This window comes from Toxorhynchites rutilus, chromosome 3 (assembly GCF_029784135.1).
Source record: "Toxorhynchites rutilus septentrionalis strain SRP chromosome 3, ASM2978413v1, whole genome shotgun sequence".
Classification (NCBI taxonomy): domain Eukaryota; kingdom Metazoa; phylum Arthropoda; class Insecta; order Diptera; family Culicidae; genus Toxorhynchites; species Toxorhynchites rutilus.
In genome coordinates, this window is record NC_073746.1 from 274,294,276 (window position 1) to 274,366,364 (window position 72,089).

The window sequence follows — 72,089 nt, forward strand, 5'->3', positions numbered from 1 at the left end:
AAAAACTGTTGGATTTAATTGCTCCACAAATACAACGCCAATATACACTCATGAGTGAAACTAGAAATGATGTGCCTTTCTTCTGGAATATGGAATATATATCAGATTATTGTCGCTATTTTTTAGAACCTCGAAAGCATCCATAGCTTAATTAATTCCGAAAGTATGTGGTGCTACAAATGGCAGTCTAAAAGATTTTTCAAAATTTGATTTACTTCGCGTTGACAGCAGCTTCGTGTACCAATTTGTGAAATGAAAATGATAGTAGATTCGCCGGAGGAATAAATACGTCTCAAAAACTAAAATAATGAATGAAAATATACTTTTTTTCAAATCGAATATGTATTCTGTTTCTTAGAACAATACTTTTTTTTGCAAGTTGTGAGTGAATTTTGAATGAAAATTGTGCCCGATGATGATTTTATATTTAGATTCCCAATAAAACTGTCTCAATAAGAAAACGTGCCCCGCCAGTGTGCCAAACAAAATAACAACGATTCCGTTTAGAAACTATTAGGGTTTTATTTGTTTTTCCAATATTTTTCAAGTCTATAAATATCTTCGCATATTTTCAAATATCTTAAAAATAGAGACATTTGTTTACATTTGGCATCCCTGATTCGAACGCTAAATTCTGTTTTTTGACGTTTTGAGGGATGCGAGTGCGAGTAAATTCAAAAAACTTTGAAGTAGCTCGCACGCCGAATCACACATGACACTAACTGGCATGATGTGTTCACACGGTGTGAGTAGCTGCACTGCAGTAACTGACTAGATCGACTCGTATGCTTACTCGCACCGTCTGAACCCGGCTTATGGGTGGCAAACCCGGCATTTGCCGGGGGCGCTGACTCTTTGGGGTGCCAAAATCGAAAAATTTTCAAAGGCAATTTTTTCCGAATTATATTTTATCTTTCAATTGAGTAAAAAGACATCCATAATGAGGTAGTTGCTTCTTTCCGTACCTAAGTGTAATTATACTGATAAATTTGAAAAAAAGTGGTATTTTAGGGGCGCCATTTTCATAGTTTGCCAGGGGCACTGTCGACCCTCACTTCGCTGCTGCACATCCCTACCAACGATTGGTACATTTTACTACGCGGTATCGGTAACTTTGACGATTGCCATTACTGGCAATCGCGAAAACAATGTAAACATAACATTATTAACCTGATTGCTGAGCTGATAATTGAGTTGAGCGGAACGACTTTTCGAAATTGATTTCTTCACAGGAAAAGGCTCCAAAGATTCAGAATAGGTGAGTGATCTTCTTCAAAATCAATTTAATTTATGTTCTTTAATCAACATTGATACATATGGACAACCAAACAATGATCGGTGCTCGTCTGCTGCGTCAATAATGAGGAATCTGGGCACTTCGAGACACAAAAAGGAGCCCCACTGATTCCTAATTCCACCGCTATGGTGTCGGATTTGGACATGGGCAACTTCATAAACGATTTGCCGTCGATAGTAATCGGCGGTTCGATCAATTGGATGTTTTCGGAAAACATTCACATACACCGGCAACGTCAGCATACGTTCAACGAAAACGACCGGAAGGATTTGTAGAAATGAATAATTGACGGAGAGGGACGGTTCGTTGGGTTTTTGTCTGGGCTTTGTGTCACGGCTTTTGTTTTGATTTTTGTTGTATTTATGCCAACATATGTCTTAGTTCCAAATTTCGGAATCAAAATCATTCGCGACTAGCTGAGAAAAATAGTCTATATATTATTATTGTTGAATATGGTTTGGGACTACGGAGTTTAAGCATTCTAATAATATAATTCAATGATTTTCATTGAATTTTTCTAGGCATGCTGATTCTAAAGAGTGCATTGCAATTTAAAATTGTTGTAGGTGGCGACACCATGAACAACATTGAATAGATCATTCGTTTGACATTTGACGTGACGGTGCTGGTGCAAGCATTGACTGCATATGTGAATTGGTGGAGACGTTGAGGGAACGTTCTTTTCAGTAATGTTCTATGTGAATCGCGCACTATACTGGTTTATGCTGGTCGGTTTGACATTTGTTTACCAATGTTATCGCGTAATATGTACGAATAATTCGTATGGCGAGAAATTACTGATAATGGGTAATATTTGCCGAAAAATTCGTCATATATATAAATTTTTCCCAAGAGTGTGGCAAATGTCCAGTCTTAGCTTTACTGGCACAATCATTCTGAAACAGCTGGATACTACTTAAAATAATTAGAGAATACATAATTTCGTTTGTGGTCAACCATTCCTCCTCCCGTTCACGTAAGCAAACCCTCGTCTGTTTTCTACCATACCAAGGTAATTAATTTTACTAAACTTGTACCATACTGTACAAGTATACCGTCACCTACACCAACTCAGTAACTGAACGGCTACACCTCCTCCATTTATATCTTGGAAAGAAGGAAACCGGCTGACAGCGTCAACATATTTATGAAGGTAAAACAGATAAAAGAGCGCGTTGGTATTTGGCTTTCCTAGTCGGCATTTGTACGACGGAAAACAATAAATGGATTTTATTTGGATTTCTTCTATTTTTCTGGTTAGCTATGTACTGTATTAAGGGAATATTAACCACTAAATAACTCATAGGACATTGGGCGTAACACCGTTGTCCTGAATGCATAATATTGCACATATAAAATAAATAAACTCTACACCTTACGATGATACTTTGAACAAACATTCCAGTTTTCTTCTTCCCAGGCTGTATCTTTCACCGACGTCATGGATTGAGTTTTTTGACTGCTGAACTTCAATACCATACAGCGAAGGAAGAAGATCGTAGAAAAGTGTGTAACCATCAGCGTCAAAAGCAAACGCGATCTGCTGCACTATCGGTTTCGTTTCACGTTTCCTGATTGTCGCAATTTAGTGTGCTAGAGCAGAACTCTATCGGACCCGCGAAGACCCGCCGTGAAATGTTATAAACACCGATAGAGTGTTTTCGTTCGGGAAGATCCAAGACGGTTCGGAAAGAGACGGCCAACGTAGGAAAATGTTCCGTTGAAAAGAGTGTATACAAGAAATCCCACAAAGCTGTGGGTGAAGATGGTACCACCATTGATTGCTGTTCCGTTGCAAGGTAATTATCACGGCGCCTGTGTCTTGTACAGAGTGATGCAAAGGAATTCGAAGTGTCAAAATAGAATTTCGTCACTGCTGGTTTCCCGGTGGATTGTCGAATATATTCAATGGAAAAGTGCATCACCAACCGAGCCAGGGAAAGGAAAAATAGAGCAATAGAAAATTCCAATACGCTTGAAACTATGCTTCGACGCCAGTGCGGTGAGTTTCGATATTTTCAGTGTATTTGTTATTTCTTTCCAATTCCCATTCACGGCTGCGGAGGTGCCTTGTGAGCACGCACCAGAGGAAAGCAAGGCGGAGAAGAAAAAAAAGTAAAATACGGCCAGACAAACTGCTACGCGGCAAGGTTGCCAGTTTGACTAGGCGGGAAGGACTATAATGTAAATATTATTTGAAAAGATGTGATGCATTTTGAAAGGGATTTGTCGGTGCATCCATTCAACGTTCGGAAAATTTGTAAAAGTGATTGTACATTATTTTGGATCACAGGCAAATATATAGGCACGAAGTTTCCAACTAGAATAGCTTTGCTTGCAGTGTTGTAAATACTTGCAATAAGTTTGGGACATTAAGTTTAACATCAGTCCATAGTATTCATAGTAATTTTAATTTATTTTGGAAAAGAAAACACCTTCATTGACGCGTTATTTTTATGTCCATCAGTCCTATTCACATTCTTTATTTCCCATCGTTCTATTTTTTAGAGGTCTGTATCAGAATTCCACCCCTACTGCCGATAGTTGTTTATATTACATCTAAAAATATTCAAATTTTTCGCTTCTCTGCCTTCCTCCATCTCAACACCTTTTTCCATCTTCGCATTACTATACAAATACATAGTTTATTAAAGCAACGCAATCTGGCTGGAATAAAAAAGGTTGTGGGTGAATCCGCTCCGCTGCTTATTTTATAATAGATAAAACATTCTGACCCGCTGACATATCCTCTTCTACTCTCATTCTAGTTATTCTTCCCCCGTGCACCGAGGTCTTCCACCGTCACGCATGTTCAGCCGCTGCCCGGGCAGTAGTGTTCTATTATGACACCTGAAGCGTACCTAATCCAGCGCTTGGCAATTGTTCGAGGCTCATCCGATGGATACATCCTTTCGAGCAACTACTACTACTAGTGACAAGAGTGTGCTACTTCCCCGATCGATTGGATCTTCTGAAAAAAGACCCATCAGCACCGCGCGCGTTGGGCGAGCGGAATCGACCAGACGACGACGGTGGCGACCAGCGCACATTCACACACTGAAAACAAACGAAAAAAAAGCAAGAGTGGAAAAATAAAGAAGAAGCGGAGAATAAACAGGTTTTAATCGTGAGTGCTATGAAAAAGCGGGAAGGCTGGAAGAAGAGTAAGCTGAAGCAAAATAAGTCAAGTTTTACACATAAAACGTACCGACAAGTCTGAGAAGAGATAGTGGTGGATAGAAGCGAAAAAGAGTTGACCGGCCAGCAGCGAGCAAGCGAGCGGTTAATTATTTTATTTTAGTGATCTTTTCGGCTTCCCGATCCGCACCGATTGCCGGTACTATCCGGCAATGATGCTAGCGGGGTGAAACGATAGGAGAAAATAAGAACGAGAGGATAGTGACCAACGTTCTAACGAATGTTAAAGTTAATGTTAATTATGTTATGGTGGACAGTGTTGTTGTTTTGTTGTTACATTGTGTTTTGTTGGGAATTTGTCCCCCTGGTGCGCTGAAAAGGGGGTTTTGTGGTGCTTTGGATATGATTGCCGAGAAGAGGTTACGCGCAACGGATAAACCATTATCGTGCGTTCGTTGCATATACCGGGATTTGTTATGTTTTGAGTGAATCAATGCCCACCCAATACCGGGATATTTCAAGACTGAATAAAGGTAGGTATCGCACGTTTTCTGTGTCCCCTATGTTTTCAACGCGTAAATTATATTTTGCTGACATCTTGCTTGCCTAAGTTTACTAATCCTTACGCCGAGAGCATAGTGTCGCTGACAGACGCTTCCGTCCTGGGTGATTCGCATCTCTCGCCTGTGTCCAGTGAAATTTGAATCGACTTCTCTGATCTCGTTGCTGCCCGGCACCAGGAACCTCGAGGGCTGCCTCGCCGGGGGCTTTTGTTCTCTAGTCCAATGCCTTGTTACAGATTGTCGCTCTCGCGTAGCGTGTGGTCGAACTACTCCCTGTAGCTCAGTTGATTGCAATGTTCGAGAAGCTTGGCGTTCGAAATGTCGTTTTGTGGTCATCAGGCCCAAATTATCCTGGCATCGATGGGCGAAGATCTGAAGCATCTGCGCATTTAGTACATTTTCCTCGTTTGATTTGAAGATTCGGATGACTAGAGGCGAATGGACTGCGAAGGCTGAAGCCTCTCAAAAACAAAGAATCGAATTGATTCGGATTTCAGTGATGTGACTAATCTGGTTTGATCCAAAAGTCCTTCTTGAACTCGCAAAGGCAGCTTTTACCTTTGTGATCCTTGTGCATACAAATGAATTTTGGTTTATTATTTGTCAAAGAAAAAAGATGACCGTAGATTTCAGTATATTCAGTTTTTCGAGAAACTCGCAAAAACCATGCAAATATCGGCATGCATTCTGTGACGTGAAAATACAGTCTGAGCGAAGAAACAGGCTTAAGGGCGTTGCTTACAGGCGTTGTCACGGCACAAAATCAACAAAGTATATTAAACATTAATTTCACCGTGTTGTAGCAAACTATATACTATTTTTATGTTAGTTATTATTCTGAATACTTCTCATTCTCCTCTGAGATCTCCCCTTCCTCTTTCGAAGGCCAACCTATAGGGGAAGGTGGTTCTAACCCGAACCGTAGTCCTGAACCTATTCCCCTTTGTATCTCAGGAACGGTGCTTCCTATCGATTTTTTTGTAATTTCATTTCAAAAACAGAGAAAAAATATTTTCAACCTGTATGGAAAATGAGTTCATTGTTCTTTTAGATTGCGAAAAATTACAAAAAATGAAATATTAATCGGTCTGTTTATCGAAATAAGCTATATAAATTGAATCTACTTGTTGCCTTCAGTACATGGCATGCCGTTATTTGGAAAAAGTCGTGGTGGTTCTGAACCGACCTCCATAAGGTGGTCCTGAACCGACCTCCATAAGGTGGTCCTAAACCGACCACCAGTTTTTAATTCGTTATTATTTCACACGTTCACTCTGGTGCTTACCATCAATGGCTCGCATAAGACAGGCTCATCGAGTGGCGCTCACTATCGAAGGACGCGTTTGTTCTCTGATACATTTGATGATGATGATGATGTTGGATTAAAGAGGCTTTAAACTTTTCAGTTCATTCGCCTCTAAAAATACATTTGATGAACTCTATGTGTGCTTATGAGCGTGTTGACTTTGACTTTGACTGTTGACCGTTGACGTTTGTGAGTGCGTTTGTACATGCGCTTGTATGTGCGCTTTTTTATTCTTATTCCAAACGCGTCGCTCTAAGGTTAAGCTCTTCCCACTCTATCATTATCTCCCTTTCGCTTGAATCCTACCTGCTCATTATAAAAAATAAAATTTTCTTTCATCATTCTTTTACGCACACCCGTGGGTATATGCTAACACTATCATTCCCGGACGTATTGTGAAATTTCATGCCATTTCCGGTCTTTTAGAGCTGTTTTTGACGTACCGGAAACCACCACATTTGATACCAAAATGGCATCGTGAAACGATATTCGACTTCCGCTGAACTCAAGTTCATCTGATAAACTAAAAACAGCTTCGTTTTTGTGACGTGACAACGCTTCAAAATACCTGTTTTTCAAATATTTGTTTCGCATAAATTACAAAATGAAACTTGGGTCTACCCATTGCTCTTCAAACAAGTATTCAATTATTCAATTCATTCAGACATTTAAGCTTGATTAAACACGTGCAGAAATATGTCAAGAAACATAAAAATAGCGAAAATATAAAATATTTCAGCCGTTCCATGCCAAACCGATATAGTAGTTCTCAGATTTTCGCGAAAAATCGTAATTTTGTTCTTTATCGCAAAACATTAGACACGTATTTTTTCCATTTTAGGCTGGTCCAGAAAATCATTTTTTCTCCTTTTCTTCCAAAACTGAATTTTCATGACGTCTAAATTGCTGGACCGATTCAGATGAATAACACATCAAATTAAAGACAATTAACTGTAATATTTTTTTTCAAATATTACAGTTGCGAAAAATTTTAATTTTGTTTTCGGTAATTTTGATTGCATTTGTTATTTTATAGTTTCCATGGTCTCGGAGCCAAGCACGCTATATTTTTTATATTTTTTCTTGAAAGCTGCGGATTTTTTACATAACATCAGCAGCGAAACCAGAGAGGCGTTTTTGAGTTTTTGAGTTATGATTTTTCAAAATAAATGGTACAAAAAAATCATTTTTCCCCTTTTTTTCAAAAATTCATAACTTTCGAACCACTAGGATTTCGATGATCAATACATCAATTTGCAACCAATGAGTTGATCTTCCTTGAACTATCATACTTGCGTAGAAATTGGATTCTGGTTGCATAGATGTAGTATAGTCGCATAGGGATATTGAACGAAAATTGAAAACATGTTAACCTGGAAAAATCATAACTCATAAACGAAAAAAGACACCTCTTTGATATTTGGATATGTTATGTGAAAAAGGGAAAAAAATGATTTTTCGGACCATCCGTTAATGTTGAAAAATCATAACTCAAGAACAAAAAATAACGCCTCTCTGATTTTTGGATATGTAATGTAAAAAAAACCTCAACATTGAAGAAAAAAAATCAAAAAAATATGGCGCCCTCGATTTCGAGACCACGTAAACTATAAAAAAACAAATACAGGTACGTACGTACGTACGTACATTTCACTTTCAAAATTGTACGTTGTATCGAATTGTACGTTATATCGAAGCATAATAAAGTACTCACAAACGTAGTCTATAATACATTATTGTAAAACAGCAATTAGTAAAGTTAATGAATAACTTCAATCAGAAGACGAAGCCAGCTTTTCTCATGATGTTTCATATCGTACTGTTGATTAAAACTTGATTCGTTTAGAATCCGGAATTACAAAACCAGCTGTATTTCGGGATTGATTGAAGGTACAAAACTTGTTTTAGCATTACAATACAGATATTTCATTGTTCTAACAGAAAAAAAATTGAAAAAAAATTTCCTATACACTTTGGAAATGTGTACGTTATATCGAGGTAAAATGTACGTTATATCGAGTGACGATATATCGAGGGTACGTTATATCGAAGTTTCCCTGTATGATCAACTATTATGGAAACAAAATCCAATTTCTTGCAAAAAAAAGTCATTTTTGAAAAAGGAGGAAAAATATGATTTTTTGGATCACCCTACAATGGAAATGGTCACCCTAATGAAAAAAATAGAAAAATACGGGTCTAATGTGAAAATCTGAGATCCAGTATATCGGTTTAGCATGGAATGGCTGATTTTAAATATAATTATGTAGTTTTTGAAACACGCCACTCCAAAAGGATCCTTTTAATGAATTCATATTATAACTAGTGTTTATTCAGATAACGTTATACTTTTTCTTCAAAAACATGACCTAAAATTTGGTTCTTTGGTGCCTAACCTCTTGGAATGGGTCTCATCATCTGATGCTATCAAGATATTGAAAACCTTCAACCCTATGCCTTCCAAATATTCCAAAACATGTGAGCTTTAAAATGATGTACATATCATCTCCATGCGTTGATTTTTCACAAACTTCCAGCATTCAAAAAATCACCTAAAAATTTCGACATCGCATTCTTTTTTTTTTGTCGAGTGTGTAAAGATAGATGACATTTTTTCTTTACCGCGTGTGCTCTAATTTTCAGAATTTTCCTATTGCTTCCAGGGAAGTTTCCAATTTCCGTCCACGTGCTACGAGGTATGGCTATTAAATAACGAGACTGGTTAAGAAGAAAGGTTATATTTTAAAAATTACGGTACAACGATATGCTCCCCTTCAATATACTTCCCTTGGCTCCTCACACACCTTTCCATACGTTTTTTCCATTGTTCGAAGCAGTGCTGAAACTCTTCTTTTGTGATTTGTGATGGCGTTCAAAAGCCGCGTCGTTTTTTCCTCCGCCTCTTCTACGGACTGAAATCGGGTACCTTTCAACACGGATTTGATCTTGGGGAATAGAAAAAAGTCGCATGGGGCTAGATCTGGCGAGTACGGGACATGTTCGGGCACTGGAATGCCCTTATCGGCTAAAAATTGCTTCACCGACAGCGCGTTATGGGCAGATGCGGTGTTGTTCGTGTTTTTCGTCACACATGACAAACCACGTTCCATTCAAACCACTTCTTCTGCTTCTTCTTAAATGGCACTTACGTTCCTCGAGAAACTTCGCCGTCTCAACGTAGTATTACTTGCGTCATTTTTATTAGTACTTAGTTCAGATTTCTATGCCAAATCACACGCCCTGAATGCATTCTGAGTGACAAGCTCTAGAATACGCGTGACCACAGAGCAAGTCAGACTAAATTCCTTTGACGAAAAATTCCCCAGACCGGAACGGGAATCGAACCCGAACCCCCGACATGTGAGATGTGACGATAACCACTCGGCCACGGGAGCACACGAAACTACTGCTGCTCGCAAACTACTACAGTGACAAAAACGCGTTTTCGTACGTTTATAGCAGACACTTCAAGCTACCGAACGCACTATTCGTTTTCCCCCCCCAACCTTCTAGGACCTTCTCGTTATTTAATAGCCATACCTCGTATTCACGTGCTAGCGACTCCTAACACGTAAAGCCTATGAAAACAATCTTAGAGAGTTTCCTATTCAATTAGTATGAAAATTTTAAAAATTAGATCGCAGCAAAAATGCTTGGTAATGTTGAAACTGTTTCATGAAAATGTGAGATGTTTTCTGAATTAGTGCCCTTACTGAAAGTCGTAGTCCTACGTCAAAAGTGGTACATAAAATTCATCATTTTAACGTCAGAATTTCTTCGTACCTCTAATTTTTGGAGATCTGTAAAATTTGTATATTCAAAACTGGGCTTTGTACATCCGAAAAAATGACGCTCAATTTTTTATTGCTCATAAATAACGACTTGTTGTGTTTATGGGTTCGTTGGACGAACGAAATCATTTCTGCCATTCCATTGAGATACAAATATTTGATTTTAACCCATTCCTTTGACGGTAAATTCGATATTGCTATTTCCCTTACACCTACACTGGTTGCTCAGATACGCCCAGATAAATCAGAACGCTAATATAATTTATACAATCTTCTGCACCATCAGTGTGATGCACAGGTACATTGTTTACAATGCTCATGATTTTCCTTTTCCCATAAAAAAGAATAATAAAATTACCATCTCTCTAAAAACGTAAGACTTTGTACGAACCTGAAAACTACCTGGTATCTGTATGACTTAAGCTGCATGGCACCGTTAGGCTCATCTTTTTCTCGAATAATCCCTCAAAACAGCTTCTTGCTGTCTACCTTTACTGTGATAATCTCGGATTAGTCTAGCCACCGCATAATATCTCTTTCGCCAGATATCCTTCCCAAACTCCCGTAACCCCATTGTTTGACAAAAAAAAAACAGCCTAGACGCCCATCACACAAATTGAATTTCGCATTTCGCTCGTCTAGCAGCGATTCGAATCAGTGATTACAGACGGGGTAACCGCTGACGGAAGAATAAGGCAATCGCTGATTGCATACGCAATTTTTCGTGCTGTGATTCCAATTCGAAGCTTCCTTCTATACCCTTTCTCCGGCGCTGTAGTTGAATGTTTTACCGCATTTTTCTGTACGAAAAGTTCTACCGAGATAAGGATGATTCTTCACTATTGAGAATTACTGCAAGATGAAAACCCCCATCATGACGACGGGGGACGAGGAAGATATGAAATGTCTCTGTTGGCTGTCCGCATCACCACACACGCACTGGCCACTTTCGGGGAAGCCGTTCATTCCTCTTCGCTGCTTCTCCGTGGTAGTAATCTTCTCACTTGCCGCCGCGCGGTGTATTGGAAATATTTCACGCATATGTGACGAGAATTATTTTTTGATTAACTTTCTTTCTTGTTGCCAGAATAATAACATCAAAAGGACGTCTAATGCGGAGATTTGTGATGAGTGAGACAATCTTCTACGGGAGGGAGCTAGATGGAATAAGGAATTTTGTTCTATACATCGTATTATTCATATGTGCTGGAGAAAGGAATATCCCGTCTCATAAAAAAATGTTCGAGGTTCAATTGACGCGGGACTGCAGGGGCCCTCCGTGTAGATTCTCCAATTCATAAACCTGTTACAAGATTATAAATCCTTGTAACATGACTATCAAACATACTAAATGTTGTTCATAAAAATAATTTTAGAAAGTAAAATGTTTTTCTCGAAACTTGCTCAAAAACTGGGTATTTTATTAGAAACTTTTATACCTCGAAATACTTTGACGCCGTGTCCGACTCACCGAGATAATTTAAAAAAAATGTTTAAATTTCAAAATTTTGCAAAATTGAGAACCGTAATACAAAACATCTAATCTACATGCATTTTTACATGAAAAATTATATGCCATGTTTCATAACAAGACTAACCGTTCGCTAGATTTAATCACCTTTATATGACGAAAATAATGTTAATAAAATAACCCAATTCTTCAAAAGTCAGGATTTTTTCCCCACCAGGTTTCCAGGACATACTTCATAATCACGGGCAATGTTGCTGTCTTAACCCTTACGAACCGTAACAAAACCATCAAGTATGCTGTGAGGACACAGTGGGGTAAAGATCGTGGTTTTTGAGGATTCTTATTGTGGGCTCATCAGGAAATGTTATGATATTGTAGCAAAATGTAACAATTTAGAAATTGAGTGTCGAAGAACGAATTATTTAGAGAGCTTCAATTTGGTTTATAGAAACAATTGAGTTTATCATGCATTTTGACATAGGACTACGTCTTTCATTTCTATACTGGGGTGTAAGTTCAAAGTTTCGAAAATGAAAGCGTTACGGCGGAAAACGAGATTTTAAGCATTAATTGCTCCTAAACAACTGAACGAAATGGTATGATAGAAACTTCATTCGAAACATAAAATTGATAACGAGTTCTATGCTTGTTACTTTTTGATCCAAAAACTTGTTTCAATAGCCTTAAAATTGCTTTCAAAACAGGCTATTGAACTCACACCAATCGGTATATAAGCGAGTGTCGCTCGGAAATCCACTCAGTTATGATTGCGCAATGATTGAGGTACCAACACAGACTTCAAAACCATAGAGCCTGAGGAAATCATCATGGAAAAATAGATGCAAGCAGTGGGTACGTTTGTACTCGCTTACGTTTCTGCAAATCGGAATGTTTCCCTAACTCAGATTTTAAAACCATGGAGCGTGGGGAAATCAACATTACAAATTAGATGCAAGCTGTGAGTACTTTTGTACTCGTTTGCATTTTTGCAAATCGGAATGTGTTTTCCCAACACAGATTCCGAAACCAATAAGTTGGGAAAATCGGCATTGCACTATTTTTATACCCCATGCATTTTTACACTCCGGAATTCGTTTTGCTAATACGGTCTACAAAAGCGGGTACAAATGCAACGCTTTGGCTCGGTTATTCAAAACTGCACATCTCTTCATGTCGCCAGCTGACTTCTACGCATGCCGTTTGATGATTAGGCAAAATGTTGATAACTATTTGCTGCGATAACCACTACCATAATGCATGAATTGACCTGAATTGGGATTTGTTTGCAATTGAATTTGTAATTTTTTCCATTCATTCACTAGTTTTTTTTTTTGTCTGTATTATAGTGACTTTCAACACTTTTGGCTGGTTCGTCACTTTTACTTCTATTTTTCGGAAGAATGTCGGGAGTGAGAATTCAACTCGTGACCTTGAGCGTGAGAGGTACGGATGTTACCACTACGCCAGATCGCCTTCACATTCACTAGTTGCTCAATACTTAAATCATACAAAAGATAGCTCTGCGCAGCGGCGATGTCGTACCCAATGAGGGTGCGATTATTGCTAATTGAAAAAACACAAATGATTACTAAGCAAATGGCAGTCCTACGTCAACCTACGGTTATATCATAGGTATAACCCATCCATATAGAGGTGTGCAATCCAGCTCATCATGATGAACAGCTCAGATCAGCTCAGTTCATCTAAAAGAGCTGTTCTTTATGAACAGCTCTTCAGCTCAGTTGTCAGTATCGACGTCTGGTGGCGACTTTCAATTTGGGTCCCAAACTCGATAGTGTAATCTTTATCAGATTAGAAGACACGAAGCCAGTTTTTTAAAATGTTAAAATTTAAATGAATTTTTTCACACCGTGTTATTAAATTACTTAAAACACGTATTCCTGAATCTTATTTAACCATTTGTCTATACATTTCCGACATTTTTACTGAGAATTTCATTATAATATAAAATTGTCTTCAAAAAGAATTTTCTTATGAGATATTTTCACCACCTACAAACAAAGTGTTTTTCATTGAAATAGAATACTAATTTAATACACAGATGTTAATTTTCATTCATAATTTTAATTTTAAAAACGTGTCCATTCTGCCTGAAAGTCACTTATTATTTTTGGCGCCCCCTAAACTGGTAAACAAAGCCCAATTCCGTCAACGCGAATATAACTGTTGAAAAGACAAGGAACAAATGAAACTGAACTGATGTTATAACACGCAGAGCGAGAGACGGTCAGTTCATTTGAATCTTACAGCTCACACACTCTCTTCAATTCTACAGCTCTTTTCTCTCCTGCATCATCATCAAAGTGAGCTGAAGAGCTGTTTGATTTTTTTTACGAGCTGTTCCGCGTCAACTCACTTCAAAGAGTCGATTCTTCGGAACAGCTCTTGAGCGGATGGCACATCTCTACATCCATAGTTTTTGGGAGAAAATTAATAGAAAAGGCTTAACAAAGACTAATTTTAAGTTTTTCATATCCAAAATGTTACCTAATTTCAGTTATTTCAATATTTCACAAACTGAAATGGAAACAACACAATCGTTCTAAGTAGTGTACTCGCTGCATAAAAAGCGGTGAAACTTTCATCACCGGAAGAGGACTACAGGCAAACCTGTTTTTGTGCGATCGTTTTTGAACGATTCCTCATTTGTGGGACCCTTTTTGTGACATTTAGTTATTTCAATAATAAAAAAAACAAAAAGGGTCGCACAAATGAGGAATCGCTCAAAAAAGGATCGCACAAAAACAGGTTTGTCTTTACTTCATAAACAAATCGCTAGTGAGAAATTCTCGTGGCAGTCGCTGAGATTGTCACTGCAAAATATACAACGCGTACGAATTTACCTTTAGGAATAATCTACGTAACAGTTTGGAATACTTTATTGTTTGGATCCTCGGAAGAGGCGTGTGAGAAGAATTCATGAAAACAACTAACAAAAAATCTTTATATGGCTTTCAACTTACCATAGTATTCATATTATACACATTTTTTTTATTTTATGACGCGAGAATGCAGGCGGGTCCTGTTCTTCGCGCAGAGCTTGATGTCGCGTCATAAAATGCATGCCGATATTTACAAAGTTTTTGCAAGTTTTCTGAAGAACTGAGAATATACCGGAATTAACGTTCATCAATTATGGACAAATCATAAAATAGTTTTGAAACGGAGCTAATATACAAGAGTCGGAAACCGCAAAAAGTCAGTTGTTTTCACATCACAAAAGTATTTGTCTGGCTACCAGAGCTCTGCATAGTCATAGTCAACTGAGGATAGTAAGCTGACTATCTGACTGACTATATCCGTATTCAGTTAGTAATGACTTTTGGCTTTTTCACGCAGTTTTTCCGCCAAAACGACTAAACGTTTAGTCGCTATCTACCGACTCGACTATATCATATCTAGACTATATCATTGACTTCCCCTAAAACGAATTCGTTCCTCACTTTCTCTCACCCATGTACGTGGGCATGCATCGATGTTCGAGTTCAACGTGGTTTGACATACGCTACAGGTGAGCTAGATTCTACTGTATCTTACTCAAATGTATAAAATAGCGTGCAGTGTATGTGTGTGCTATTTTGCACGCCTAATACTAACTAATACTAACGCGAGGACCTTTATAGCATACTTGATAAATGTCTAAGTTCGTTGGTTTGTGTTCACGATGGCTAGACAATAAACCGTCCATTGATGGGGTAACTTCTTTTTTGTATTTTGCAATAAGATTGAGTACGCGGGTATAAATTTCGTTCCTAGGGGAGTAGAAATGTGGATTGAAGAGGCAGATTTGTATTCATTAGTCAAGTCAGTTGAAATAGCCACTGACTGGACTAGTTCACCAGTCATTCTCGCTAGTCAACGCTAGTCAATTCATTCTCTAGTCAAGTCACTTTTTGTTGTGGGCGTCTGCCGAAGCAGTTCTAGTCGAAGCGAAGCTACTGAGAGAAGAATCTGTCTTCATTTTTCACCTTCGAAGATTTCGGGCCCTGCTAGCAACAAGAGAATTCAATTATAAAATATTCTCCAACTGATGATTCTTTTAGGAAACTTTCTCAATTATTACTCTGACATCGTTTACTGTTTACATCGTTTTCTTACTTGTGAAAACGAGAAAAAACATGTTTTTAGTGAGTCAAAACGTTGTCACGTCACGTTGGAATGGTTCATATGTCCAAAATCATGTAACCCTTTGCGGTTGTTTGTCTGCTCTCAGCTACCAAACCTGTTTTACCGTTCCGGTCGTTTGCTCTCAGCCACCACAACAAGGACCATTAACCCCTTGAACGACAATTTAGTTTCAGTCAGCACTGCTCTAACAGACAGTTTAATTTCTATTTTTTTAAAGTTTGCTAGAAGGATGCACACAAGTATATCAAAGCAATAGATCGATATGACTTACAGATACTGCTCTCATAAAAAGCATCAAACCTCGAAAATTACTGGCGAGTCCAGCTCGTCATTGTCAGTTTGTTCAGGTAAGTTTATAACGAGCTGGACTCGTCATTTCCGTTCAAGAGGTTAATCTTGTACTTAATTCAACCATGTATTAGTTTTCACTTTTTCTTAACGAAAATTAATGTCTAGTGAACCTGTTCACGAGTCAATATGGAGCTTATATGAATGATAGATAACGGTACTCAGTATAAACAAAAGATTATTAGCGTGGAAATAAAAGAGTATAGTGATGATTCTGAGTAGCTACGATACATCGGACACAACAACTATAGTAAAAAGGATGAACAAGACCGCAGCGTCTACTATAGTTAGCCAAATTTTATTATAAAATACAATATGAATATGGGAGGAGTACGATAATTCGTGCGAAAATTGGTGGGACGCCTTGTAGGCGATTCTCGTGTGATATACACGAAGGAGGATTCTAAAATATAATTTTTATATAAAAATATATTGAAAAACTTTGTTCAGTAAATACATATCTAAAGTTCACAAGAAATAAGCAGATCTTATTTAGATTTCATAATCTTACATGATATATGTAGTGATACATGCTCTTTGAAGAGAAATTATTTCTGATCAGAACGACACTCATACAAAAATTTAATACGAATTTTAATTAACCCTTTGCTTAATTCTGAAAACTGTTTTTTTTTTCGGAACTAAAGTCACCGGATCTTCTAGTAAGAACGTTCCAAACGCAATTGCAAATTTCGTTCGAGGAGTTTTCCCATATTTTTCTATCGATGTATCCTGTATCGAGGCGCACCGAACCCACTGTGCGCTGCAATTATCGCACAACAAATCAGAACCATCAACAGTCTCGGCATAGTCTCGCCGCCGCCGGCAGTTTTCCCCCATCCAATGCACACTGTTTTGATCCGAGTCATCGTGCGGCACAATGCGCATGTGTCGAATTGAATTCTTGATTCTGTTTACTGTGATGCGCGCAACAGAGAGGGAAAGAGAAATCAAGAGAAACTTCGTTCCTTGTCCGGACCATCACCAAACAAACCATCATACACAATCGCCCTGCTCCGTAAGGATAATGATGACGATGATGACAACGATGACGAAAACCGCCTACGGATGTACTCTCCACCGCCACCACCACAAACGGGAAAGCGTTCAGTTTCAGTTCTCTAGTGCGTCAGTGCAAGTCAACGCATCCTGCCAATTACGATCAGGCGGTTGTGTACCACTCGCTCTGTTCTAGGATTACATCTAGTAGAAAGTGTCACCGTCTCTCGTGTCGCATCGCTGCCACTATTGTGTAGTGTATTGTCAACTTGCCACGGGAGAGAAAAGCCGTGTTGACATTTCGTGGGATCTCTGGTTTTTGTTTTGCTTGCTACTTCTGGTGACAACAAAAGCGTGCTTTCTAGGTTTTGTTTTCGAACTTTAGCGACTGTGTGAATTTTGGGACTTGGATTGTGATGAAATGAAACCGATAAAGACGATGTGGTTGAAAAGGTATGTGTTAGCCCAAGGTGTCACTTATTGTTTGCAGAATAATCTTATTATGTGCATATAGGTGCAGATCAAGGATAAATGGATGAAGGCTGCTGGGAGATTAAACAAATAATTTTATGCTGTTGCATTTTAACCGTTATGTATTCGATAAAAACACGTGAACGACAGGGTACCCGTTCATGGTCATATTCATACAGTTGTATTTTTTTTTTATTAAATCGTTTATTTTTACAGGCTCAGTTCCATAAGTTTAAAGGAGCCATACTCCTGAATACAGTTATATTGAGAATCAGAAGAATATTGCTCGAACATTATTTCGAAACACCGGAAACCACAAGTTTCAAGTGCAAGTGAGTGTATCGAGGACTTGCACGAACTGCTGGTCAAGTGAATCAATGTTCCTGCATCCATGATTGGTAACATTTTTAACACTTGAAATTGGATTTAAACAAGTAAACCACCCCCTTCGACCCTTCTCGCAACAATTTGAAAAAAAAATCAATATAATGTTGCGTTTGAACGTGTTTGCAGTTTTCACTTGATACTGGTTCCCTACTTTGAAAAAAAAAGATTAAATTATTGTTTAAACCAGTGATTGAATGCAACAATTTACGAATTCAATCGCGAACAAATCCCAATTTAGGTCAATTCATGCATTGTGATAGATTACTTTCTTCGTTGCAAGTCTGACGTATAGCATGATGCCTTGTTCATTTCATTCATTAATCGTGGACTTCCAAAATATGTGAACAGAAGATTGGCTGAACGATCAATGTATTTTACATTTACCTCTGAAGTTATTGCATCTCCCAAATGTACGTACTTCTGAACTTCAGGCACTCAGTTTTGATTTTGACATGTAAGTTGAATGCATATTGTTCGATCGTCGTTATCGCAGTAAATTTTTATCATTTTTCCAAACGGAATACGTAGAAGTTCAGTGAGCTGAAGACATGAAGGTATATCTTCCAATTTAGTTGTATCCGCACATAAGAAATAATTTGGATGTATTGAACTGTATTTTATTCTCAGGTAAAAATTCAAATCTTCTGATAAATTACAAACAGATGGTTGATTTGAGAAAACAATCTATTTCGTGCGACTGCAGATTCCTGACTGACTGATTCTGCCGCTTCTATCCTCTGTAGAATTTGACTTGAGTAATTGTTCGCCTATTGTTACAGAGATTACGACTTTCTCTCTTATCTAGACTGGATTTAGATCAAGAGTAGATCAATCGGTTTTTGTATGATAATGGAAAAGCTTTCATCTAAAGCTAAGCGTGAGAGATAACGGCGATAAGCTTTAAAATATAGGGTGGTTCTTGAAGTTCCCTTTTTGGCGTGAACAGTAGTCTGGAATAACCCAACCAAAACGTTGTGTTCATACCGCTTTCAAATTCCGCACACATTCCGGAGTGCAAAAATGCAAAAACGCTGTCATTAGTTTCTTGGCACGATCTTATGACCTCTCGAATGATCTTCATCAAATGATTCAACGGCAATCCATTTCAATCGCAGTGGTACCCAACCTTTACACTTTCGCGACCTCCTTTGCATGTACAATTAAAAATACGCGTGTAAATTTTTTTTGAAAACATATGAATAAACGATCAAATACAGGTCGGACTCGATTATCCGGAGTATTGATTTTGACGTAGGACTACGTCTAACCGGAAGATATAGGGGGTGAAATGGAAATCTAGGCACTGAACAAGTAGGAAAAAATGCAAGACTTGGAACGCTTATAACTCGAGCATTTCTCAATAGATCGCAAAGGTTTTTGCATCAATTGATAGGAAATATATCTACGCATCTATCATAACGAATAACATTTCATTTTTCTTGAGATAAATAATTGAATAATTGTGAAATATCAAGCATTGTCCAATTGCACTATGTGCCCATTTCTGATTGGTCCATTTTGTGCTCCTCAAATCGTACTGACCAATACGGGCAACCAGAGCAGCAGCGAAATAGAATGAAGCACGATTGGAAAGGAAAAAGAAAAAACATGAACGAAACATTGGTCGCAGTCTCACACATGCGTAATTCTCGAGCCAACCAGTCAGCTTAAAAATCCCCGCTCCGCTGCCGTAACGATCATTCTTTGTGTGGACACCGACTGGACAACATCGTTGCTGGACGAGCTGGACGGCGAGGGATCGAGTGCCTTTCTCAAGGCAAGAGGGTGGAGGTGGTAGCGCTGGAGTAGAGTAGAGTTTTCAAAGGGCCTTTCTCAAGGCTAGAGACGAATGAACCGCAAAAGTTTAAAGTCTCTATAATACAATACCTTCCTTCCTTCCGTAACGATCATTCTCATTCAAACCGTACACCACATCAGTTCGAATCACAACTCATCAACGAACCAACCCAAGCAGCCATGTCTGGATATGGTAAAGGAGGAAAAGTGAAGGGAAAAGTAAAATCCCGCTCGAACCGTGTTGATCTGGAGTTCCCAGCAAGGGTAGCTAGGCCGAGCGCGTTAGTATCAGTGCACCAGTCCACCTAGCCGGCGTTATATAGTTTCGGCCGCCGAAGTGATCGAGTTAGCTGGCAAAGCTGCTCGCGACGATAAGAAAACCCGAATTCGGAACAGAACACATTCGGTTCGGTGGACATCAAGACAACAGGCAGTTGCAGCGAGCGGCGAGTGGCAAACGCAATCGCAAAACGGCAGCTGGTAGCAGAAGAAAAAAGTTTGTTCTTTATACAAACTGCTTTGGTGGCAAATCCAGAACAAGGCGGCATCGAGGGCGTTCGAAATGTTTTTTTTTCAAAACCAAAGTTTTCTAAATTGGAACCATTCCATAAAACACGGCGCTTATCAGGGCCATTAAACCTTTCAAAAAAGAGTTTACGAAATACAGTTCAATGCTTTCTAAAATAATATCCAAAATAATAATAAAACACAAATTGATTTTTTCATAATTTGTTTGCCAGGATCTGATGAGTATGTGAATTTGTCAGTTGCTCTGAGCTTATTGATAGTTGGGGACTTTCCTGATTATTCAATTTTCACCAATTCTCAAATTGTTTCCAGATTGAAAGTACAGTAATTTACAATTAGTTCGACAGTTAGCTAATTGGACGGACATGTAATGCGACATATTTAGTTGGACATTTTTGTAAACATAGAGATCCAAATTATGACCCCACATTGAAAGTCGACACTGTACCACTGTCATCGCAAATGTTCAATTACAGGTTAAAATCGCCTCCAATGCGACACTGAGTGGTGCTTCGGCACGTCGTGGGGTCTTTTAAATTGATCATTCAGTTTTCACAAACCCATGTATGGTGTCCGAATTAAAAGTGGCTTCAAATTACAACACATTGTATGCAGGATGGCATTAACGAATTTTCTCGGTAGCAAGAACTGCTTTCTTTGGTTGATAACTGATGTTAAAAATTGACTGACGTTACATCTGCATTGCATAGAGAAATAACTAAGGAGCAACACGATGAGCTATGTATTTCCTGCTGCTCTGTTCTTATTTTAAAGGACTTTAATCCGAAGGTCATTCGTCCCTGTATTTACTGTTGGTTTTTCAGAACGCTTATAGCTCGTTTATTTCTCGACAGATCGTAGAGTTCGTCTCCAAAACCTCAGTTCTTTTTCATTTTTATTTACTTTGTTTGCGGAGACTACAAATCTTACAATTCATTCGTCTCCGAAACCACAGCTTAAGGTACGGTAATGTGCTCAATAGTGAAATATATGATAGTGAACGAGCTGATGACTACCTATGCATTCCCTATCACTGTCATCATTTTGATTGTACGATATGTGTATACGCCGAAAGATGCCCGACGTTGCACATTTAATAAGTACAAAGCCTTCAGAAAAAAATCAAGAATCCAGTTTGTAAAAAAAAACGCAAAAACACAACACCAAAGGTTCTTTTCAGAACCCCCAACATGTTCATAAAGAGTAAACAGTAAACTAATCCATTTTTCAGGTAGATAGGTAGGTATTCACGTAGGAGAAGAAAATAAAACAATATATTTAAAATATATATTGAGCAAAAGTTGTCCCCTTTGTATAGTTCTACGTCACTCCGGTTATGTCACCGACATTACCCACCCGTCTTTTTTTTTTCACTCCGGATAATCGAGTCAAAACAATTTTTTTTTCTTCATTTGTTTTTTTCGCCGAAAAAACAAGAAGAATTTGATTTTTGATTCATCCTCTTTAAGTCAAAAACACATGAAAAAAAAATTATCCAGATTCTTTTTTTTTTCCAATTCATTTATTTGTAAGGCTCAATCGCATGAGCTTTGCGGAGCCACTAATTCATGATTTGTTTTTACAGAATTTCAACTTAAATCTATGTTTAGTAGGTTTCGACCGATTACTCGCGGTTTACTCGAGGTTAGAGGGGCAAATATCCAGATTCTCTCAGGTGGTGATAGACGATCATATTTGATGAAAAAATCCTCCTACGCATATGTTCGAATTTCAACAATGACAGAGTTACAGAGCTTTTTTTTTGTTTCGGACTCTGTTGCTTCAAACTGGCTCTACATTAAAAAGTACGCTACGGAAGATGATTCTGATGCTTTCATTCAAAAGATGATAAAATTTAGTACAGGATATAATAGTGGAACAACTAAATTAGTGAATTTTAATAACATTTTGGAAGTGAAACACTGAAAAGTTGATAGTTTTTAATGTGTTATTATTAATTTTATCCTGAAAATTTATATTAAACTAGAGTTTCTATCAATTAAAATGAAGTTCTTTAACCGCTCCACAATTTATTCTATGACGCACAACTTCTATATTTCTTAATTTGGTTGCAATATCGATATAAAAAATTCCTGGTGAAAATTCAAGCTAAATCTTCAAAAATTAAACTTCACCTTAACGTTGAAAGGTTACATTTCTTCATGAAATGAGTCATATTTGAAATAGAAAAAAATATTTTTTTCCAAACTGAATATAATCGAGACCAAAATTGTATATAATCGAATCACATAGAATCGAGTCCGACCTGTACTGTATTGTATTAGTCAAATCATTTCATTTGATACCAATATTGAGGGGATTGCAAAAAATACATAGTCGACCATTTTGTGGCGGCGACCTTTTCGAATTTATGTTGTTCATAGTGTAGTGTATTCTCCAAATCAAGCCATTCAGCCATTTTTTTGCGGCGGCCAAACTGAATTTTTCAAGATCATGGAACACGCAGTTTTATAATGACAATAGAATTAAATATATGTTCCAAATTTCAGATCAATCATTCAACAGGAACGGGGTCAATTTTCTATAAATGTGGGACAACTCAACAAACATTCAAGCATACATAGAAACAGGTCAAGCTGAATGAAACCATTCAAAAAGTAATTAGTTATTTGGGGACTGCGGCCATCTTGAAAATGGATTTTTCATTATCTGCTATGTTCTACTAGTCGAGAACTTTCTTTTGATACATTTTTGGGCATTTTTCATAAATAACTGTTCTACTAGTCAAGCCTTTTCATTTGATACCCATATTGATAAGGTTCTGAGAAAATATGTAATCCGCCATTTTGTAGTGGCCACCATCTTAGATTTGCATTCTCATACATAACTGTATTCTACTAGTCAAACCCATATTGATGGAGTTGTGAAAAAAATATATATGGCGCCATTTTGTGGTGGTGGTCATTTTGAATTTGAATTTTGCATAAATAACTGTATTCTACTAGTCAAGCCCTTTCATTAGATACCCATATTGATGGTGTTCTGAGAAAATATGTATTCCGCCATTTTTGCAGTGGTCGCCATCTTAGATTTGCATTTTTCATAAATAACTGTATTCTACTAGTCAAGCCCTTTCATTTGATACCCATATTGATGGGGTTGTGAAAAAATATATATGGCGCCATCTTGCGGTGGCGGCCATTTTGGATTTGCATTTTTCATAAATAACTGTGTTCTACTAGTCAAGCTCTTTCATTTGATACCCATATTGATGGGGTTCTGAGAAAATATGAAATCCGCCATTTTGTATTGTCCGCCATTTTGGATTTGCATTTTCATAAATAACTGCATTCTACTAGTCAAGCCCTTTCTTTTGATATCAATATTAGCTATTCAATATAGAATTATTATACAAATTATTCAAAATTTCCGAAAATCAAAAATAATATACTCCGGATAATCGAATCCCGGACAATCGAGTCTCCGGATAATCGAGTCCGACCTGTATTTGTCGAAGAGATGCGTGTAGTTAAAAAACATTTGTTTACATTCCAATCAATATTATACAAAAAAACATTCAAGATCCCCAAAAATGAATTTTTATTAGAACTTGGATAGTTTAATGATCTTGAAGGTGTCCGTCACCTTTTCCTCAACTTCGTTTGTAAAACACTTGTCCCGGAAGCTGCTTGATTCTGAGATCGTTGCTTGGCCGTCACATTCTGCCTGTCGTCGAGTTTCGGAGTTTTCACCTAGAACGACAGCTCGGTGCGTTTGTTGGCTTGCTGCACTGTTGTGTGCGAAATTCGCAACTCGTATAGAGTAAGTAGTGCGGGGCAAAAGTGCGCACCTAACTGTTGTCGTCCAACAACTCTTTAAATAAAATCAATTAAAATTTAGTTTGCTTACCAAATTGTAACTTTATATATACATTACCTTCGAAACGTAGTATAATAATTTCTCGAGTTTTGTTTGTAGTTTGAAAAAACATATTTTAATACAAAAAAACACCGTACGGGAAAAAAGTGCGCACTTATTGAAATGTTCTTCTGAGGTAACTTTTAACAAAAATAAATGCTTTATCATAACCAGCGGGAGAAGCATCATTACCAGAGTGTGTAGTCACCATCCAGTGGGGAGGAGGGGGGAGTTGAATGATGTTTTATGGGTGAAGATGGGTGGTTGTTATGGTCGCACATACCACGTGGAAAATTTTGGGAGGGAGGAGGCTGATAATATGAGATATCTGAAAATGTCCAACATTTGAAACAGAATTTGTTTTATTAACAAACTAGCTGACCCGGTGAACTTCGTCCCACACACAATTGATGTATAGATATAAATCATTTCGAACACTCAAGGTCCCACATAAATGAATTTTAAGTACGTAATCTATACTCGCGATACATAATTTATTTTATGACATATAAACCTAATGCGGACTAAGACGCATCGATCCTCACAGTGACTGTTTAAATCCGTTGCTCCGATCTTGAGTTAAATCGTGAGGAACGGACACTAACTCATTTTTATTCATAAATATCAAGTTTATGAATACATAGTTACCTTCACTTGATTTTTTTGAAACTCATTGTTGAAAAAAAACAAAATTTATATGAAGTTCATTGTGAAAACATAAACATAACCGTTATTGAATTGAATGCATGGTGAAAATAAAAACATTTTTCATTTGAAATTCACTTTGAATTATTTTTAAGCAATTGTTTATTTTTCTTCCTCATCTTGGATTTCGGTTCTGAGGATTCCGATACTTTACCTTAGAACGCTGTTGCTTTGTTGTCTGAATCGCCCTAGGTGCTTGCTGGCACATCCCAGCAGAAGTAGAAATGCCAATAAAAGAAGATTCAAATCATAAATTACTTACTGATATGAGCCTCTTCCTCAGAGCTGATTTAGAAAAACCGAGGTCTGTCGCAATCCGACGCTTCGAGACTCCCTCCCGAAGCCTCTGTCGGGCCATTTGAGCATTTCTGGAGTTTCATTTACGCACTATCATCTACTATAGAATGAACATTTCCTTGACAGTGTAGTTTTGAACTTTCCAATTATTTTAGGTAAGTAAATCGTCATCCCCAAAATTGAACAAATTAGAAACATCGAAACATCGCAAAACTCTTTACCTCATAATTTTTTGCCACTTTCATGAAATGTATCTAGTTTATATGTGTGAGCTGCTGGTGTAATAATGTATCAAACGAATACACTGTTGTCGAATTTTTATGCTCGTTTGCTTCAAAAAGGCCAATGCGCACTTTTGCCCCGCACTACTCTACAACGTCTCGGACAATGTTCAGGTTTTTCAAATGCATCAAAACCACTTCTATTTTATCAATTTTAAATTGACCAAATTTTGATCGTTCCACACTTTATTCAAGATTTAAGTGAAATCAGAGAAATTTTTTTCGGTAGATTCTGTTTTGCTGATTCCCTACGACAATGCGCCACCCTAAACTTCGTTCGCTGCTTACATAATAATGATGGAACAATGACATGCAGTCCCGACTTAATCCCTGGTGACCTTTTTGTTTCCCAGAATCAAAAAAGATTTAAATGAAAACAATTCGACTTTAATCGATTCCTAATATATTATTACAGGTTTCAATTCTAAATGTTTCTGTACAAACGAAGTCAAAGGCGGACGAGCTTCGCGTAGTTACGGTGCGAAACGAATTTTTTCATTTTTATTTATTTTTTTCAGAATTAGGGTGGTCTGAAAAATCCGCTGTTTTGTCAATACGCCGAATTCTGAACATTTTTGAACCGCTCAACCGATGTTCTGCAAGTGCAAATGGAAATTAAGAAACCTTCATGATTTTTTTATATATTATGGAAAAAAACTTTCAACTTTTTAAAAAATCGTATAGAAAGCAAGGTGTTTAATTTTGTTTCAAAATTTTCATCGAAAAAGTTGGCAGAAATTTTTTATTTAAACACCTCTCATTTGTTGTAAAACGAAACGAATAAAAATTATGTATAATAAAAAGTAATCTACAATATTTTGTTACTTTTGTTGAAAAAGTCTCACCTCCATAGAGTTGAAAATAAGGATTTCTTCCTTCTTTCAGATCACATACTATGATTCACACTATCCAATTTTTATTGTTTTAGATGAGAATTACATGATGTATTTTTCACGAATTAGAACTCCAGTTATCCGATGTTCTATGTCAACCAAATGTACGGTGGTGTGGATCTATTGTTGTACGACAGAATCTAGGTCCGTAGCGAGAATTCAAAACTGAGATCGACAACTAGTAACTGGTGATAAAATTTAAGGTCTAAACTCGTTCGTTATTCGTTTTTTGGATATGGCAAATCAAACAATTGAAAATTTATTCTTCGTGTTACATTTTTATGCGTGCTTCTTCCCAACATTATCGGGAAATTATAAATCGTTAAGTATTACTAATCTCATTGTTAGTTCTCATAAGCTCTCAACCATGTTCCCATACCTTCATAAAATTTCGAAGATATACATACGTAAATATTTCCAAACTGTCCAGATTCCCCCCCCCCCCCACTATATGTACGGGTAATAATCGCAAAAAAAACTGCATTTCGGTCTGTTTTAATTTCAGTAAAAACCATTGAAAAACACTTCTTTGTAAAACATTTGGCCGAATAATTCGAAAAACAGTATTTTGAATTACAAGAAACTGCATTCAAGTTTAGGGAAACATGAGCTTCGAAAGATATAATTGAAGTTTTTCTTAACATGTCCGTATTCCCCTTCCACCTTCATTTATAAAAATATAAAAAAAAATACAAATTCGCGTTACTTCGACAGTTGCCTCTACCCAAATCAGAAAGCTGGAACAAGACAATCAAGATGGGTGCAACAAGATATTAAAAAAATCCAGCCCAACCTCACATCGATGGAACGATTTAAGCAAAATTTAAGCTTGCTGCAGGATAATAAATACTTTTCCGAATTTCTATTTATACTCTACTGAATATCCTTATATTGAATTGTATCGAGTTCAAGATATACACATATACAACATACAAGATATACAACATTTCTGAGTAATATGAATTTGTTTCACCAATCTCGTACAACTTGTTTTGGTTGTAAAGACGATAGTTTGACAAATTCGCATGATTTCGTAATTCAATGTGAATGTTTTTAGCGAAAACATTTCGCAAGAACCAATTTCGCACCTGAAAAATTCGCTTATTCTTAAACAAGCATAAGTGTGTAAGTTATTGTTACCTCAAAAAAGCACCAACAGAATGCAAACGATACTAAAGTACTGTCGCCGGCCACTCAGCGATACTATGTGCATGTAACCACTGTAGTGTCATCGGACGGCAAAGTGTGCATGTATTTAAGGCAGTATTCTAGTCTAGAAAATCAAACTTTTTTCCTTCACATTTCTGTAGTTTAGGCATTCAAGAATATTCCCTATGAAGGACTTATCGAAAATCCTATTATTTACAGAGTTAGAGCCATTTTAATGATGCGGTATCTAACTTGGTATGGCCATAACAATGAACTTCTAACGCGCATACACGTCAAACTGGCGTACACGATATCTCAAGTTCTACTGAACCGATTAAAGTCGAATTTATATGGATACAATCTGCAGGCATCTCTCTATCGCATAAACCTCTAAAAACGATATTTTTAAAATTTAACTATTTAAAAAAAAAACGTAACAAAAACTTTTTGAACCACATTTTGTTTTTCAAACGGCCGCCATTTTGTCAAAAAATATGTTTTTGACTTGTCCGAGGTTCATGCGATAGCGGCATCATTACTGATTCAGAATCTGTTCGTTTTTTTTGTTTCAGATTACCAGAAGGGCTGGAATCGTGTACGCCATGGCACACCTTTTTTCTGAACGCTCTCACCTCATCAGCTCTTAACTATTCAAGTTAAGAATATTTTTTCTCCGTTCAATTTTCGTTTTAATGTTAAAAGATAGACGAACAAATAATGATATAATGGATAGTAAAAATATTCTTTGTTTTATTTTAACTTCCGAAATTCGTGTCTCTACACTAGAATACCTCCTTAAACAAACCCCTGAATTCTGCTTCCAATTTTTGAGTCAGAGATTATATAATTATGAAATATTCTGAAAATAATCAAATTCTATAAATTCTAGATTTTTCTGCGTGATTCCCACATTTCATCTCATTCAATCATTATTCAATTTCAACCCTCCAATCAAAAATCACGCGTATTGACAAGTATATTATCATATTGCAAGTTGCATGATTGTCCTATCGTTGCAAAATCCATCAATTCCTGTACGAACTGTACCTACCCTCGTTATATTTCTTAATCCCTTCCCTCCGATAGCAGAAGGGGCACATACAAAGGTTCCAGCCCCTTTTGCATTTTTTTTCCAGTTTGTATTTTAAATAAACACACTATAATGGCCAGAAATTTCTATGTTGGTTGAAAAATAAATAAGGCGCAAGGTAAAAGAGAAATAAAAAAGAACCCTTCAGATATTGAAAAGAGCGGAACAGAATAAGATTCGATTGTGCCTCTAGAGGGGAGCTCTCACTCGAGCACACATACAGCACGACAACTGCTGCGATGGCGGAAATTTATTAATTTTTAATTTTAAAAATCCAACAACTTATAATTTTTTAACGATAATAGCCACAGCTGTCGATTTGTGCAAACCTAGAAACGGAACAGTCAATCGAAGCCGTAGCTTCTGTTTGCATTTCGTGATCATCGGTACGGGAGGAACATTAGGTAATTGAATCTGAAATGTTGTTAACTCAGTGAAGCACGTTATTTTCATATTCCGTCAGGACTACTCGCCACTGACGAATGGAGAGGATTAAATTTCGATGTAATTTCAAGAAAGAACAACTCCAAATTCGGAGAGGTACAAAATCGATGGTATTGTTCTCTTTCACGATTCTCACAACAATTCTTTTGCCAATTCATAATCATAACGCTTCATGAACCTATCTCTACCTCAATTCCATTCGTTCGTTTGAAGGTAAGCAAAGATTTGTACCGTATTGTACCTTACTGCTGTTTTCCTTGGAAATTAATCACATACAGCTCCTGTTGGGTGCATCCATTGAATTCAAATCAATAGCGCTAGTTTATTCCTTTTTTCAAATCTTTTTACAATTGCGATATTGTTGGAATTGTATGCTAGTTATCGCTTATTAACGTGAGAACACTGCTTTTCCATCGTGTTATTTCTTTACAATATCCTCTATTCACGTATATTATAATGCTTTTTACAGACCATTGCATGGTGCGCGAACAAACTTTGTTTGGATTTCCCTCGGATTCTTAAGCAGTTCCAACGATCTTGAATGCCTGGAAACGCCAATATTTGTTTTTGGGCCTTTTTCATTTGGTTCAGCTCACGATTTTCACCTGCGGCCTCCGGGTGTTATTATCTCCTGAGGTTCGTTTTGATTGCTAAGCAGCTGGCTAAGCAGCGAGCTAGCAACGTGTTGTTGGTCCAGTTTAGTGGCAACCATCCGGATGCTTTCGTTGCTGGTGCTGGTTGGTTGCGGGGGTCAACTTGAAGTTATAATCCCAGCCGAACAAGTTGACAAAAAAGTGTTTAAAATTAGAGGATTTGGGGAGGGGAAACATAGTTTCAAGAATACGACGAAACGCGACGAAATACAAATGCATTATTGATTCAAAAAATATATTATTAGATTATATTGGTTGTACACTGAATTCTCTTTTTACACGACTGATGACCGCGCAAAAAAAAACCCATAATATCAAGCGAATCGCGTAATTTCGAGAGAATCTTTTAAACTCATTTAAGGGGAGACCCCTGCCTGAAAGGTCGAAAAATAGTGAATTTTTGTGATTTTTTTCGGATGTTAGGAATAAAGTGAAGTGTTCGAGTATTTTGTTCGTTGTTTGTGGTATATTTGAAGATGTGTTTTCGATTTTTTGAGTGCACCGATAATGATTATTATGCTGTTGAGACAGCTGGATGCGAGGATGCTGTCTGAAAATCGGTACCTTGCTAGTGGTATCGGTTCTGAAGCAACGGGGTCGCAGAACGAATTCCAATGAATATTTTGAAATTTTAGGACAATACCTATAGCGTTACATAGGGATTTTTGAAAACCCGAAAAATTGCCAAAATGGCGACAATTTTTGTTGAAAATGAGTTATTTTTCATGAAAAATGGCTGTTTAAAAAAAATTGCTTTAGATAATTCATTTTTACATGCTCATAAAGTTTATTCCTTTTTTCAAATTTATTTACAATTACGATCGCATTTACCTCGTTGGAATTGTATGTCTGTTATCGCTCATTAACGTAAGAACACTGCTTTCCCATCTCGTTATTTCTTTACAATATCCTCTATTCACATATATTATAATGCTTTTTACAGACCATTGCATGGTGCGAAAACAAACTTTGTTTGGATTTCCCTCGGATTCTTAAGCAGTTCGAACGATCTTGAATGCCTGGAAACGCCAATATTTGTTTTTGGGCATTTTTCATTTGGTTCAGCTCACGATTTTAACCTGCGCCCTCCGGGTGTTATTATCTCCTGAGGTTCGTATTGATTGCTAAGCAGCTGGCTAAGCAGCGAGCTAGCAACGTGTTGTTGGTCCAGTTTAGTGGCAACCGTCCGGATGCTTTCGTTGCTGGTGCTGGTTGGTTGCGGGGCTCAACTTGAAGTTATAATCCCAGCCGAACAAGTTTACAAAAAACGAGTTTAAAATGATAGGATTTGGGGAGGGAATCATAGTTTCAAGAATACGACGAAACGCAACGAAATCCAAATGTATTATTTATTAAAAAAAATATATTATCATATTACATTGGTTGTACACTGAATTCTCTTTTTACACGACTGATGCCCGCGCAAAAAAAATCCCGTAATTTCAAGCAAATCGCGTAATTTCGAGAGAATCTTTTAAACTCATTTAAGGGGGGACCCCTGGGGGGTCGAACAATAGTGAATTTTTGTGATTCTTTTTTCGGATGTTAGGAATAAAGTGAATTGTTCGAGTATTTTGTTCTTTGTGTAAGGTGTATTTGAAGATGTATTTTCGATTTTTTGAGTGCACCGATAATGATTATTATTCTGTTGACAGCTGGTTGCGAGGATGCTGTCTGAAAATCGGTACCTTGCTAGTATTTAATATTAAAAAATATTAACGCTTTAGATAGTTCATTTTCACTTGCTCATAAAAAAGTTCAACCAAATCGGTCGGGTAGATCCTGAGATATCGATACCACCATTTGAAAAACATGGTTTCGAGAAAAACGCATTTAAAAATTCGTATAGCAATACTATATCTCTATATCCTCATACATTTCGCTGTATCTTTCCAACGAAATCAAATATCGACATTGTTGTGCTTCTAGGACAACATTTCTGAGAGGATAAGCTTCCCAAAAATGCAAAAAACAAAAAAAAATCGATTTTTTCAGACCCGGGTCCCCCCTTAAGGTGGTATTCTAGTGTAGAGACATGAATTTCGGACGTTTTTTCGAGCTCCGTAAAAATAAAACAGAGTATTTTTACTATCCATTATATGATTATTTGTTCATCTATCTTTTAACAATAAAACAAAAATTTTACGGAGAAAAAATATTCATAACTAGAATAGTTACAAGCTGATAAAGTGAGGGGGTTCAAAAAAAAGTTGTGCCATGGCGTACACGATTCCAGCCCTTCTGGTTATCTGAAACGAAAAAATCGAACAGATTCTGAATCAGCAAAGATGCCGCTATCGCATGAAGCTCGGACAAGTCAAAAACATATTTTTTGACAAAATGGCGGCCGTTTGAAAAACAAAATAACGTTTAAAACGTTTTTTTTACGTTTCTCGATTTTTGAAAAATAGTAAATTTTGAAAAATATTATTTTTCAGAGGTTCAATTGATAGAAAAATGCATACAGATGGTATTCATATAATTTCTACATGAATCGGCCAGTTTGAATAAACTAGTTTCGAGAAAAACGCGTTTGAAGTTCGTTGTTATGGCCGTACCAGGTTAGATACCGCATCACTAAAATGGCTCTAGCTCGGTAAATAATGAAATTTTCGATAAGTCCTTTCTAGGACCTTTCATGAATGCCTAATCTACAGAAATATGAAGGAAATTTTTTTTGATTTTTTTCAAATTTCTAGACTAGAATACTGCCTTAATGTAAAGTATGAGGATGTCAAAAATGAACAAAATATTTATTTTGGGTGTAGAGACCAACACTGAGTTTTTTGATAGGGTTTTTTTAGAATGAGCGTTGATCACTGAGACTGACAGTTACAGGCATTGTTTTCGGATGTATTACAAAATGTGACTACTTTCTAGTCGAATTTTTGACTATTTTCTATATATTCAAAGATATTGTTCAAGCGCTCTTGATGCGGGCTGGATGGAAAGCCCAGTAAAATCAGGTATCAACGTGTTAAATATCGAATTAACAATGTGAATTAATACATTATACTGCTGAAATTTACATAATATTTTTAGTAGCAAGGTTTTCGCCAACCAATCATAGCCTTTTCCAGTAATGACACATACATTTCAGAGATCGTTTGGGTATAAATGAAACAAATAGATTTCGCTTGCAATAATATCGCTAACTAGGGGGTCTCCGTAGCCACATTGGTTGCGCGTTCGCTTAGTAAGCGATCGATCGTGAGTTCAAAACTCAGGGCCCTCATTGACCATCTTTGTGTTGTTACAGAATAGCTACGTCCACGCAACAATCATCAGCGATGGAGATCGATCCACGGTCGAAATAAGATCGATTCATCCATACAACTGCTCTGCTCTGCCAGACACATCGGGCTACTGTTCTATAAATAACTCAACAATGATCAATCAACTGTCTCCGCTGTCCGGTGGTCCAACTGGATAATGGAAGAACAGAAAGAATACCCTTACGCCTAAATGGCTACTGTGTGAATGTACCATATGTAATGGTATAGAAGGAATACTGGCGAATGGCAACTGTGTAATGTGCTAATTATAGATATGATAACCATGTGACATGTACACGATTAAAATTCGGCTCTGTTACAGCTAAAATGCTAATGAGCCTTAAATAAATAAATGGGATAAAAAAAAATATCGCTAACAAGAAAATAGAAAAAAAGCAGGGCTAATTTTGTTAACCTGAATCAGGAAAAAAATTCTATTCTTTTTTATCACTGCTGTACATAATTCGATAAGAATCTTGATTATTACGGTAATTGGAACGATAATGATAAGAAAAGTATTCAACTAGCCAGTTTCGCTGTGTACATTTACTTCAGTGTAAGTGCAAGTTAGAAGGACAAACAGTGCGAAATTGGAAGGCTTCTGATAATCGCATCCTCTATTAACCCTGTCAAAAATTGGCTGGAGAACGATTCGAAAACCATATTCAAAAGTACGGTTTCTGAGTGTATCAGTACTTCGGGCACTGGCGTCAAACTCCGTAATAACTTCCAGCAACAAAAGCAACAAATTCACTAGCAATCACTAGTATCAGAAAAATGAACCAGTTGCCCAGTTGCTAAAGCATCACATAAATGATCTGCTGTCTCTCACATGGGAACGTAACGAATCTCAACGGAAAATAGCTTTGAAGTATGAATTATGCCATTGAGCAGTTCAAAATATTATTCTTCAGCATCAACAGCTTGAAAGTGTTACTGATGGATCGGGGGAGAGGATCAAAACGCAAAAGTGGTATACGAACGAGCAACAAGAACATTCAAAACCATTCGGCAGAAAAAGAGAGGCTGGATTTGCTGATTTCTGATTCGACGACGCACAGCAGAATGTAATCTGTAGAACTATTATACAATAGATTGGGATATGTGGCCCAAATCATGGGGGTCGATCTGGAGGTTAATCTCATTGAATGACCGCCTCAGAGTGTCAGTTTGAACCCAATTGAAAATTTGAGCTATCTTCGACATTAAGAGCCCACGCAGACTGCAGACTTTTGTTGGCCGATAGATTGGTCGGACGACTTAATCAGTATGGTATGGAACAAGTTGACAAAAAACGAATTTAAAATGAGAGGATTTGGGGAGGGAAAACATAGTTTCAAGAATACGACGAAACGCGACGAAATAGAAATGCATTATTGATACAAAAAAAATATTATTAGATTATATTGGTTGTATACTGAATTCTCTTTTTACACGACTGATGCCCGCGCAAAAAAAAATCCCGTAATTTCAAGCAAATCGTGTAATTTCGAGAGAATCTTTTAAACTCATTTAAGGGGAGCCCCTGCCTGAAAGGTCGAAAAATAGTGAATTTTTGTGATTTTTTTCGGATGTTAGGAATAAAGTGAAGTGTTCGAGTATTTTGTTCGTTATTTGTGGTATATTTGAAGATGTGTTTTCGATTTTTTGAGTGCACCGATAATGATTATTATGCTGTTGACAGCTGGATGCGAGGATGCTGTCTGAAAATCGGTACCTAGTGGTATCGGTTCTGAAACAACGGGGTCGCAGAACGAATTCCAATGAATATTTTGAAATTTTAGGACAATACCTATAGCGTTACATAGGGGTTTTTGAAAACCCGAAAAATTGCCAAAATGGCGACAATTTTTGTTGAAAATGAGTTATTTTTCATGAAAAATTGCTGTTTAAAAAAAATTGCTTTAGATAATTCATTTTTACATGCTCATAAAGTTTATTCCTTTTTTCAAATATTTTACCATTGCGATCGCATTTACCTCTTTGGAATTGTATGCCTGTTATCGCTCATTAACGTAAGAACACTGCTTTTCCATCTCGTTATTTCTTTACAATATCCTCTTTTCACGTATATTATAATGCTTTTTACAGACCATTGCATGGTGCGAGAACAAAGTGTCAATTTGAACCCAATTGAAAATTTGAGCTATCTTCGACATTAAGAGCCCACGCAGACTGCAGACTTTTGTTGGCCGATTAATTGGTCGGACGACTTAATCAGTATGGATCGATATGCATATGCGCACACTACACCGATTCAGAACCGGCCGATAGAAATGCAATTAAACTATTGCAGTTAAATTAAATTTTCAGCAAAGCTGTAAATTTTCAATTTGATATATTTTTATTAATTTATGTGTAATATTGATATTCTGTTTATCAGAAAAAAAATTCAGAGAAAGAAAAAAAGTAAGACAATTCATGAATTGGGTTAACAAATAATCTTCTAGTGGGAAAGGAAATTGAAAAAATGTTTGAAAATCGCTCCCGGATGTGGTTGTCAAGCATTTGAGTTTTTTTCGTGCCCTGCAATCTTCTTTTACGGCCATCCGTGCCGTAAAATCTCTGATCCCGTGATCCTTCGTCATTTTCCGAATCTTCCTTTTGATAGTAGCGATAATCCTTGGAATTCGAGCTGATGTCAGACGATATGTGGCCACCTTCGTGGATAGTTGTCCATTCTTTTCTCGGTCCAAGGTCCTTTTTCACACCTGGTATGTAAAGATGATTGACGCCTTAGAAGACAACACTCGCCACGTTATCATAGTTAATATATAGCCTCAACTGCTGCAAAAACAGATAGAAAATTGGACGGCATAGACTTGCCTCTGATGACTCGAAAGGAGTCATCAGAGGCAAGTATATGCCGGCAACCGAAATAAAAATTGTCAATGATAATCTTTCGAGTAAAGACAAATTCATGACACATTCCACACACACACAACACCATTCATTGTATCGATATGGACATCTGCTCCGCGATTTTTTTCAGGGACGAGAAAGAAACTAAATTAGCCACGAATCAAACAAGGCTCATGCTAGTGTAAATGCGCCACTAAAAGCTGACACCTACTGACTGTACAATATTCCTTGAAACTGTATCTTACAATCATACAAGCTATCATACAAGCATATCATAAGCAATCATACAAGCTTAAAATCGTGAAAAAAAATCGTCGTTCACAATTCATTTGATCAGACTTCCCTCATTAACCCTTTTACTATATTGCTTATCACAAAAAAATCATGTTTACCATCAAGTGTTAATCGCTACACGGGCTGTGGCAGCTTATATTGCCACCAACATTTTACGTTATACGGGCAGTGGAAACTACATTGCCACCATTTTTTTAATGTTTTAAATTGTTTTGCGTCTTTTAGCATGTAAACATGTTGTATTGTAGTTTGTGTTGATTACATGCCTAGTTGTCACGGCCCGTTAGAGGGCTAAACAAACGTGAAAACGAAGATGTAGTTACAATAGTAAAAAAAACTCTACATCCCCGTGGTGGTACCGTTAAAAGAAAAGTGTCAATTTGTCACACAAGAGCAAAAAATTAGAAACCAAATATCACCAAAAAAGTCACTGGCGCTTTCAATCTTAACCTCCATGAAATGCCTTCTTCTGACAAAATGTCACCAAACAACAATCGACAGCAGCCATTTTTCAGGCTGCGACGCGATTCGTCAAATCAGACGGACCAATTGCATTGCATTGCGCAAGGCATGGTGGTTCGAAATAAAATGGGAATACCGAGGGACAATAAAAGAATGAATGCCGAGGCTGGATGAAAGGAGTGACACGAAGGAATGAACCAAAGAGGGCATACGGTCGATTTCGAGATTTATTGTTAATGTACTTACCACCGGTTGAGATCCTTTTCTTTGGCAAATAGGGGGAGAAAGAAGTATATTCCAAACATTTCGCCCTTAGCATGCGGATGTTCATGCTACGCTTTTGGCATTTGGGAACCATCTTCGTTGATAACAAATATTCTCACATATAAGGGATTGAAATAGATTTTGACTCTGGGTAACGTCGTTTTTTGCTGTTTCTCCCTGAATTTCAATTGTTAAAATCGCCATTAAGCTTTGTACGAGTGCCATATTCATTTTTACCGAATAATTACTGTACTGATCCTGGCCCGAAGCAGAACAATGGACGAAGAGCGAAGGGGGAAATGAAAAAGTGAATTCAAGCGTGGAATATGCGAAACATAATTCCAGGATTGAAGATTGACAGATGAATAGGGCTGATAGAACATTTTCATTAGAGCGGCGTGGTTTTTCTTCCACGGCAACCGCAGTAATTGCTCAATTTCGCAACCATGCATTTTTATGTTTCCACACTCTAACCACATAATTTTTTCGCACATTTCGTTACAGATAAACATCATCTGGCTGAACTCACTTGCTTCCAAACTTACGCATCGCCCCAGCTCAGCCACGGGTAGAACAGCGGAAGCATTTCATTATTGCTGCGTTGGGCTGGACAAACCGCACTCTTGTTAAACAATTAACAATTCCGACAAACTACAGTCGAAAAATTACAGAGCTTCAAAGAGGTAAAAATTTGTCGACACCAAGCCGACGACGACGACGCCGAAATTAATGCACTTTTTCGTTTTCCGTACCGCGCACGGAAAACCACAAGCTCTTCTTCGATGAGTCAGTATTCATCATACAAATTTGATGACCTCACGTGTAGTGGACCAAGACCACCAGTGCCAGGAAAGGAAAGCCGTCCGAAGGTGGGTAGTGTCCATAATGCTGTTATCCTAACCACTTCTGAGTTGTAGTGAAAAGAAATCCATTATTTTTGCATGGTAGTCATGATGATTCGAATATTCACCGTTTTGTTCGATAACTTTTGAAAACAACTACAACATTATGCCTATTGGAATTATAATCAATTCCATTCACGGATGGTAATTCGGTCCATGAGATTATTTGCGTTAGCACAATCTTCAGAAATAATTGTACAAAGTTGCATTTGAGTTCTAATTTCATTAACGTACGTCCAACGCGTGTTATCTTTCGAAATTGGTTTCAAACTGTACATCTCTTCTTATTCTTCAGTGGTACTAATATTCCTACAGCAACTTCGCCGTCTCAACGCAGTATTACTTGCGTTATTTTTATTAGTGTCCATTTGAAAAAAATCTATGCCAAATCACACACCTAAAATGCATTCTAAATGTTAAGCTCTAGAAAATTAGTGGCATGGCCACTAATTTTTAGAAAAAAAAAATTTTTTTTTTAGATTTTTAGAAATCGAAAAATCCTCCGAGCAGAACGAAAATCAAACCCAAAGGCCACGGCATGATATTCAAGACGATAACAACTCGGCCACGTGTATCATATAAGCTGTACATCAATGCACAATGCACAATGGTCCTGGAGATGCATTCAAGTGGAAATTAGCATTTAGAGCTTGACAGTTATTCTCTAGACAAAAACTGTCTTAGAAAAAGTTGTTACTCATAATAGAGCGCTAGGGTGACCAAAATTGTCGATGAAATAAAAAATCTAACTTTCTTATCTTTATAGATAGAGGTGAACATAATTCGACAATATTGTAACTCCAATTAGTTGAGACATCTTTGTAGAACAAAGTTTTTCTCTATCTCTTGAAATAACCGATATGGCGCCTTTTTTTTAAGTTACGTAAGGGTCACCATGAAAAAAACTGTTTTTTTGCTCTTACTTTTATATTTCAAATTTTACATGCAAACTGTTTCCGAAAGACTTTTAGAGCTTACTAATACAAACATTTTTCGATGCAGAACTTGTCAATATCTCCACTTTACTCAAAGTTATTTATGTTTCTTCCCAAAAAACACGCTCTTTTCATTTGTTTGTCATTCTTTCTGGGGCAAACATAAAAAAATGTTTGTTGACGGAATTTGAAAGAACAGATTTTACTCTATTTAATATGCGATTTTCAAAACTATGTTATTTTTCGTGTTTGAGTAAATTAAAATTGAAATCTCAACAACTCAACTTTTTCAATTTGTCGCATTTTACTATTGATAATTTTGTTGAACAAAGAGTTTTTTTGAAATTTTGTGTTGCGAACGAAATTTCGTGTGCCGATGTACTGAAAATGTTGCAAAAACCGTTTTGCGAGTTTGTTCTATCCAAAGCAAGAGCATACGAGTGGTATAAAAACTTTAGAAGTGGTCGTACAGTGATGGAAGATTTGCCTCGTTCTGGATGTCAATCAACGTCGAACGCCGATGAAAACGTGAAGAAAGTGAAAAAAATTGTATATTGAACGGCATATGAAACGGCCGGAAATGTGGGCCGACAATTATTGGATTTTCCATGATGATAACGCGCCATCGCACCGAGTCCTAATTGTACTGAATTCTTTGACCACAAATCAAGTAAATACCATCGAGCGAGCACCGTATTCACATGATATGGCCCCGTGCGTTTTTTTTGTTCCCCAAGTTGAAGTTGCCACTTCGTGGAGAGATTTCTGTCGATCGAGGAGATGAAAGAGAATGCAACGAGGGAACTAAAGGTCATCTCTTCGTCGGCCTACCATCAATAACTTTGATCAGGATTGAGATAATGACATGTTCTGCATCGCAAAATGTTGGTATTAATAAGTTCTAAAAGTTGTACGCAGACCATTTTGATGAAGAGTTTTAAATATAACAGTTAGAGTAAAAAAACCCGTTTTTTCATAGTTACCCTAATGCAACTCAGATAGAAAGCGCTAAAAATAACTTTGTGGGAGATAGTTATTGTTTAGACAAAAACTGTCTTAGACAAAGTTGTTACATAAGATAGAGTGCTTTTATGTTCTCAAAAATAGGGTGACCAAAATTATCGATGAAATGAAAAATCTAACTTTTCTATCTTTATAGATAGAGATAAACATAGTTCAACAATGTTGTAGTTGTTATATTAAACAACTTTGTAGAACAAAGTTCTTTTCTATCTTTTAAAATAATCGATTTAGCGCTTTTATCTAAGTTGTATTAGGATGACTATGAAAAAACGTGTTTTTTCTGCTTTAACTTTTATATTTCAGATTCTACATCAAAACTGTCTCCGTACGACTTTTAGAGCATATCGATACCAACATTTTGCGGTGCAAAACTTGTGTATATCCTAATCCTGCTCAAAGTTATTGATGGTTTTTTACCCAAAAACTCATGATTTCAATTTTAATTTACTCAAACACGAAAAATAACATAGTTTTGAAAATCACACATCGTGTAGAGTAAAATACGCTCTTTCAAATGCCGTCAATAAACATTGTTTATGTTTGCCCTAGAAAGAAGGAGAAACAATTGAAGAGAGCGTATTTTTTGGGAAGAAATATCAATAATTTTGAGTTAAGTTGAGAGATTGACAAGTTCTGCATCGCAAAATGTTTGTCTTAGTAAGCTCTCAAAGTCTTCTGAATACAGTTTGCATGTAAAATTTGAGATATAAAATTTAGAGCAAAAAAACAGTTTTTTTCCATGGTGACCCTAGCGTAACTTTGAAAAAAGGCGCTATATCGGTTATTTCAAGAGAAAGAAAAAAACTTTGTTCTACAAAGATATCTAAAATAACTGGAACTACAACATTGTCGAACTATAATTATCTCTATCTACAAAAATAAGAAAGTTATATTTTTTATTTCATCGACAATTTTGATCACCCTATTTTTGATAACATAAAAATGAGCGCTGTATCATATGTAACAACTTTGTCGAAGACAGTTTTTGTCTAGAGAATAACCGTCGAGCTCTAACTGCTAATTTCCACTTAAATACGTCTCCTGGACCATTGCGCAATGATGTGTAACTTTTTTGCAATAGAAAATGTTCGGTTAGAATATAGTTAGCCACTGGAGAATTATCGCGTTTGCCACAAACATTATAAAAAACGAAAGTTAACCCTTTCACCTACAACATCGAGTCTCACTCGATGTAAAATGATTGTGCCAAAACGTATAATATCGAGTCTCTTTTGTGCTCTTTGTGCTTGCATATCACAAAGCGCTAAAACGCTCAGAAGAGAAGTGAAATTACTCGATGCGTGACCCATCAAAGCGTTTGCATTTGGTTCGCTCTTTTGAAAATTAAATCGTACGCGAAGGATTTAACTGTAAGATGTTATTCGATTTATGGTGAACATGTTAATATTTTGTTGCGTAACTTTTATTTGAGGGGCTTAGAATGCAAGTGGTGTAAGTGACATGATCGATTTCTCTTCATCAACTGTTTCTTTAGTTAATAACTCAACTGCAAAAACGTTCAAATTTAAGTTTGCTATATAATCCAATAGTTGAGGTTCCGATCTATCTTCCACATTGTCGAATACAGCTGGGAATGCATTTGCAGCTAAGTTATGACTAAAAGAGAGAGTCGATGTAGATAAATCGATCAAATCACTTACACCCCTTTCATTCTAAGCCCCTCATTTTTAATAACAACGGCGCATCTTCCGGGCATGGATTTAATCAAATTGACTGTTGTTTCCTTCGGAATTTCTCCCCAAGCTTCAGAAAGTGCTGGAAAAAATTCAATTGTGTTTCGATCTGAAACATCCACACGGTAGCACTCCAAGTGCGTGATCATGGAATTATTTTTTCACAGTTTCGCAAGTGTATCTGATTCCTCAAAATTCGCGCATTTCATCTCCGGCATGGGCTAGCATAGCCGACCCGCCGTCGAAAGCAGCGTTCTCTCGCACGCAAACCTGTGTTCCATTGATTGCCTGGTTAGTTTGAAACATAAGATACGATCCTCTACCAACTTTGCATACGTTTTCCTAATGCATTATGTTTGCTCGGTAAATTTTTGTTTTGGAATACCCTATGATCAGAAAGTATCGGGATTTTTTTTATTTAGACGTACCGTGCATTCTGGAGCCGTTTTTTTTCTTATGTTTGTACTACCTTAAGACGCACAACTGTCAGGTATCCGATCATTAGTGTCTGCCTAGCGTTTATTTACATTAGTCAACTTTTTCAATTTGTCGCATTTTACTATTGATAATTTTGTTGAACAAAGAGTTTGTTTTGAAATTTTGTGTTGCGAACGAAATTTCGTGTGCCGATGTACTGAAAATGTTGCAAAAACCGTTTCGCGAGTTTGTTCTATCCAAAGCAAGAGCATACGAGTGGTATAAAAACTTTAGAAGTGGTCGTACAGTGATGGAAGATTTGCCTCGTTCTGGATGTCAATCAACGTCGAACGCCGATGAAAACGTGAAGAAAGTGAAAAAAATTGTATATTGAACGGCATATGAAACGGCCGGAAATGTGGGCCGACAATTATTGGATTTTCCATGATGATAACGCGCCATCGCACCGAGTCCTAATTGTACTGAATTCTTTGACCACAAATCAAGTAAATACCATCGAGCGAGCACCGTATTCACATGATATGGCCCCGTGCGTTTTTTTTGTTCCCCAAGTTGAAGTTGCCACTTCGTGGAGAGATTTCTGTCGATCGAGGAGATGAAAGAGAATGCAACGAGGGAACTAAAGGTCATCTCTTCGTCGGCCTACCAGGGATGCGTGGAGGACTGGGTCCTGCTCAGTTGTGATACACACTCTTGTTTCTGAAATCTGACCAAATGATGGTTTATTCCAATGCCTCTCACTGCCGATAGTTCTGCTCACTACTTTACATAATGATGGTCGTAGCATTGTGAGTGACCAAACAATTCCAATCATTTATGATAATCACGATGGTTATTTCGATTTGTTTATTGATAAGGTAATTTATATATACTCGAAAAATAGGATACTCCCGGTCCAAGTGGGGTAAATAAACAAAAAAGAAAGTCGTTTAACTCAATCACTTGTCAATTATTTAATAATTATTGAAAGAGATACTTAATACTTAAACTTTACTATCATAGTTCGAACTTTTCAATTTTCGTTCAATATTTATTTTTTATTATTTCTTATAGAAATACTAGCTGACCCTGCAAACTTCGTCTCGCCCAAAATGTTTTTTGTTATAAATACTTTCAAACATTCACTTTTTCTTACTAAGTGAACGTCCATGGGTTTAATCGTAGAACTGTACATTGGTTAAGTTTGACCTTTTACAAATTCTTTTAATATAAATTACCTAGTACTTCTACCAGAACTCGTCATTATAATATCAAATTATTTTCAGACTCAATTCTCGTTCAAGGTTTTTCAATCACTTGCTAATATGGTTCTCCCTTACATGGAATACATGTTTGATACAGAAAATATAATAAAATAATGACATCTGAAATCGGACGATTCCTTCCTAGAGTTTTACTCTTTCCTCTTTGCTTGATTAGTTCTTGAGTTATGCAGAAATTTCTGAAATTTGTTAAAGGGGGAGGAAAGTCGTATCACAGAGAAAACATTTCTTGCCCCGAGTTCCATTTGCTTGCTTAGTTCTCAAGGTATGCAAAAATTTGTGTTTCATTTGTATGTAAGGCCCTGATGTTTACTATATATTTTTATTACGTCGATCCATCATTCCTAGTAAAAGTTATGGTTTCCGTTTTAACTTACCCCGAATTTCAACTTGCCGCGGAGTACCTTACATGAAATCTCGGTATATTTAGTGTTAAATTCAACGAATGCTCAACGCGGGTCTTTTGAAAAGTCCGTGCAAAATCGGGGTGATGGCACTACTGGCGCGTATCGAGTCTCAGCCAGATCCGTCTGTTTCTTTTTTGAGGAAATCGAATGATTTTTTTCCCATCACGACAACGCATCAGCTCACGACCCAGTAGTTGTGGTCGCAAAGTTAATGAAAATATAGTTCCAGTTCGTTTCACGTCCTTCTATTTTCCAGGCTTGGGTCCGGCGGTCCCTATTTGTTATCCAATTTAGAGAAATAGCTGGCGGGAACAAGATTTTAATCAAACGAGGAAGTGACTGCAGAAACGAATGGCCCTTTTTCTGACATGAACAAATCCTATTTTTCCGAAGGGATCAACAAACTATAGCAGCGTTGAACGAAGTGTAAAAGCCTAAAAAGAGACTAGGTTGAAAAATTAAAAATAAATGGTATACCCCAAACAATTAAATAGTTTCTATTTTTGCATGGACTTTTTAAAAGACCCTCGTAATAGTGACCACTTTGGTGCTGACGAGTCTTGATAATATCAAACAGTTCCCAAACTCCAGCAGACAGATCATGATCGTACAAAAAAGGATAGAAAACATTGGCAATTGAATTGACAATTGCATGCTCAAATCTGAGATAAGCTACTTAAATGATTTAATAGCGACAAAAATTCAAATTTCTAAAAAAAAGTCCAACTTTAAATGATTGAAAAACAAAAAAAACGCCAAATAAGTCTCAATTGAAATGGATTTGTTCTCCATACGAATGACAATGCAAAAATCCACTGACGAAAACATCGAAAGCAAAGACACGAAAACAAAACAAAACAACAGACCTAGAAGTAATATAAAGAGGAAATCTCGATTTTTTTCGGTTTGTACTTTGAATAGATTAATCGACGCAAATTATTCGATTATGAATTGTTTATAAACGATTCAACAGTTATAGATTCGCACAAATCAAATGTCACTGACTGACAACATTGTTTTACTTGATGATTTCAATTTGCACGGTATTAGTTGGACTCAGAGCTCAAGTAAACACTTGTATCCATATCCCTGACGCTCATCTATGAATTGTTTTACCTTACGTTCACTGGAAAGTTTTAGTACCGCCGTTTTGTGCCAATTGAACAGAATCCACAACAATAACAACCGTATGCTCGACCTATGTTTACCAATTATGAAATGGTCCACAACACTACGGTGATCAAAGCTTCTTCTAAAATTATGAAAGAAATTATGTCGCCATCACCTCTCCGCTTCTTGTTTCATTGCTCGAATAGTTAACACTCGTTTTCGTTAAAACCATCGAGTCAATTTACTACGATTATCGTAGAGCGAATTTCACTCCTTTATCAAATTGGTACAATGGTACAATGTCTTACTCATGAGAAATCCAATCAGTCGTTCTCAATTATTTAAATTGTTTCATAAACGTGGTGCATCTTAAACATAGTTACAAGAATGGAACCATAAACACTTTTCTCATTTTGAGCCTGGCGTTTCGGCATTTATCGAAGTAGAACTGCATAATATGACGTATTTCATCTTTGACGCGCTCTCGGACAATATCGAACATTGAAAAATTGTCCGAGAGCTGTGTGGTAGTAAACAGTTGTAGTACCGCATCTACACAACGCACGATATGATTATTATAAAATATGAATTTGTTTTTACTATACTGCCGTTCTACGCATAGTTGTCCCATGTTACTTTTATTCGTAAAACGTTGTTTTTACGCATAATCTTACGGAAAAACACAAAAAACATATAGTTTGTTCCCAGCTTTTGGAAAAACAACATCAAGCTCAATTGTCCCATGTTGATATTCTATTCATAACTGTCCCACCATGTATTTTTCATAGATCCATATCGAATAAATCGGTTCAAGTACAAGAATTTCATGTCACACTTTCAGCAGGGATAATGCACTCATTCTTGGTTTGGAAGAACAAACTAATTCTCAAATAAATAAGAAAAAGTTTACCAGAACACGTATGCACCCTGTTAGCGAATGCCTAATAACAATGAGATTTATATTCTGCGAAGGTGCTGCAGATCACTCATTTTTTCATAAAACGATGTTTCTATGCATAATCTTTCGGAAAAACACAAAAAAATATTGTATATGAAAAAAACAACATCAAGTTCAATTGTTCCATGTTGATATTCGAGCATAACAGTCCCACCATGTATTTTTAAACCCGTAATCAAGCATGATTCATTCAGTGAGGGGATCTCATCATATTCCATTAAACAATAGTGTAGTGCTTATAAAAAACCCGGTGCATTGCTAAATTGAAATGCTTAAAGCTTTTGGTAGACAAGTATGCGAGAAAACTTTGATTGCGTTTTTCTCAGTTGCTGGTTTTGGAACATGGGAAAACTATGCGTAGAACGGCAGTATATCTTATAAAAGTATCTATCGAATTATTGTCAGTAATTTGCCATTTTGAATAAATGGACATTCGCCTATTCTAGATGACGGAAAGCTTACATCAGAACAAGTCCCGCATCTCCCCACCGGCCTACTACAAGTGGGCCGATAAGCTAACCTATCTGCTCGAAGATGGTGACGGTGCCGAACTGTTCAGGCGTTTCCTCGACCTGGAGGGAGCGGAGCACGTCAACCACCTCAAGTTCTATTTCGCCTGCGAAGGACTCAAACAGGAGAGTGATCCGGAAAAAGTGACCCAACTGATCGTTCAGATATACAAGCGATTCCTGAAACGGGCACCTCGGGACTCCAAACTATATGTGGACGACGATATGCGAAATCTGATCAAGGCTGGGCTGAAAAATGAGAAGATTCTCACGCCCGACATCTACGATCAGATGCAGGCGGACATTGTACGCATCATTAGTACTACGACCTATCCAAATTTCCTGCAGTCTGATTTGTACATACAGTATGTGCAAAACATGCAAACCAGTAGTACGAGTGGGAGCGGAGGTGGTGCCAGTTGCGCGGGTGCATCCTACGGGTTGCCGATCGCTGGAGCCAGCTCTACCTCCGCTGGTACGGTGTCTTCGATGACGAGCAGTAGTTCCACCTCGGAGCTGATATCACATAGTTCCTCCGCCTTGCCAACCCTGCACGAAGATTCCGAACTAGTCAACGCCGATTCGATCGAACAACTGTACGGTGCCACGGGGCCCGCCGTGGCTGCCAGCAGCATGTCGCTCACCTCCGGTGTTAGTGAAAGTGGCAGCAGCGCCAGCAATATGACGTTCAGCAAGCCAACGCTAGCACTGACAAAGGACGCACTATTGGATACTCAACGGCGACGGTTGGAAATGAGACCCCCTGGGTGAGTGATATTTGAAAAATACCGCAGTAGCTTTTTGCGTTCAGATAGGATTTATATTTCAATTCATCGTTCAACAGGTGCAAATATAATATGAAACAACCTCACAAAATTGGCTTGCATCTAAATAAATTTATTGATTTAATTGAGGCCTTATTTTTGCTACTTTGATTTGATTTCTTTACTATTTTGATTTATTTATTTTTTTTCTTTCTTTCATTTCATCTTCATTTGCCGTCAATTGCCATTCCCGTGCGTGTATATGTATGTGTGTGTCAATTATAACGTACCAAACCAACACTTGTGTTCGATTGTGTGCCCTTTTTCATTTCCATTATCCTTTCGAATCGTTTTGTGAAACGCATGCGCTCGCTCACTGAATTTCCCGCTTGACCGCTCATTGAAATCCATCCTCGAAATTCCTTCCATATTTGTCGCACTGTCACATCAATGGCTGCGCGTTGCATTTGATGATTGTTTTTCCATGCATCCCTCTCATCACCGCTTCCCTTCCCCTCTATCATGACGCTCCACCACCTTTTCTGCACGTAGACCGCACGGATACTCCGTGTACACGAAATATGCATCCTATAACCCGGTTTCGCGCCGGGACTCTGAACTGGCCAGTGTGAGCTCGGGCCACACCGATTCTGATACGTATATGTCCACGTAAGTAGTGCAAATTTTTATCGTTACGTATGAGTTCTGTAGTATTGAATCAGCCGTTTGATATCGTGTTCCTGATGTTTAAAATGTTCTTCTATTTTCAGTGATGGTCGCTCTCAATCTCAATGGAGGGACAACCATCGTCATCATACGTTGATTGAGCGAAGACTGATGAATGAGAATGCCAAAGCCAACAAAGAGCCGCAGGATTCGCTGCCTGTAAAGAAGAAGAATAATTATCAGTCTTGCATAATATAATCATATTTTATTTTTCTTTCAAAAATAGTATATCCCCCGGACGCAACGACACACCGGCATACCAAAACCGTTACCTGAGGAAGAGTTCGCGTCGATACTGAATAGCAAGTTGGTGGAGGTGAAACAGAAGCAGGACCAGGAATTGCTAAGGAAGAAGTTACAGGAGGTAAAAGATTGCTACTTGATGGGGAAAGTCTTATCCGCAATTAATCAGAATACGTTTTGCAGAAGTTACAAGTTGAGGATGAGAACGATCAGGACATCCTTGATCAGCATGTGTCTCGCGTTTGGTCTGATCTAACGCCGAGCCGTTCGCCGGACGCAATGTCTCCCTGTCCCAACATCAGCCGGTCACGACGTCATGAAATGGGTGTCTTCGGTAGTGGACTAATGAGTGAGTACTTTCTACGATTTCGTAGTAACAGCTTCATTAATTGTATGTCTTGTTCATTAGGCGCACAATCTTCAATGCGACACTCGAAATCAATGCCGGATGGCCATCCGCTGAGCATGATGGCACCACCGCTGCAACCACCTAGAAAATTAAACAACAAATGGCCTTCGGTCAACACAGACAGCGGAATAAGTCTGTTCTCAGCCGATACGCTAACGAAATACAGTAATAAGGATATGCAGTGTAGCTCACGGCCGCTATCCAGGACGATGCACATCGAAATGTCGCAAATGAACACTGCCGCCCAACTACAAGAATCCAGCAGACGACTAGAAGATGAAACTAGGAGGTTGAACTTGTCTTTTTTTTTTTTGTAATACCAATACTGATCCAAACCTATTTTCACTTTCGTCAGATCGAAAAGGTATCAACAGGGCACACCTCCGCTTTCTGCCGGCTCGATGTCGCTAGTACCACCGCCAATACCTGCCAGACCCGATAGCTCAGCCATGGAGTTTACCGTCGTGGTGTACTCCTTTTGCGACGAAGAGATGCCATATCGGATAAAAATTCCTGGCATTCATCCACCCACCCTCAAGCAGTTCAAAGATTACCTTCCGAAGAAAGGCAACTATCGGTGAGTTATCGTTTGATTCCCTGTTTCATCCAATCGGTGATAGTCCCAAGCAGATTTTTTAATGCCCAGTTTTCATATTGATTACATACACTGCAAATTGTATTGTTCGGAATGTAATTTAGCTTTTTATTCTATGGAAATGGGGGATGTTTTTCTTGTACTATAATTATTTTCCTTGTTGCCCCATATATTATATATAATAGTGAACAATCTGATCCCAACTGCTTGATTTTGTGAGGGCTTTAAACCATAATTTCATTTACCTCTATCTTTGAGATAAATCAAACGAACCCCAATCAAACCCATTCCAGCGTGACGTGACAACGTTTTGACTCACTAAAAACAGTTCTATTATCTTTTTCTTGTAAAAATCACACGATTTTCAAAAAGTTATTTAAATTTTTAAAAATTTAAACATTTTTTAAATTGTCTACATGACTTCTATTTTATAAAGTTAAAAATTTGTTTTTTTTGATATTGCAAATTAAAGTGTTTTTTTGCAAATAAAAAAAAAGAGTACTAATTTTTTTCTCAGTGAATATTTTTTCACGTTTCAACATCAATACTCTATAACTTTTTCTAGGACAGATTTCAGTACGACTCATAGCTTTTGAGAAATAAATTATAAAAGACTTCTCTTACTAAAATCGATACGCCCTATTCAAAAGTTAAACTTAAGTCAAAAAATTCACAAATGGTGTGGAAAACTCATATTTCCTCCAGCCCAAACGGAATACAAACTTTCATTCGAATCAAAAATACAAGTTTTTAAAATCTGCATTTTTAATTCGATTTCATTTGGAATTGCACATATGCGACCTAAACTCCACCCTGTCACAATAAGAACGATGTCGCTAGTGTATAAATAATGTATCTCCTATGATGTAAATTTCCAGTTTCTTTCTACACCCTAAACAGCGAACATCGCTTGTTTTTATGTTTTCGTTTCCCCTCGAGCTGTGGACCCGAGCGGATATTTCATTCGTCATGCCATTGTCGCCAGCTCACAAGGAAAATGGGTGTCCTGCTGGAATGTGTTTTTTTTTGTTTTGCGTATCAGTCGTAAAACTATCTCCATCAAGAATAACATTTATGCAGTAGCACTGCAACTGCGCCTCACCAAGCAATCACCTTATTTCGAGGCCAATAACATTTTTGACATTTTTGAGAAGAGTGTCAAATGGTGATAGTTGTGAGAATCGATCGTTACCGAATTGATTTTTTTTAAATCAAATGCACCTTTTCCAATTTATCTACGATAGAATTATCAGCCATAAAAGGGGGAAAATTTGTTTTTTTGAACCACCGGTTAATTTTGAAAAAACATTACAAAAACGAAAAAATAGCATCTTCGATATCGAGATATGTTATGTGAAAAATCCTCAGCTCTCAAGAAAAAATATAAGAAAATATAGCGCTCTCTAGTCCAAAGCCATGAAAACAATAAAAAACGACTACAATTAATAATTACGGAAGCAAAACCGTTTTTTTGCAAGTATTTTTTTTAATATAAGGCAGCTCATTGGCTTCAATTTAATATGTCGATCATCTAAATCGGTCCAGTGGTTCAAAAGTTATGAATTTTTGAAACTGAGGCACTTTTGGGAAAAAGTGGAAAAAAATATTTTTCGGAACACCCTAGAATGGAAATGGGCTCCTCTATATAAAAAAAAAATACGGGTCTAATATTTTGCGATAAAGAACAAAATTACCACTTTTGACGAAAAACTGCGAACCACTATATCGATTTGGCATGGAATGGCTGCTATATGAGTGTCGTTTTATCTTTGAACATAAAAACATTAAAAATTTCATATTTCTATTCAAACATCAAAAGATTTTTATTTTGTTTCTCAGAATGAAAACCACAAAAAAAGCTTATCAACATTTTTAGTTTGGAGCTAAGATACTTGTGCTGTAAGGCCTGGAGCTCATCAGCAGCATTAACTGATTTTTTGAAAAATTGTCGATTTTTTGTCACAAGGCTTTCGGTGTACAAAGAATCGATCCAAAAAATCCGAAATCTGAATGGAAAAAATCGATCTTCTAAAAATCGATTCAAGATTGCTCAATCCTTATCTGCCCTGTTTGCATTGGCCCTGTTGGACGCTTGTTTGGTGCTGGTTGAATGGTGCGATACCTCTAAGGAAACACTACATAACGTGAAGAATGATACTTACATTGCTATTTTTGTTGTTTTTATGGATTGCAAACTATATATAGTGTTTTAGGAAAGCGGAATAACGGTGCTGAAGGAACAAATATATAATAGCATATGGCCGAGTGTGCATCAAATGCGAAAAAGACCACCGGGATAGCGCTCACAATAAATATAAATACTGGGATGCGGGTATTCAAACAATGAAACAAATTGCGACACATAAACAGTTTGTGTATTGTTCTCGAAAAGGCCACAATGAGTCATCTATCAACCGTCTCGAAATGCTTCTACTAAAGAGATATTTATAATATTCCGATGCACTCTTGAATAACATCCGTAGTGATAAACAAATTGAATAAAATGATTGTACAGGGCCTTTCAGATTAAACGCTCACGCAAAAAAAAAGAATAGCTCCTTATAAATTTTTTTTTTCGCTCTATCGATGGTAACACTGCATTCCCCACTTCGGGACGATCATATTCGGCTACTCGTTCAGTTTGAAAGGATGGTTTTTAGTGTCAAGATGTACAATTTACAAGAACGTGTATTTTTAGTGAAACCGTATTACTCGAGAAACCGAAGCCTGAAACTTTGTCGTCTTTTGGTAAGAATTTCAACATTTCTCGTCGTCGACGACTTCCTCTGAGGGTACGTGAAGGACCGTTGCTATGTTAATAAGCCACAAAATTTGGAGGAACTTAAAGAAGAAATAACTCGGTTGCGCATGAAAAATTTTGTTCACCGTTTAAACCGTTTTATCGAAAAAAGGGGTGGTAACATCGAAAATTTAGGACATTTTAATAAGCATAAGCTTTATTTTCGTTTTTCCAAAATAAAAATCGGTTCACTTTTGTAAAAGTTATTACAATTTGTTGGTGATCTGAAAGACTCTGTATAGTCCTACGTCAACAATGCGGTCGCTTCTTATATACAGCCCCATACATCATTTCCGATCGTATTGTGGGATTGCATTTTATTTCCGGTCTTTTGGAGCTGTTTTAACGAACCGTAAGTCTCACCATCTTCGATTTCAAAAAGACATCGGAATGCGAAATTAGACTTCCGCTGGTAAGACCATTTCACCCAATACCCATATCGTTTGAGTTTTTTTCATATTTTGTTTTGTCATTTAGAACTATTATCAGCTAACCGGAAGCCTAAACAAAATTATATTCTATGCTAAGGAATCTACATTCATCTATTGTCGACAAATCATTGAACAAAGCTCATTTGTATGTTTTGAAACGGAACTGCAAATATAACATTAATGTTCAACAGACAAAACCAGTAAAAAGGCAGGTGTAGTCACGTTACAAAAGTATTTGACTGACAACAAGCCAATCTAACTATAAAATAATCTCCAACTAGTAGGAAATTTCACTACACTGCGTTTCACAACTATAGAACCACTCATTTTTTCTGAGTTTCCAGAGATATGTAATAAATCGGTTGGATTGAAGTATATAGTGTAGAATATACTTACTATCTTCATTTAAAAAACTATCCATTTGAACTTTATTCGTGTGTTCAGACGCGAAACAATTAAAATACTAAAATTCCAGTGTTTCATAACTATAGAACCAGATGGAAAAACAGTCACTCCTTCACAAAATTAACGTCGATTTCACATGAATTACAATAAGTTTCTAGTTCGTAGTTCATCTTTAGTCCTCAATCAGTTCAAATAACCCATTCGAGATGGTTTCGACCAAGCTGCGCCATGCTGTAGTGTGCATCTCGTTCTATGCAGAGGATATTGCTCGTTTAAGCTCTTTAAATCACTCATACTGCTTGTAAGCTACTTCTACTATTCGTACGATCACTCCTCATAAGTTCTCGATAGGACCAATCTGTTAAACAAGCTGACCAGTCCAGTATCTGTAGCCCTTATTCATCAAACCATGCCATTACTTTTCAGATTTTATGAATTGATGCCAAATTACCCAATTATCACATTGTTTTTGATATGAAAACAGCAGTAAATTATTCTGAAGTGCTTCTATAGTTGTGAAACGCAGTGTATAACATCGTTTACTTGTGTATGATGAATACATGAAAACGCAAAAAACGTAGTGAGTCAAAATGTCATCTCACACAGGAATGGATCATATACTTTTCTTGACGTGACAACAACGCATTAAGACATTGATACTTCTCTATTTGTGGACCTATCTTCACCAAATGTTAGGGTTTGTTGACTCTCATTGTTTGCTAAGAGAAATCCAAGTATAAAAATGTTTGAAATTAAGTCCATCTGATTTTTTTTTGTAATAAAAAGCTCTATTTTTGTGACGTGACAACGCTTTAAAATACATGTCTTTCAAAAGCTTGTTGTCATGAATAATAAAATGAAACTTAAGTCTACCAACTGCTCTTTCAAACAAGTATTTAATTATTCTTTCAATGGTATATGGACATTGAAGTTTGGTTAAGTAAGAACAGAGATATCTGAATAAACATAAAAATAGCGAAAACTTCTAATATTTTGAAGATAATTATGTAGTCACATTGAACATATGTCATTAGTTGTCAAACAATGCAGCTTGAGGGTTGATTATGAAAATACGCTTTACACTTTATACATCTAACTTTCCAAACAATCCAATAGATTCGATCAGGTTGAATACTCAAGCTATATTTTATCGCTTATCCGTACCTTTTCATTCTAGATTTTTCTTCAAGACCCGCTGCGGAGACCTGGATGACCCAGTGATCCAGGAGGAGATCATCAACGATAACGAAAGGTTACCTTTGTTCGAAGGCAAAGTTATGGGAACGGTGAAGCCGTTGGAGTAGCAACGTCACTGCTCAAGAAACGAGTCCCTCACTGGCCTGGTACACCCACAATAACGGCCAATGTTATCTGTGGGAGCATAGAACAAGCTGGACAGGAACACCGTTGGCAAAATATGCTATTTGAATGTACACTTCCCTGTCTAGGTTTCGGTTGTTTGTCTCGTATGGTGTTTATTTTCTTTGAGATTGTACATTTTTTTTGTCCGGAAAACAAAAGTTATTATTAGCGTTCCAATTAGAAAACCGACTACATCTTTGGTACAATATCTTTCGTCCTTATTTCCATTTCTTTTGAAAACAAAGGCTACAAAACAATCAAAACTTCGACAGGGATGCAGAACGAAAAAACACACAGCGAAAGTGCCTTTTCAACGAAGATGTGAGCTTTATGCGCGCAATCAGATGCGGATAAACAAAATAAAAACACGATTTACACAACCGATTGAATACATAAGTTAATGTGTGTTCAGAGCCGGCTAGCGGTGAACGGATAGAATTTAAAATATTATTGAAATTTCTCTCCGAAAAAAAAGTATGTAGCAAAAGGAAAAAAAAGTCTAACCACTTCATACGTTTTTCTTCCATTGTACACAGCCCAGCAATAATCTCGGAGAGAATTGAGTCTTAACAGTATTTTTCTGTAATTTAATTGTCTCACGCTTTAGAGAAAGAGCTACGGGAGGTTTCTGCGGTTTTTGTAAGCAATATTATAATATTTTTATTTATTGAGCAACTTTTGCCTTCCCTCTAGATGTTTAGAATCGAACCGAACGCCAAGTCGACATCAGTTAGGGAACTTTTGTTTTATTCTAAAATTTGTGTATAGACAATAACTTCACAATCGACCAGTTCGTTTCACTTTTTCTTCTCTCGACTGAATGAAGGTTTCTTTGATATATGTTTAGGCTCTGTCTTTATTTTCGCTCGAATTCGTGTGGCTATTGAAACATTTCACTAAAACAAAAATGTATCAAGTTCAGTTCGATTTTAAAATAGGATTACATGCAACCGCTTATTCGATTGTTAGAGAATGTATATATTTATACAGAACTTGTACTGAAGTTGCAATGAACGAAAATAAGAAATTTGAGATGTGAATAAAATATATATTTAGAAACATACATATGGGATGAAGGTAATAACACAATTCATTACATTGGAACGAATTGTAACAAACATTTATATCGTAGTTAAGATCACAGCCCAATACATATTTTGCTCTCGGAAGCCTATTATAATTACTCTGCAATGAATTTCAGTGAAAGTGGCTCTGAACCATGCAATAGCAGTCGCCCTAGGCGCATGATGATCAGTACTTTCTTCACAGATCTGGAAAATTCTTTCCCACTTTTATGAAATCTAAATTCGGGATCCGGATTGGAACTGTTCGCATAGATGAGAAGCTAATATTTTGAATACCATTATTGAATTGAATTGTGAATGGTAACCTCTCTTTATAAGCAAATTTCACACTTTTCCTCCACACAAAAACTATGAAATCACAAAAATGTCAATATTGTTCTTCCAAAACCAATCCAATTCAACAAATATCATGATTTTTTAATTTTTTTTATAGTGCATGACTTCTAATTCAACTAAAACAACTTCAACTAAACATTCAACTGAAAAAAAAAGACGGATGGGTAATGTCGGGGACATAACCGGAGTGACGTAGGACTATACAAAGGGGACAGCTTTTGTTAAATATATATTTTAAATATATTGTTTTATTTTCTTCTCCTACGTGAATACCTACCTATCTACCTGAAAAATGGATTAGTTTACTGTTTACTCTTTATGAATATGTTGATGGTTCTGAAAAGAACCTTTGGTGTTGTGTTTTTGTTATCACTCGATATTCCCATCTTGTTCGGTTAAACCTTCCTGTTTAGCTATTGCGTTTGCCACTCGCCACAGCTTTCACAGTTGGAAAATTTCTTCCCATCCAGCTTGTGACATATTGTTCAGTAAATTACATTTAATGTGACGTGCCGGAGAAATACTTTGCCACTCACTGAAACTAATTGTTGCCTTGATGAGCGCCGAACCGAAGCTGCTCTGTTCTTGATGCGGGTTTTCTGATTGTCGTGAGCAGCTTTGCAAGCCAACTCGAGCACTCCGACGGCCGAAACTCTATAATCGCTGTTAGGTATACTGGTGCTCCGGCACCAATCCGTTCGGTCTAGTTACCCTTGCGGAGCAATCAGTGAATGCGACCAACAGGGAACTGGAGACCTGCACGGTTCGAGTGAGACTTTGCCTTTCCCTTAACTTGTCCTCCTTTGTTACGTCCACGATGCCGATGCCGTACAACCACACGGGTTTACGGTTTGAAAGAAAATAAGATATTTTTTTGGGTTCCGCGTGTTTTATACTCTAGCGGTACACACTCACAGGATAGAGACAAATCGGCAGACTCAGCCAGAGGGGCGAGTCCAACGAGACGAACGAATGAGCGTTAAAAGGGAGCGATGGCAAAAAAATACATTCATTACGATTTGTTCGCTCGTTGGATTCACATGCAGGCTAAAAAGGGTCCTTTTCAGGATCACAAAATTATCTTCAATCTAAAGAGTTTATTGTTTTCTTGTCACTCGATATCCCCATCTTGTTCGGCTAAACCTTCCTGTTTAGCGATTTGTTGCCACTCGCCACAGCTTTCACAATTGGAAAATTTCTTCCCATCCAGCTTTGTGACATGTTGTACAGTAAATTACATTCAATGCGACGTGCCGAAGCGCCACTCAGTGTCGCATTGGAGGCGATTTTAACCTGTAATTGAACATTTGTGATGACAGTGGTACAGTGTCGACTTTCAATGTGGGGTCATAATTTGGATCTCTATGTTTACAAAAATGTCCAACTAAATAAGTCGCATTACATGTCCATCCAATTAGCTAAATGTCGAACTAATTGTAAATTACTGTACTTTCAATCTGGAAACAATTTAAGAATTGGTGAAAATTGAATAATCTGGACAGTCCCCAACTATTAATAAGCTCAGAACAACTGCCAAATTCACATACTCATCAGATCCTGGCAAACAAATTATGAAAAAATCAATTTGTGTTTTATTATTATTTTGGATAATGTTTTAGAAAGCATTGAACTGTATTTCGTAAACTCTTTTTTGAAAGGTTTAATGGCCCTGAAAAGCGCCTTGTTTTATGGAATGGTTCCAATTTAGAAAACTTAGTACTCGTGGTTTTGAAAAAAACCATTTCGAACGCCCTCGATGCTGCCTTGTTCTGGATTTGCCACCAAAGCAGTTTGTATAAAGAACAAACATTTTTCTTCTGCTACCTGATGCCGTTTTGCGATTGCGTTTGCCACTCGCCACTCGCTGCAACTGCCTGTTGTCTTGATGTCCACCGAACCGAATGTGTTCTGTTCCGAATGCGGGTTTTCTTATCGTCGCGAGCAGCTTTGCCAGCTAACTCGATCACTTCGGCGGCCGAAACTATATATCGCCGGCTAGGTGGACTGGTGCACTGGTACTAACGCGCTCGGCCTAGCTACCCTTGCGGGGAACTCCAGATCAACACGGTTCGAGCGGGATTTTGCCTTTCCCTTCACTTTTCCTCCTTTACCATGTCCAGACATGGCTGCTTGGGTTGGTTTGTTGATGTGTTGTGATGCGAACCGATGTGGTGTACGGTTTGAATGAGAATGATCGTTACGGCAGCGGAGCGGGGATTTTTAAGCTGACTGGCTGGCTCGAGAATTACGCATGTGTGAGACTGCGACCAATGTTTCGTTCATTTTTTTCTTTTTCCTTTCCAATCGTGCTTCATTCTATTTCGCTGCTGCTCTGGTTGCCCGTTTTGGTCGGTACGATTTGAGGAGCACAAAATGGACCAATCAAAAATGGGCACATAGTGCATTTTGACAATGCTTGATATTTCACAATTATTCAATTATTTATCTCAAGAAAAATGAAATGTTATTCGTTATGATAGATGCGTAGATATATTTCCTATCAATTGATGCAAAAACCTTTGCGATCTATTGAGAAATGCTCGAGTTATAAGCGTTCCAAATCTTGCATTTTTTCCTACTTGTTCAGTGCCTAGATTTCCATTTCACCCCCTATACCTTCCGGTTAGACGTAGTCCTACGTCAATAAAGGATGTTTAAGGCATAAAATGAAATTGTCAAGTAACACAAAATGATAAATTTCGAACGCTTTAAGCTCGACCATTTCTTAATAGATCTCAGAGATGCTCGAATAACAATAAATAAAAGATACATCGAATTGGGAGTATTACTACGCATCAACCACAATAATAAACTATTGACTAATAGATAAATGTCAAGCATCATTTAAACAAAAATTGTACATTCGTATTGGACCAAACTGTGCCGATCAAAACGAGAAACTAGCGTAACAGCGAGGCATATCCAACGAGAAAAAGGAAAAGATGCAATATTTATTGTGCCTTTGCAGCGGCCAACCGTCAGTTTCTGTTTTCTGAACGAAGGTTTTTTTTAATCGGTTCAGTTACATAAGTTTAAAGGAGCCAAACTCCTAAATGAACGAACGTTGAAATCATTTGCTTTAGAACGCATTCTCAGAATATGGACGAAGCAAGCTCAGTGCAGAGAGAAATAACGGGAAGTTCTTTGACGTAGGACTACGTCTTTGATTTCTACATAGGAGGTCACTCTACAAAAATGTAACGATAAATTAAGGGTAGAGATGGGCAAAACAGTTCACTTTGATGAACGGTTCACTCACTAACCGTTCATCTAAGTGAATCAGTTCTTTTGAACCGTTCTTTCGCTCTTTCGTTCAGCGGTATTAAGAACAACATAAAATGTTAGCTGGAACCCAACATCAATAGACAGCTATTAATTGATATCGTTGGATTGGATAGTGTACGTATGGGATTTATAATTTTTAAATTAAGTGGGGAAAGATAAGCTGCTTCTTCTTTGAAAGTCGCAAACTGTATGTGAAAATATGTTTATCGGTCGAAAAAAGTTTATGTAATAATTTGATGCGCACAAAATATGTGCAATTTTTAATATTCTGTTTTTGGACAACACACAGGTTTCATGTGAAATCATATTTTATAATGTTCATTCAGGGGAATAAATCAGCAGCGAACAATCAATCACACAAACAATCACGATAACACGTACACGCAATAGGCCAAACAATGAATTGAAAGCAACAAAAAAAACTTTTTTCTCAACATATATACGACAACACTATAAGATTTTATGATTACCTAATCCATCGCCCCAGCTTCCTACAGATTTTTTTCTGATAATCAGGAAATATCTGAATGTTACGCGGAATTGAAAGAATACATGAAATTGAAAATATATAGTTTTGCTTTTAAAACTACGAAAATTTAATTTAATTTTTAACCCAAAATTGAGTATGCACTAACAAAATAAACCCTGCGTTACAGACATTTTGCTCATAAATGACAATATCGTTTTATTTTCCTTACAAGCATTCTCGTTATATTTATCCATTCCGTCCAGCGCAAATCAGTTCAGCTGCACTAGTTCGTTCGCAAACAGTTCGCCTGCAAACACTTCGTTCTCAAACAGTTCGTTCCCAAACAGTTCACTCTCAATCAGTTCTTTCCCATACAGTTCACTCGCAAACAGTTCGTTCTGAACCAGTTCGTTCACAAACAGTTCACTCGCAAACCGTTCTTTCGGAATCAGTTCGTTCACGAACCGTTCACTCGCAATCAGTTCGTGGGGTGAACTACCATTCTTTGAAAAAGAACGACCGTTCGTTCACTCTTTTCGGCGAATTAGATCTTTCGTACCGTTCGTGAACGGTTTGCCCATCTCTAGTTAAGGGATTTCAAATGCATATTACGCAAAATCGTCGTTGCAATATCATTAGAAGAGAAATTTATTCAGATTTTTTTCATATTATACCCCAAACAGTGAAAGGCAGGGCAACAAATAACATGTTTCCATACAATTCGGACGTTAGCCTCCATGGTACAAATGGGTAAACCGTTCGCAGACGGTACGAAAGAACTCGCCAAAAAGAATGAACGAATGGTCGTTTTTTTTTAAAGAACGGTAGTGCGCCATACGAACTGATTGAGAACGAATTAGGTGCAGCTGAACTAAATACATGTGGAAACCAGATTGCGCTGGTTAGAGGCGAATGAACTGCAAAATTTAAAGCCTCTTAAAAACAAAGAAAGAAAGAAGAAGATTGCGCTGGAGATCGAGATCGCTTGGAAAAAACTAACAAAGATAACGATATTGGTATTTACAATCAAAATGCATGTAACGTTTGGCTCTTTTTTTCAATGTATGCTCAATTTTGAAATTTGAAATTGGAAATGGTTTCATCCTTGCAAATAAATTTCCGTAAATTTGTAGTTTTTCAATTTAATCCTTTTTTTAATTCTTGTGTAATATTTATATACTGTCTGTTTATCAGAAAAATAAAATCGGAGGAAACTGAGACAATACATGATTCCATACAAATTAGAAAATGTTCTATCTATTCTAACGATATCAATGCCAGAACATGAATAGCTGTAAAGTTGCCTATGTTTGTTGGGTCCAACCAACACTCAATGACATTCTTGATACCACTGAACGAAAAAGCGAAGAACGGTTCAAAATAACTGGTTCACGTACGTGAACGGTTTGCAATTGAGCCATTTATCAAAGTGAACTGCTTTGCCCATCATATTCCATGGTCTGGTTCCCTCATGCCGGATTTACAATCATTCTCAATTTTTTTACTTCAACAACGATTTTCATCCGTCAACCAATCAGAGCAAAGCGCGGAATCACCCATGATAGTACGAAAAAAGATAGAACTGTCCAAGCTTTGGCTGCGAAAATCGCGTTGCTTTGACAGGAGACACTACTTACATCAGACAGGTGGAACAAAATATGCTAGATGGGTGGACCGATATATCGAAATAAATGTTCACCTCTATACATATGAAACACTTCATCAAGTGATAGCTAAGTCTATCACCTATTGCAAGCTTATTGCTGCATAATTATCAGGAATTTTAAATAACAAATAATGGCAGTATGATTAGAGGGATGCAGGTTTGACGGACAGATTATGACAGATTTTCGCGCATCATTGTAAAGAGCTGCTCTGAAAAATATCGCGAGTGAGTATATCGCAAGCGATTAAATGCCAGCATTGTAAAGGAGGCTGTTCGCGCGCTTCTGGTATAGTTTTTCGGACACGATTCAAAATAATCGATATAAGTTCAAAATTACGAAACACAACTTTAAATGCGCTACACATACAGCGTCACCGTCACCGTCCCGTCAACAATGCTCTTGGACTTATTTTGCCGACGTCAAATTGCCGGTGATTGTGTATGTGAATCCTACCATATGATTCCCATTGGAGGATTTTTGACATTTCATTCCTTCACGTTGACTTCACGGTGACGGGACGTTGTATGTGTAGCGTACTTTATTCGATTAAACGTTAGCTTATCGACGATACATTTGTGACTTCAATTTATTCTCTGTACAATCAACTGGTATGTTGTAACAACGAATCATCGATCAAAGGCAACACGAAAAACGTACTATACAGAGAGAATTAATCTCTCTGCGTGATTGTTGCTCAATGTGAAACAAGCCAAGCGATACTATGCGAGTAAAGAGGAACACAATATCACTTGGCTGTTGTGGATTACGTTTTCTTTGGGTGTTCAATTTGTTTCCCGCATAAACGGAAACATTATTCGTTCTGATATGTTTTTCGTGACGGTCAAGGTGAGTCGATGTATATTAAGAATTATTTTACTTTTGCCTATCGCAAGCACTTCTCAGAGGAGAAGAATGACTTGGGAGATGGTGACACTCTATTACCTCCAATGTTTCGTCGAGAGCCTGGTTCAAAGGGTTTAACGTTGATAGAGATTGTATGAGAAAGGTTGTTGTCTAATCATGTCGTGCTCAATTCACGTCTATGTCATATAGGATATTGAGTACGTAGAAAATTTTGCAATGAAAAAGGTAAACTGGCTGCCGATTGAGAAACACTCATGCATACCACTTCGCGAATCTTACAAAGAATGGTAATGGTAATGGTATTGTATTATAGAGACTTTAAACTTTTTCAGTTCATTCGTCTCTAGCCTTGAGAAAGGCCCTTTGAAAACACTACTCTATTTTACTCCAGCGCTACCACCTCCGCCCTCTTGCCTTGAGAAAGGCACTCTATCCCTCGCCGTCCAGCCCGTCCAGCAACGATGTTGTCCAGTTGGTGTCCACACAAAGAATGACTTACAAAGAAGTACCAATGGTTTTATTTATCCAGCTACACTTCCCCACTCCACTTGTTCATTCTCCTTTCCCTTCCCTATAAGTAAGTAGCATCCGTTGGGATCAGTTCACTACAGAATCCACACAAACTTCACAAGGGAGCACTCACGGTCATAAGATATCTAATCTGCATCACCTGGGAATATAATTATGACCCAACCACAGACAATGGGCCTGATCACGAACGTCACTTCACGGTGAAAACAAAATGATTTGTATGCAAGGTTATTTCGTTTTCACCGTGAAGTGACGTTAGTGATCAGGCCCAATGTTTCAGACAAGGATAATATCACCGAGGCAAGCTAGCCTTAAATCTTTTTTCTTCTATATCTATAGAAATGGATTTCTGTCTTTCTGATCCTTGTGGACTCGGAAATTGCTGAACCGATCAACATGAAATTTTTTTGGGGCCGGAAAGATTCTCATGATAGTTCAAGACCCTTCACCCCTCTCTAAGGGGGGCTGCCATACAAATGGAACACAAATTTCTACATTACTCGAGAATTAATCAAGCAAATGAAAAGAAATTTGGCAATTAGAGATTTTTTATAGAGGTAAGGAACACTCTACCAGCCTTATCTGGGAAGGGTTAACCCAGACGTCGAGTGGGGCTCTCAACCACTAGAACTAAGCCCTCTACTCGTCGCCTCGTCCTACCTGGGACCACATCTAGGCGACTAATTCAGGGGGCGGCTGTGCTCATGCACTTCACGAGTTTTCAACGCTGACTAGCATTGAACCGTTCCTTTTTCTCTATATATCTCGTTCACCTTCCGTTGTTCTTCGTAATCCATTGCACAAGCTTTCGTGTACCCGTCGAGACGTGTACCGATTAGGAATTGCCCTCTAACTTGACGCGAGTTAAGATTTCACGGACGTGATAATCTTTTTAAAAAACGCGACCACACTTGTCGATAGCCTAGCACTAACTAACTTTTATTTTATTAGTTAAATTTTGCTACAGTTCATAATGCAAAGTTGCAGTTTCCTGCCTCTGCTTATCCACGCCGAAAACTGCCAAAGTTTATTGATCCAAAGTTGTTGTCAGCATACTTCGATGACCCCGTTCTGCTGGCTCGATTGCCAACGACCGCCAATGTTGTTGTCAGCAAATTGTTGCTGTCGCCGCCCGGGTACCTCCGTTGCTAACTCGTCCCTCCTTTAAGCGGACCTTACACGGTCAACTTTATTGACAATATGATGACATTTGAAAGCATAATGACAGCTGAACATGGCCGACAACGCAGAAATCCGGATTTTCTGATTTTCGAGCATCAATATCGTGACATTTCATATGGATGCATGATGTTGACGTTTTACCTCACGGACTTCCAGACTGAGTTGCCAGATATGCAAGCGCACATTTAATTTTTGTTAGTCTTTTTTGCGATTGCAATTAAAATTTATAAACTACTGAAATTGTAGGAATCATAAATGGAAGCTTTTGGTTTGGAAAACCGATACTTTGAATAGCAAAATACGATACTTTTCACGATACAAATCAAAACTTCAAAGTAAACTGACAATGTGATGGTGAGAGAGTGGATGAAACTTAACAACGTTTTAGGAATTTTTTAACGTTGAACTCGGTCATTCTCTGCGCTTGTGAGCGGGTTGTGTGTTTCTTCACACTCCGCTATAAAATTTGGAGAATGAGAAGATCTGGGAAAATCACAGATGAAAAAACATCATGTGTTAATTCAAGCTACAGTAGAATCCCGATTATCCGCGGAATAGTCGGGCAAACTCACCGCGATTAACGAAAATCGAGGATGACCCATTAAAGGACAAAAAATGCAAACACGAAAAGAGATGTTTCAACATAAAAACTATGTTCTATCAATACAGAAATCAATCAACTATTCATCTATAAGGTCGTGTACACCAGTGGCTAAATAATGTAAAAGCCATGACCACAACAAAAGAGCATGGGCCTACCACTCACTAACAAATTCCGGAAAGGCCTATTGATTTACTATGGAACTCGCAGTCACGAATAATCTGCAGGGCGGATCACCCGCTCGCGGATAATCGGGGTTCTACTGTCATAGTCTCATTTATGGAATAAAAACATTTGCTTGCAGATAAAATAACTTGCATATATTTTCGCAAACTAAAATAATCTGGCATCTCTGAAACTGAAAGGAACAGTCTATATTTGTGAAACGAGTATTATGATGTATTTTTTAGAAGAAAAACCGAATTCTAAAGTGTAAATTATGAATGAAAATTAACTTTTCCAAATCAAATTAGTATTCTATGTGAATGCAAATCACTTTTTTTCTGCAAGTGGTGAGAAAATCCCATACAAAAATTATGTCTGAAATTGACGTTATATTATAATAATACATTTTAGTAGGAATATCTGAAAATTCAGGGGAAATAGGTTAAGTTAAGGTTAGGACTACGCGCTTCAACTAATAATTAAATAATACCAAGTAGATATTTTCATTCAAATTTTACCAATTGAAAATCGCCTTTTAGCCTTCTAATCTGATAGAGAATAGTTTGGATCCCAAACTCAAATGTCGCCACTAGCCATCGCGGATATTTTCGTTGTCTCGGGTTGAGGGCGATATTGACCGTGTAAGGTGGAAAAATATTGATTGAGGTTAGATCAGATGTTGAAAGCCTAGCTGTCACGATATTGAAGACACTTATTGTCAATCCGGTTGATCGTGTAAGGTGCCCATTAGAGATGAGGTTCCGTCCGAATCACATCTCTAATCGTCATGGGTCTAAGATTTGGTTGAATGTCCTTCAATGGTTCCTGTGTTGGTGTAGTACTGGGTATTTGTTTTATTTTGACTGTAGCTGATCTGTGGGGAAAGATTTTCAAAAGAATCACGATACCTATTATCATGCAGGGGAATGAAATGATTCCACCCATAATGGACCCAGCTGGCCATTCTATACTTGTGTTGTTCAATCGAATATATATATTTTTTTTTTATTAATTCGTTTATTTTTACAGGCTCAGTTACTTAAGTTTAAAGGAGCCGAATTCTTAAATATAATTTTAAAACTATATATATATAAACAATTTTCTTACATCTATGGTTAGTAAGGTGGAAAACCGATTACTCGCGGTGTACTCGAGTTTAGGAGGGTGACATATTTTAGGAGAAGGATGGGATATAAGGAAATTATAACAATGTTGATGAACACTCATTTCATAAATCTATTCGTATATCTATAGTGTATTTACATTTCAACTTATTCTACTATTTATAGCAAGGGGACGAATTATCCGCAAATGAAGGAAAGGAGGGTATAAGGATGTAGGGACAATCACACACGAAGATCTATAGCTTTAAGGAAAACATATATATGGGACATGTAATCAAGGTCTAACCGAGCCAACACATCTCTCACCGGCACATTGGCCTGTCTTCCTCGGGCCCGAAGGGAGTTTTCTAAATTCGATCTGGCGACCAGATACACCTCGCACGACCAAACAATGTGCTCGATGTCGTGATAACCTTGGCCACAAACGCAGAGATTGCTGCTGGCAAGATTGAAACGAAAGAGTAGTGCATCTAACGAACAGTGATTGGACATGAGTCGGGAGAAGGTGCGAATAAAGTCCCGACTCAAGTCTAGACTTTTGAACCACGGTTTGAGGCTAACCTTAGGGATAATCGAGTGAAACCACCGGCCCAATTCATCTTCATTCCACTTGCGTTGCCAGTTAGCGATGGTATTTTTGCGGACTAAAGAATAAAATTCATTGAAGGCGATTTGACGCTGATAAATATCGCCTTCAATTGCACCTACCTTTGCTAATGAGTCAGCCCTCTCATTACCCGGAATGGAGCAATGTGAAGGGACCCAGATAAAGGTAAAGACATAACAGCGTCTGGATAAAGCACTCAAAATTTCTCGTATTCTCTCAAGGAAGTACGGCGAGTGCTTTTCCGGCCTCACTGAACGGATAGCTTCGACAGAGCTAAGACTATCCGTTACAATGTAATAGTGTTCAACAGGTCGTGAGGCGACGCTGTCCAGCGCCCAGTGAATTGCTGCCAATTCAGCAATATACACTGAGCAAGGATTCTGAAGACTGTGTGAGGTGCTAAAAAATTCGTTGAACACTCCAAATCCTGTGGATTCGTTTATAGTGGACCCATCAGTAAAGTACATATTATCACAATTGATACCCCCATACTTTTCATCGAAGATCGTTGGAGCGATCCTCGAGCGTTGGTAATCTGAATATCCATGGATATCTTGCTTCATGGACAGATCAAAATGCACAGAGGAATTGATGTAGTCAGGGAAACAAACACGGTTGGGAATATACGAAGAAGGATCAACCTGCATGGAGATGAATTCATGATATGAACTCATGAATCCGGAGTGAAAATTTAGCTCGGTCAGCTGCTCAAAATTTCCGATCACCAATGGGTTCATAACCTTACACCGGATGAGGAACCGGAGAGATAATAAATTGAAGCGATCTTTTAGTGGGAGTAGGCCTGCCAAAACCTCGAGACTCATGGTATGCGTTGAGGGCATACATCCCAACGCGATACGGAGACAAAGATACTGAATTCGCTCGAGTTTAATGAGGTGTGTTTTGGCAGCTGATTGAAAACAGAAACTGCCATACTCCATCACTGAGAGAATAGTTGTTCGATACAACATTATAAGATCTTCGGGATGGGCTCCCCACCAGGTGCCGGTAATTGTACGGAGAAAGTTTATTCTTTGTTGGCATTTTTTACTCAGGTACCTAATATGGGCCCCCCAAGTACATTTGGAGTCGAACCAGACCCCAAGATACTTGAATGACATAGCATGAGTGATCGGTTTACCCAAAAGTTGAAGCTTTGGTTTTGCTGGTCTATGCTTCCTAGAAAAAACCACCATCTCTGTTTTCTCCGTGGAGAATTCGATCCCTAGCCTAATGGCCCAGGTTGAAAAATTGTTCAAAGTATCTTGTAAGGGTCCTTGCAGGTCGGATTCGTTTGATCCTACGACAGACACCACTCCATCATCTGCAAGTTGTCTTAGGCTGCAATTTTGTGTAAGGCAATTGTCGATGTCGCTTACATAGAAGTTGTACAAAAGGGGGCTTAAACATGAGCCCTGGGGGAGGCCCATGTAAGAGACCCTACTTACTGCCGAATCTCCGTGAGAAAAGTTCAAATGTTTCTCACAAAGCAAGTTAGCAAGTTAGCAAGCAAGCTTGAAAATTTTCAGGGGTTCCACGTTTCCGAAAAGCTTTAAATGCATTCGATTTTTCTACATAAAGCTTGGAACATTGGCTATCCCACCATAGATTGGGAGGCCTTCGGGAAATGGTGGAACCTGGGATGGGTTTCGTTTGAGCGCGAACCGCGCTGTCATAGATCAAACGAGAAAGGAAGTTATACTCCTCCAATGGAGGTAAACCATCTCTGGAATTGATGGCTAGAGCAATCGCGTCCGCATATTTTTTCCAGTCAATGTGTCTTGTGAGGTCATATGCCATGTTTATAGATTCAGAAGAATTCGACCCAATGGTGATGGAAATTTTGATTGGCAAGTGATCACTACCGTTGGGGTCCTGGATTACATTCCACTTGCAATCTAACGATAGTGAATTCGAGCAAAGCGAGAGGTCAAGAGCACTTGGGTTAGCAGGAGGTTTAGGTACACGTGTTGTTTCCCCAGTGTTCAAAACGGTCATATTGAAGCTGTTACAAAGGTCATATATCAACAATGAACGATTGTCGTCGTACTGTTCCCCCCAGGCAGTTCCGTGAGAGTTGAAGTCTCCCAAGATCAATCGTGGCTCAGGAAGGAGTGAGCACATGTCATCAAGTTGTTTGCGGCTAACCGCAGCTCTCGGAGGCCAATACAAGCTGACAATACAGAGGTCTTTGCCTCTGATGTTTGCATGACAAGCAACAGCTTCGATCCCTCCAATAGGTGGAAGGTCAATTCTAAAAAATGAGTGGCACTTATTGATCCCCAAAAGCACCCCTCCGTATCTATCATCACGGTCCAAGCGTATAATATTAAAATCGTGGAAAGAGATATCATCTCGCGAAGAAAGCCAAGTTTCGGACAGAGCAAAAACATCACAATTGAAGTTATGAATTAAAAATTTGAATGTATCCAATTTAGGGAAAAGACTACGACAATTCCACTGTAAAACAGTGATATCTCCGACCTCTCTATTTGAATTAGACATCAAGAGAGATAATCATTGCAAGGAGGGGCCATGTTTGCATCAATTGTTGCAAAATTGTCATTAATACTGGAAGCATTGAGATGACAATGGTTCTGATGGAGTCGGAAACATTAAAACACTTGAAGATTTGATCCAAAAGGTCAGACAACTTTATAAATCCCGATTGGGAAGTTGAACTGGACGGAAAAATAGGGACAGTTGGGGTTTTTGATGTCCCCTCGAGTGCTGGGTCGTTCGAAGATGAAATATTCCCACGGAAGCCAGGAGGAACCTGGTTTTGCTTGTCCGCTGCACTCGATTTTTTAGGCAAGCTAACAGAGGATATAACCGTGGGGACTTGTTCTTGAACTTTGGGAGTGGTCACATTTTTGCGCCGGGGATTCCCTTTGAAAATAAACGGTGTGCCCCCGCTAGCTGCGTCCGCTTCCATTTCATCAACTGGCAACGTGGAAAAGGTATTGTGTGTTGAGATTGGTTGTTCTTGTTGTTGGGTCAGTGGCGAAGCGCCCTTCAAAATTTCCGCAAATGTGCGCTTTGAGCGTTCCTTTAAAGAGCGCTTCTGTTTCTCCCAGCGACTCTTGTAATTTTCACAAACTGAGAACTCGTGTGGGGATCCCCCGCAATATGGACATTTATGCTCAGTCGCACTGCAGGATTTCCCCTCATGTTGCTCTCCGCAAGTGGCACAGCGCTCCTTGTTGGCACAATAATCCGAAGTGTGACCAACTGACTTGCATTTGTTGCAAGTCATGGGCTTTGGCACGAAGAGTCGCACAGGTAGTCTCAATTTGTCCACCATAACGTAGTCAGGGAGGGCGGCACCAGCAAAGGTGACTCGAAACGAGTCGGACGGCGTAAATTTAGTTTGGTCCCCATCATGGGAAAGTTTCCCGAGTTGGCGACAGTCCAAGATTTTCACTTCCATTGAGGGGAGCTTCTTGAACTTGCCTTTTCCTTCTGCTTTTATTTGTTCGCTCGTCAGACCCGTTTCAGTTATCACCCCCTCAATTTCTACGTTATGGGAGGGTATAAATGTTCGATATTCGAGAGTGAAATGTTGATCAGCAACAATCTCGTTTGCGTGTTTCCGGTCATTCACGACAACTCGCAATTTGTTCGGTCTAACCCTGCGAATTTCAGATACAGAAGTGTATCTGGCCAGATCTTTCATGATCTGAATCACGTTAAGGTTTTTTCCTTTCGGTTTTGGCCGGAGGAAAACAACCCACGGGCCAGTTCCAGGTGCATCTTCTGGATAAACTCTGACACGTGGAGCGGAGACAACAGAGGGGGAAGACGAGGACGAGGACGAGGACGAGGATGAGGATGAGGACGAGGACGAGGATTGGGTTGGATCGGAAGCATCAGAAGGGGGAAGCGAAATCGATGATGGGAGAGGGGGAGTGGAAGTAACAGTGGGTTGAGAAGGGAGGCTTGCAATTTTCTTAGAGGGGGGCTTGGTAGGATGAGCGGATTCGTCCCCAGAAGAATTATCTTCCTTATGAGGGACTCGTTTATGTTTTTTCCCAGATCTTGTATGAGATTCATTATCGGAGATCTCCATCTCTGGAGATCCTCCACTATTCTCCATTTAAAAAAATTTCTGTCTTATTTCTAAATTATTATTGATTTTAACAATAATCTTAATATATAAGTTGTTCCAATAATGCGCTCTACTGCCCTAATCAGGGAGAGACAGAGGCTACGCGGTACGGAGACAACACAATAGCGCAAGAATAGCTTACGCAGCCACGTGATGATGAATCCCGTTTGCGACAGTCACGCGATGTCGATCCCGTTATGCCGAATCAGTTCAACAGCCGTAATCCGGCTCGCTGCAAGAGCGCTGGTTCCTTTGTTCCTTCGTTCCACTTAACAAAAGGTCAGGTCGAAAGCGGACAGCAATGACCTTCACTCGTACACGATTCACTCGTACCAATAGCACAATAGCAAAAGTGGCAACGCACAATACCGACACTGAACTTCACTCGTCAAGAGTTGGATAGCGAATGATCAATCGAATATACTCCATCTCCTTTCTCATCTCCAGGTGTAGGTGGTGTAAATGTTCCAAACTTAGGTTTGCTATTGTAAGTTGCATTTGTATTGTAATTCCATCCAATGGTAGTTGGATTGGGCTTCCAACCATATTCTGTATTTCGTTAGAATAGGATATGTTGTTGATGTTGATTCCGCAATCGTGGAAAGTTATTAAAAATGTTCCGGTAAATGTACGATTTTTGAGTCCGCAGGTTGAAGTGAAGGAAATGTTTTTATCCGAGTTTAAGATGATATTTTCGTCATTGATTATGGTGATTTGATCCTCTGGCGGATTCATGGTGTAGTTACAGGTTGCTTGATTCCCAAAAAGTAGATTTGGTATGCATCTTGAGTTGTCGAATACTACTCCGTAAGTTTTGTATATTGTTGGTTGTAGTGTATTGACCATATAGTTGCCGGTTTCGTGAGTTAAATAATTTCTGTTTGTCAGATGAATTTGCTTGTGATTGTTAGTAAAAGGGAAAACGTGAACCTTATTGAATATCCTTTTATCTAAGATGGGGGTTTTTATCAGGAGAGTCAATTCCTTGCCGTTCGTTGCGATCGTTGTGTCTGCAAAGTTGAGGGCTTCCACTGCATTATGAACCGTAATATTTTGTTTGAATACATCGTGATATAAAATTTCAATTTCATCTTGACTAAGTATTTTCTCATTAAGGATTCCTGCTTTTGCTAACGATATGCTATCAACTATCTGTTCTAGTTTTTCTGCTAAATATTTCAAATTGAGTAAAATGTTCATTGAATATATTTCTAATGATTTAGAATTCGTCAGTTCTATTGCGTCTTTAGTTTTGAATACCAGTTCTTTCATTTGTAAATTAAGTGCTCTATTTATTCTAACTTGTTGATTATTATTGGAGATAAGATCATTAATTGAGGAGTTTAAATTTTTCAAGTCGTTTGCGTCCGGACTTCCGGCTATAAATTTCCAGGTTGTTCCTAGACTATTCCAACGTTTTTGCCGCCGAGAAGGGGCTAGGTTCTGTTCGAATGTTTGTTTTGTAAGGCTTGTAAACTGATTGGGTTTCAATTGCTCGAATTGTATCTTAAGAATTTCTACATGTGTTTTCAGAGAGGTGACATTGAAATGGTGCATATAATAGTGAGATGTTTGTTGAATTCTAGCGGTACCTAAATTGAAAGCAATAATGGGAAGATGGTCTATCCTCTTAACGTCTATCTTTTCAGTTATTACTATTTTTAAGAACATAAGAATTCTGTAACGAGAAAATATAATAAAACAAGATTATATTTTCCTAATCTTAACATCATCTTTATGTATCCTTCTTCCATCATTATTATGGTTTTTTAAATCTTTCTTCTGTTTTTCTGAAATGTTCTTGTAAACTGTAGCTGTGACATACGGTTCGATATGATGGGTATTATAGAAGTTTATCAGATCTCCAGTCATGAAGGATTTTTCACCGTCCATGACTACTATTCCCGGAGGATTGTGTTTTGAAAGGATTTCTTTAACTGCAGGAACTATGTTAACTGCGGCTCTTGAATCTATGGGTTTGATTTGGGCGAATTTAGAGAATTTGTCGACATAGGTTAGGAAGTTGCCGTTTTCAAGGAATAGGATATCTATGTGGGCGATTTTAAAAGGAGCATTTGGAATTGGGGTTTCTTGAAGTGGATATTTGATTGGTTTTCGGTCATATTTGTTTTCGTTACAAATCTGACAATTGGTAACAAAATCTTTTAACTTTTGAAAAATTTCTGAAAAATAAAACTTCCTCAAAAGTTGTAACTTATTTTCTTCAGCACCACGATGTGCACGATAATGCTCGCTTCGGAGAACGTCCCATTGGTAGTCTTCTTGTTGAACATCTTGA

The 72,089-nt window shown here is 37.8% G+C and overlaps 1 protein-coding gene across 2 annotated transcripts; it reads left to right on the forward strand.

Moving 5' to 3' along the window:
* The first annotated feature begins 2,721 nt into the window (after nt 1-2,721).
* On the forward strand, nt 2,722-54,870 carry LOC129777988 (axin). 2 transcript variants are annotated; one of them, XM_055784605.1, is made up of 11 exons: nt 2,723-3,299; nt 4,066-4,968; nt 37,298-37,662; nt 45,969-46,798; nt 47,348-47,464; nt 47,566-47,680; nt 47,748-47,885; nt 47,948-48,113; nt 48,174-48,462; nt 48,529-48,750; nt 53,582-54,870. In XM_055784605.1, exons 3-11 carry the CDS (start codon nt 37,576-37,578, stop codon nt 53,706-53,708), a joined length of 2,091 nt encoding a protein of 696 aa, XP_055640580.1. In that variant the 5' UTR covers nt 2,723-3,299; nt 4,066-4,968; nt 37,298-37,575; the 3' UTR covers nt 53,709-54,870. The 2 variants fall into 2 exon arrangements, with proteins under 2 accessions (XP_055640581.1, XP_055640580.1); XM_055784606.1 differs by lacking the exon at nt 47,348-47,464 and having other exon boundaries at nt 2,722-3,299.
* The last annotated feature ends 17,219 nt before the right edge of the window (nt 54,871-72,089 follow it).

Coding starts and splice junctions, on each gene's coding strand:
- LOC129777988 (XM_055784605.1), top strand. CDS start 37,576: ATGAGTCAGTATTCATCATACAAATTTGATGACCTCACGTGTAGTGGA. Junction 47,465..47,565: donor TCTGATACGTATATGTCCAC/GTAAGTAGTGCA, acceptor TTCTATTTTCAG/TGATGGTCGCTCTCAATCTC. Junction 48,463..48,528: donor CTAGAAGATGAAACTAGGAG/GTTGAACTTGTC, acceptor CACTTTCGTCAG/ATCGAAAAGGTATCAACAGG.